General features: G+C 42.8%; 2 protein-coding genes across 2 annotated transcripts; one reads left to right on the top strand and one right to left on the bottom strand.

Moving 5' to 3' along the window:
• Positions 1-14,783: 14,783 nt before the first annotated feature.
• Positions 14,784-56,716, bottom strand: LOC106583249 (uncharacterized). Its single transcript, XM_045705309.2, is given in 11 exon segments — positions 14,784-14,920; positions 15,067-15,237; positions 15,364-15,392; positions 15,394-15,504; positions 15,601-15,676; positions 17,805-17,846; positions 17,953-18,045; positions 18,273-18,483; positions 18,630-18,764; positions 18,849-18,965; positions 56,657-56,716. Coding segments are annotated over 11 exon segments (1,182 nt in total).
• An 11,759-nt stretch (positions 56,717-68,475) lies between these two features.
• Positions 68,476-71,323, top strand: LOC106583296 (single-strand selective monofunctional uracil DNA glycosylase). Its single transcript, XM_014167335.3, has 3 exons — positions 68,476-68,572; positions 68,781-69,081; positions 69,410-71,323. Exons 1-3 carry the CDS (start codon positions 68,508-68,510, stop codon positions 69,935-69,937), a joined length of 894 nt encoding a protein of 297 aa, XP_014022810.1. The 5' UTR covers positions 68,476-68,507; the 3' UTR covers positions 69,938-71,323.
• The last annotated feature ends 766 nt before the right edge of the window (positions 71,324-72,089 follow it).

The raw sequence follows: 72,089 nt of genomic DNA, 5'->3' as shown, positions 1-72,089 counted from the left end.
CCAGAGAACACCAAGATTGGCAAATTCGCCACTGGCGCCCTGTGCTCTTCACAGATGAAAGCAGGTTCACACTGAGCACATGTGACAGACGTGACAGTCTGGAGACGCCGTGGAGAACGTTCTGCTGCCTGCAACATCCTCCAGCATGACCGGTTTGGCAGTGGGTCAGTCATGGTGTAGGGTGGCATTTCTTTGGGGGGCCGCACAGCCCTCCATGTGCTCGCCAGAGGTAGCCTGACTGCCATTAGGTACCGAGATGAGATCCTCAGACCCCTTGTGAGACCATATGCTGGTGCGGTTGGCCCTGGGTTACTCCTAATGCAAGACAATGCTAGACCTCATGTGGCTGGAGTGTGTCAGCAGTTCCTGCAAGAGGAAGGCATTGATGCTATGGACTGGCCCGCCCGTTCCCCAGACCTGAATCCAATTGAACACATCTGGGACATCGTGTCTCGCTCCATCCACCAACGCCACGTTGCACCACAGACTGTCCAGGAGTTGGCGGATGCTTTAGTCCAGGTCTGGGAGGAGATCCCTCAGGAGACCATTCGCCACCTCATCAGGAGCATGCCCAGGCGTTGTAGGGAGGTCATACAGGCACGTGGAGGCCACACACACTACTGAGCCTCATTTTGACTTGTTTTAAGGACATTACATCAAAGTTGGATCAGCCTGTAGTGTGGTTTTCCACTTTAATTTTGAGTGTGACTCCAAATCCAGACCTCCATGGGTTGATAAATTGGATTTCCATTTATTATTTTTGTGTGATTTTGTTGTCAGCACATTCAACTATGTAAAGAAAAAAGTATTTAACAAGATTATTTCATTCAGATCTAGGATGTGTTATTTTAGTGTTCCCTTTATTTTTTTGAGCAGTGTATATATTTTTAGATAGAATTATACCAAATATATTCACATCACCAAATAATTTATTAAAACACACTGTTTTGCAATGAAGGTCTACAGTAGCTTCAACAGCACTATGTAGCTGAGCGCCATGGTGTAGCCAGAGGACAGCTAGTTTCCGTCCTCCTTTATGTTTATTCTATGGCTAACCATCCTTCTGGCTACACCTCATTCCACACTTTGCCTTTTATGTCCCATGGTCCCTCAGCTTCATACACTTTGGAACTCTCCATCTTATCTATATAAACTCGCCCTACCTTCACCTGTTTTCCCTATGCCACTTCCTTCGCTTGTTCTTCTCCTGATTTCAAAACATCTAGACTCAGTTACACACTTAAATGTGTTGTACTGTTTTTGCCACCTTTTCTTCACCTCTGTAATCCGGTCCTCCTGCTTATTATGGGGTTTAGACTGAATGCAGTGGTAAATGTGCTTCTCACAATTGACAGCAGCAACATGGACCTGTTAAAATTGGCTAGAAAGTTTTAGATATAGCTGCGTATAGGCATGGCTTCCTTGTTTTAAGTCTTAAGTGTGCACTTCTGTTTCTCATTCTGCTGGAGTTGACCTAGTATTTATATTAAACCTACCTTATGCATCCAGTTGTTTCTCCGTTTGTAACTCATCCACCAAAAATCACAATATGCTGTTTTACATTTTGTGTTATTTCTGCTGGTCTAATTCCTATAATGAGAAAGCAGAAAACTCTGTGTGCTCTCTGAGAGTAATAAAAGTTAATATGGTGCTCTTCAATGTCCCAGGTTTGTAGCATTGATGAATAAATCAGATGTTTATGTTATGTATGTAAGCATATGTACGCATTGTTTACTATTTAGATTTCTTTAAAACAATGCAATTGTTGTAGTTCATGTGATTGATGGGCGACTAAGTGCATTCTTGTCAAATAAATATACCTAAATATATTTCATATACCTATATTTATATACCTAATAATATACCTAAAGCCTAGTGGTTAGAGCTTTGGGCCAGTAACCGAAAGGTTGCTAGATCGAATCCCGAGCTGACAAGATAAAAATCTGTCGTTCTGCCCCTGAACAAGGCAGTTCCTAGGTTGTCATTGTAAATAATTTGTTATTAACTGACTTGCCTAGTTAGATAAAGGTTAAATAAAAAAATATTAATTCATGATTATGGATACATTCTGCAATGAGTTAATCTGGCTCTGAACCTGCAACAGAACATGCAAACAAGTTAGTTCTGAATTGCTTTAATACAGCAGTGCATTCTAACACCATGAATTGAAATAGATCTTGCTAGCTTCTTGCAAAAAAAACTAAACCTAGCCCATATTCATGGAACATTCTGATTGTCATTTATGATTTTTTTTTGGACCCCCCATTAGCCGAAGCTAATGGCGACAGCTAGTCTTCCTTGGGTCCAACACATAACGAAAAAGACATTACGTACAAAAAGACTTTACAATTTACATACATTTAAAACATTAACATAGACATTACTGACTAATAATCATGAGCTGTCATGCTCATGGTGTCCGAATGTTCTGTGAAGCATGATTTCTACATGCATGAATAGTGTGTCCTCCTGTCACTACCAATGATTTATATATACACTAGATGACTAATAGGGTGCGCTGTGTTGCAGCCACCATCAATATTTTGGAACCTATAAAAATGCATTTATTAATGTCTACATTAGTTTTTGCCACATTTATTATATTACAGACATCTTGACTTAATGCATACTTTTACATTACTTTATGTGAACAAAACATAAAAAAATGTATATATATTAAATGTTACAACAACAAAAAATATGTTTTCTTTGAAACATTTAATTGAAATACTGTAGAATTCTAATCATTCCTGTAGAGCAGGTATTCCCAAACTGGGGTACGCCAAATAAAAATGTGATTCACATTTAATAAAACAAACAAGAACACATTTTAAAACAGTACATTTATATTTTCCAGCGGGGCTATACATTTGGGTAAGGTTTTATTCTCGCCTGAGTAGCATCGTTTCACTGCCAAAAATAAAATTAAACCATCTAGTGTTCAGTGAAATAACAACACAATGTCAAATACAGGTAGCCTAGTCAAATAATTAACATCCAATCACATTAACTGTTACTCTCTCGCGGGAAACCTTCACTCTTGTGCAGACATTTAGAAACTAAACATGACAATTTCAAAAATAAGCCACAGGAGTTTTTTGAGCGAGAATTAAGACGTCTTTCAAGTAGTAAGACATGTATAAAAGCAACAGATACCATAAGAAGGGGCTAGAAGCGTCTTATATGGTGAGCTACCGAGTGGCTAGGACAGGCAAGCACCATACTATTGTGGAGGACTTAATTCTTCCTCCTGCCGCGGATATGGCTGGGACAAGGACAAAAAAACTATACCTATGCCTTCATCAAACAACACTGTTTCACGACGCATCAGTGCCATGGCAGGATATGTTTTGAAACAATTACTGTTTCGCATACAAGCCAGTGAATTATGTGTTACAGCTGGATGAGTCAACAGACATGGTGGGCCTGGCACAGCTCCTGGTATATGTCCATTACGTTTATGGGGGTCAATTAAGGAAGATATCCTCTTCTGCAAACCACTGGGAACCAGGACAACATGAGAGGATATTTTTAAAGTACTGGACAGCTTTGTGACATCAAATTAACTTTGGTGGTTAAGATGTGTTGTTATCTGTACTGATGGTGCAAAAGCCATGACAGGGAGACATAGTGGAGTGGTAACGCGCGTGCAAACAGTTGCTCCCGACTCCACTTGGGTACACTGCAGCATCCACCGAGAGGCTCTTGCTGACAAGGGAATGCCTGACAGCTTGAAATACTTTTTGGACACTACAGTGAAAATGGTTAACTTTGTTAAAGCAAGGCCACTGAACACTTGTGTATTTTCTGCATTATGCAATGATATGGGCAGTGACCATGTAACGCTTTTACAACATACAGAAGTGCGCTGGTTATCAAGGGGCAAAGTATTGACAAATTGAGAGACAAGTTTAGTTTTCTTTACTGACCATAATTTTCACTTGTCTGACCGCTTGCATGATGTTGAGTTTCTCACACAACTGGCCTATCTGGGTGATGTTTTTTCTTGCCTGAATGATCTGAATCTAGGATTACAGGGACTCTCCGTAACTATATTCAATGTGCGGAACACATTTGAGGCTATGATTAAGAAGTTGGAGCTCTTCTCTGTCTGCATTAACAAGGACAACACACAGGTCTTTCCATCATTGTATGATTTATTTTGTGTGCAAATGAACAAGTTTACAGACAATGTCAAATGTGATATAGCGAAGCACCGGAGTGAGTTGGGTGCGCAATTACGCAGGTACTTTCCCGAAACGGATGACACAAACAACTGGATTCATTATCCCTTTCATGCCCTGCCTCCAGTCCACTTACCGATATCTGAACAAGATAACCTCATTGAAATTGCAACAAGCGGTTCTGTAAAAATTGAATTTAATCAGAAGCCACTGCCAGATTTCTGGATTGGGCTGCGCTCAGAGATTCTTGCCTTGGCAAATCGCACTGTTAAGACACTGATGCCCTTTGCAAACACGTACCTATGTGATAGTGGATTCTCGGCCCTCACTAGCATGAAAACTAAATACAGGTACAGACTGTGTGTGGAAAATGATTTAAGACAGACTCTCTCCAATACAACCCAACATTGCAGAGTTATGTGCATCCTTTCAAGCACACCCTTCTCATTAACCTGTGGTGAGTTATTCATAATTTTTTATGAACAAATAAAGTTTTATATGTAAGATGGTTAAATAAAGAGCAAAATTATTGATTATTATTATTATTATTTGTGCCCTGGTCCTATAAGAGCTCTTTGTCACTTCCCACAAGCCAGGTTGTGACAAAAACTCACACTCATTCTTATGTTTAATAAATGTATTGTATAGTGTGTGTGTGTGGCAGGCTTACAATGATGGCAAAAAACTACATTTGAGAGTGCGCTGACCCTGGTGCTAGAGGGGGTACGCAGCTGGAGGTTGAATGTTTGAAGGGGTACAGGACTATAAAACGTTTGGGAACCACTGGTATAGAGGACTGCTCCTGATGAGGAGTGCCAAATTGGCTGAACGGTAGCTTCAAAGCCTATCAATTGCCAATAAATATCATCAGCATTCCAGGGTTAAGGTTAATATAGCCTGTCGACTCACTAAATTATTCCGCTGCTATGTCTGAGACTGCCATCATTGAGTATGTTTACATGCACACTAATAATTAGATATTAAAATGATTACGGCAGTAGGCATATTATGCAATAGTCATGTAAACACCTTACTCTGCTTAATCGGTGTACGGTCAAAGTCGAAGTAAGCATACGCCAATTAAAACACCTTGTTTTCTGAGCAATCTTTCAAATTATTAAGACATGTAAACACCTTAAATCGGCATTCCAGCGGTGTATTTAATGAGCGCATGTGCTAGCACCAGCCGAGCGAGCCTCCATCTTTAGCACGAGTGGGAAGTGTTGGGAACAACAATGTATGCTTCTTAGAAATAGTTTTCACATACAAACTTTATATGTCTGAACTCAGAATCAAATATGCTTCCCAAAAATAACATGTTCGCTGTGGTAAAACGTTTATTTTGATTGGTGATGTTCTGCATTTATCAGAGTGCCATCAGGTAGCCTGATTTCAGATGTGTCCATGTAAACAGGATTATTAGGGAAATGGTTCCAATTTGCAATGTATGTAAATATTTTAGCGAGATATTATATTAATCCGACTATCCACAATAATCGCATTGTGTGCATGTAACCACACTCATTGAAGTCGTTTGTGGTGATGAGGGGCCTTGTACAAAATAAAGTAATCAGTGATTGGATGGTCTCTAACCAATCAGAGTATCATAGCCAATGACGAATTTTCAAACCGCCACTTTAAACGTGTGTTTTGGCCCAACTCATCAGTTTCTGGACCATCAAACGGTCTGAAATGTGTTGGCATTCGGTGTAGGGTCGGGGAGGTACTCAGATCCACACTCACTGTGGAGAAGAAACTATCATCTGTGGGCGTGGCATAGCGTTTGGCCAGAGCAAGTAGTCTGGGTAGCCAGGCAAGGGTTTATATACGTCATTCATCACTGTTCTGACATGTGCACTGTAGTTCCTTTGTTTCCCAAAAGGTGGCGTTATAATTCCTCTCAACTGCTGCATATGCATCCTCAAATCAAATCTGTCACATCCGTTGAATGCTATATATACACAATACAATTAATTAACATGGCTAACAGCTACTACACCATGTAATAGAAAAGGTTGGGATCACCTCTAGCCAGAGACAGTAAGGATGTGTCCATTTATGGAAACAGATAAATTAAGTCTTTACTGTTGCCTGGGCGATGAGACACAGGAAATGGAGGATAGAAAGGCCACAGTGGGGTCCCTGGGTGGTTCTGATTGGTGGCTCAATCAGACTTCAGTACAATGATCTCTGGGACACACAGGGATAGGAAGAGGAAAGTCATCATCAGATGAGGAAGTGTTGGTGCAAATGTGACGGCAGAGAACTCTTATCGCAGTAGGGACCATTTGATCTGTTCTTTTGCAGACTGAAGCACTCAGTTTGGTTAAGAGTCCCTCATCCTGTTTATGGCAGATGAAATTCATTAGCAACAAACATAACAAGGGAAAACTTATAGTTAGGTAATGTCCATCACCTCAACATCAACTACAGCTAGAATTTTCTTTAACATACAGTATGAAACAATAACGGAAGTTTCCAGGACTTTCTAACTCTGATATTTAAGGGAAAAGTGGTAGTGTGGTTACAACCAGTAATACTACTTTACAGGAACAATACATAAATTAATTAATCATTTTACTTCTGCAGACAAAAGTCTATCAGTAACCATTATGAGGCATGCGGGCCAAGGGTTGGCGATGAAGATTAATGCACAGAGTGGAAGAGGCAGACATCTGCAGCCCGTAAAATGCCTCTCAGATGGGAGCCTCCATCAGCGTGGCACTCAGAGAGTCTGCCAAGTGTAGAGCGACGCCACCTAGCTAACAGTGGAGCCTGATTAACAGCTACACTGGGAATGCTCCCCTTTGTTCTCTTCTCTTTTCAATACAATAAAGCTAAATGTAATAGCTTAATATAACGCTGGAGAGAAATGAAATCATTTTTGAAATAGCCAACAGAACAATTAGGGCTTTTCAGGGATAAAAAGAGCGCGAAGCATTAGAAATGTACCTGCTTAAGATTGTCAGCCTGACAAACCACCCAGTCAGCACTTAACCATGTTGTTCATTAATATCCAAATCACATTACTATCAAATACACGTGTTTAAATACCAGTATTGCAGAAGTATAAGAAATGTATTACAATTTTAACAAGTTTGAGTAAATATTAGATTGTTGTAAATAAGTGCAATTACCTGAGACACAGTGTGTTTTGTTAGAGGAACATCATCCCCCCTGTAAATGTGAAATTAAGGGGGGAGGGCAACAGTGCAGATCATTTTAATGTTGTCGACATCCGGGAAGCACAGTACTCAGTGAAAACAGAACCATGGTGTTTGACTGAGGAGGAGGAAGAGCATCAGTGGTCTTATGCCGAGGATGACTCCGGAAGACAGAAGAGGACATATCACTCTCAATGGCTGACATCTAAATGCTTAGAAAAATGGGCTTCCTCCCTTACCCTAAACAAACTTACTTTGAGGAGCTATTGTATCGTCTAGGGATGGGGACTAGTAGGACGGTTGATTTATATTGCGCTGAGAACCAATCCAGTCTCAGAAACCTAAAATGATGTAACAGAGTATTTAACTGGTAAACTGTGTTAGGTAGCCAACAAATTGTTTCCTGTCTTCCTATATCTTGGCTACCCCATGGTGTGATGTCTGTCGTGGACAGTATCCAGGTATGAGTGTCCAGCCATGTCTTCTACCATTGTCCTATATTCTAGATGGAAAAGTTGATTTGGTCAGAGAGTCAGAGGGCACTGTAGAGATGAGAATACAGAGACCCCTGCTTTGGGGTGAGGGGAGTTCTCTGCCACACAATCTCACCCACTGCCAAGAACAGGCCCTCCATGTTCTCCAGCAAGGCCCACCATTCTACATTTTTCCTGCAGGACACAAAGAGAGCTTAAACACACATTAGGACCTCTATGGAAACAAACAGTGGCTTACAGCACAGTCCAACCTGTACGACAACTAAATAAAGTGCAGTCTTACCTTACCAAATAGACAGTTTAGCACTGACATCAGCATCAACTGGGGAAGCAAACAACAAAACGTATCAGTGTACTGTGGGAAAAACAACACTATATAGGAAATGTTGTCACTGTGTTTTGTTAGCAAAACACCATCAGCCTACCTCATTTTCATGTGAACTGCCAATAGCATAAAATTAGAGGTAAATGTTGCTTTTGTTGACAATGGTAAGACCTTCTAGGAGTGCTATCTCAGCTGGATAAAGAAGAAGAGAGTGTTAAGTCTATGATACATCATCTTCATTATACCAGTTCTATACAGGAGCCTTCATGCAATTGAACACAGATCAGCACTTAAAGCTATTGGTAAGAGATGAAATAGCAAGTACTGGTGCCTGTGCCCATAATGTAACCTGATGTGCATATGATTCATTAGTTTTAAAACATCGGTCTGTGCGGTGTCTTGTTGAAGATGTTTTTCTCAAATGCTTTCTGCTCTTTAACGGTTGGATGTGTTTTATCATTGTACTGTTGGGCAGAAGTCAAATGGAGATCACATAACAGTGTCACAAAATAGGTCAAAGTTGGAGCATACAGAATTTGTTTTCCCTGGTAGTCTTAATGTAAAATGACACAAACCTGTTTAGGCTACATTGTATATACTCATTACTCTATTCTATGTTAATATTGACATGCTGCATACATAGCACACTGCCAGTGGGAGCAGGTAGTTCATTCATTGCTGTTTATTAGGTACCATGGCATAGTCTTTTCCCCTTCATTGTCTAGGATGAGGACAGCTTTCAGTGTACAGAGTGGGTTCCTGATGAAGAGAATATTGACTTTTGTTCAGTGAACATGTCCAACAACTAGAACAGCAAGAGCTGACTGATCTGTGATAGTGCCAATCTGACATCATCACACCCCAGGTAGTTGCCAGAAGATACCGAGCCTACCTTTGCTCGTTTACACTGAGCTGCACTAGGGTCGGAATGCAAACATGCTTACATTAAGACACCGTGGAGCCGGAGCGAGATATGGGTTGGAAAACGTACCTCAATACAGGGATGGGATATGCCACTGTACTCCAAATTTGATCTTTAACTACACCGCTCGTTTTCCTGGAAAAATGCTCTGTGTCCTCATGCAAGCTGGCAGTAGCCACCGCAGCCATTTTGGAATCGCAGTGTCAGCCAATCAGCTTCGTTGTTCATTCCATAATGGCTGCTGTGGATACTGCTAGCTAGCATGAGGATGAAAAGGGCAGTTTCCAGTAAAACTCGCAGTCTTTCAATCTTCTCAATGAAGCAGTGTGGATTATGTTCAAATTTAGTACAGTGGCATATCCCATCTCTGCATTGAGGTGTGTTTTCCAACCAATATCTGACGCTGAATCCATGGTGTCTTAATGTAACAATGATTGCGTTCCGACCCCAGTGCAGCTCAGTGTAAACAAGAGTAACCGTAGGGTCAGCATCTTCTGGCAAACTAGCTAGCTAAACTGTGTTGGGCTAACAATGGCAACTACCCAATATACCAACATCATAGTGAAACATTCAAAGAACAAATATAAACATAAGTAGCAAGAACTGCATGTACCCGATGCAGTGGATTCAGGGGACAAAATTCGCTCTGTGATTGGGCCAACACAGAAATGCGTTCAGACAGCATTGGTTGCCTTCCACTTCAGTTAAATCAGGTCGCTCCTCAAAGGGCATTTACAGAATAGCGAAATTATATAATTGAATTTCTATGGTCGCCACCTACAGCCCAGGATGTCTATGCCACAAGGTAGAAATGAATTGATAAAGTGCTCCTGAAATGTTGTAATGTCCCTGCTACAAATGTATCATTAAAAGGCACCAAGGGATGACAGAACGACCAGTTGTCTTAGTAGACTAGACTATAGAAATCTTTCATGAGACGTGGTTGTGTGCCAAAACCCCAATAGCAGGCACACTGCAAAATCCTTGGGGACTACTACTGGGATTATGCCATATACTGTTACCAATGTAGTAGGAAGGGAGAGCTGGAGGCGTTGAACCACAACCCTGGTAGCAAGGCAAGCAGACCATTGTTCCATAAAGGTCTACAGACTCCTTGGTGGAATGATGCCCTCACAACACAGAACACATTACGTATGTATTAATAAAACTGCCTAGGCTGTACTAAAACAATTCAGTATGCCTACTGGTGTGTCAGTAGTTCTGTAGTCAACTGCTGAACTTGCCAAGTTATGAGCCATGGCATGGTTTCCCACTTATCTTGCATTTCTTCCCAACATCATGCCTCCTCTGTCAGAAAATGTGACAGCTACTCTACACGTCATTACTCCACTTCCGTTAAACCCCCTAAACAGGAATTTCACATTCAGTAAATTGAAGGTGATAAAAATATGTCTAATAACACTCAATCAAGTAAAAATAGTCTCTGTACCATGTACTACAGTTGACTATACAGAATGAACAGCCTCTACACCACATACAAACAATACTTATTGTTTTAGAAACATACCTGATCTTAATAGCAAAGCTTATACAATAAAGACACACGCTTTAAAAATCTACATTTATTGCAAGTTAGTACAAAAGTTAAAATATAACTGTCCGGCAGCATTCCCGATGTGTCCCTTCTGTCCATTTAAAATGACACTGAAAGGCAAAGGTTAAAGCAATTAAAAAGTTAGTTTGGGGAAAATACTCTTCTAGCCACACAAAGCATATCTCAACTTGAAATAATCGGATGTGTGGCTAATACATCAAGCAGAGGTGGCTACATGTAAAAAATAAAAAGAGAAAAGAATCCAGCATACCCATGGTGTCAAGATTGGTCCTGCAACTGCCGGTCATCCCAGTACAGGTGTAGGGATGAGAGGTGCAAGATAAGATGTCTGCTCCAGTGCACCTTACAGCTCTGAAAATGAAAAGAGAAATATTAGAGAAAGTACTTACAAACATTATTAAAGCAATGAGTGACTTTATTCTAGATTTTTATGCGCTACAAACACCAGACCTAGTGATAAATGTTGAGGACATTGGGCCACTTATGTTGTCACAAAACGGTACAAGGGTAGCAGTCAAGGTTTGCGTCATTCAGTTATTTTGGCATCCAAAAACACTGCTATAGCCCTCCTTTTCTAAGATTAAATAATTTTGCTGGAATAAAATTCCTATGGAGTCCATGTTAGTTTATTTGCCCTGAGACGTGACATGGACTGCTAACATATCCAAAAGGTGAGTTTTACACATACAAGTTGATCAACAATATCTTACCTACCAGCATGGTATAAAACACCCCTTCCTTTCTCGAGCTGCCTCTTGCTAGTCTTACAAGAGCAATCATCTGTACTCAGAGACTGCTGCCCCCTGCTTCACTGGCTCCTTTTTATGTCCCTCTCAGCTGGCTCCTCCAAATGAATGGCTAGTCAAGTTGTGTGTGTAAACTAGACTCCAATTGATTGTGAAGCTATGAGCCAACAGAAAAGCCTTTAAGAAAACTTTTATTTTGTCCATTGGCAACAATGATAATCTTATGGGGAGAATCCAACCCGGCGGCCCTGAAGCAAAAAGGCCTTTGACCTTTATTTTCACCATAGACATGGGTAAATAATCTAAATGAAAATAAACTTTTCTTAACAATGACACCTGCTTTGATGCTGAATATGGAACATAGCGTAAGTACTCTGATCATTGATGATTGTCCAATAACACTTCGTACCATCTACTCATATGTTGAGGAGTGCTCATTTCATGTAAGACAATCAACAGTTAGTTCTAGTTCTTCACACCAACATATCTAACTGTGAACCATATACAATCTGTCACTATAGGCCCTTTTGTATTGTAAGTTGCGGAAGTCAAGAGCTGGTCTTGTGGTCCCGTGTGGCTCAGTTGGTAGAGCATGGTGTTTGCATCGCCAGGGTTGTGGGTTCGATTCCCACGGGGGACCAGTACGGGGAAAAAATAAAATAAATAAATGTATGAAATGTATGCAGTCACTACTGTAAGTCGCTCTGGATAAGAGCGTCTGCTAAATGACTAAAATGTAAATGTAAAAATGTAAACAGGAACCCATCAACCAAAGTATACAATGTAAAAAAAACTGAACTGAAAAGCAGTTGATTGATCTTGATTTGGTGGCAGTTAAATCTTTAAACACACACTATCGGTGCAGGTAAAATCAAAATACCTACATAAAACCTCAGAATGCTTTTCACTTCACAAAAATAACCAAACCATATAATCCTGCTGGGAAGTATTTTGACAAGAACAGTTTGACCCACCCATTCTCCTTCCCTTTCCACATGATTTTTCCTTATCTACTGTACATCTCTTCAAGTGGCAGTGCTTGGCTGAGCAGATAAAGGAGGTAAACCTGCTGCTTCTTTTCCCCGTCACCTCTCCTAAGTAATGTAGCCTGTTGGACAATACGGAACAACATTGTTACATTTTGCACCTTTCTTCATTATCTGCTACATTTGAGGGGTCAAGAGGATAAAGCCAGGAGCAAGCCTTCAGTTCAAGCCCATTACACTGCATAGCAAAGGCAAGGAAGGCAGATCGTGTGTGTGTGTGCAGTTGGGGGGGGATGTTTCAAACTCAGTCCAATCCTTTTATATGCATGCCAAGGGGCTAAATACAGTGCCTTCAGTATGTATTCATACCCCTTGACTTTTTCAAAATATTGTTGTTACAGACTGAATTTAAAATGGATTAAATTGAGATTTTTTTGGTCACTGGCCTACACGCAATACTCCCCAATGTCAAAGCGGAATTATGTTTAGCTTTTGTTTTTACAAATTAAAAATGTAAAACTGAACTGTCTGAGTCAATAAGAATTCAACCCCTTTTTTATGTCAAGCCGAAATAAGTTCAGGAGTAAATATGTGCTTCACAAGTCACATAATAAGTTGCATGGACTCAGTCAGTGTGCAATAATAGTGTTAAACATGATTTTTGAATGACTACCTCATCTCGGTACCCCATACATACAATTATCTGTAAGGTCCCTCAGTCGAGCAGTGAATTTCAAACACCGGTTCAACCACAAAGACCAGGGAGGTTTTCCAATACCTCGCAAAGGGTACCTATTGGTAGATGGGTAAAAATAAAAAAGCAGACATTGAATATCCCTTTGAGCATGGTGAAGTCATTAATTGCACTTTGGATGGTGTATCAATACACCTAGCCACTACAAAGATACAGGCTTCCTTCCTAACTCAGTAGCCGGAGTGGAAGGAAACCAACCGCTCTGGGATTTAACCATGAGGCCAATGGTGACTTTAAAACAGTTAAGAGTTTAACGGCTGTGATAGGAGAAAACTGAGGATGGATTAACAACATTGTAGTTACTCCACAATACTAACCTAAATGACAGAGTGAAAAGACTGTACAGAATAAAAATATTCCAAAACATGCATCCTGTTTACAACAAGCCACTAAAGTAATAATGCAAAAATTGTGACAAAGCAATTCACTTTTTGTCCTGAATACAAAGTGTGTTTGGGGCAAATCCAATAGAACACAATACTGAGTACCACTCTCCATATTTTCAAGCATAGTGGTAGCTGCATCATATTATGGATATGCTTGTAAATCGCTAAGGAATGGGGAGTTACAGGATTAAAACAAACGGAATGGAGCTAAGCACAGAAAATCTTAAGAGGAAAACCTGGTTCAGTCTGCTTTCCAGATACTGGGAGATTCATTCATTTTTCACCAGGACAACAACCTAAAACAAGGACAAACCTACACTGGAGTTGCTTACTAAGAAAAGACCGAATGTTCCTGAGTGGCCGAGTTACAGTTTTGACTTAAATCTGCTTGAAAATCTATGGCAAGATTTGAAAAATGGTTGTAGGGAAGGGTATACCTAATCAGTTGCACAACAATGCATTCACCCAAAATGTGTCTTCCGCATTTAACCCAACCCCTCTGAATCAGAGGTGTGGGGGGGCTGCTTTATTCGAGGTTATCGGCACCCGGGGAAGCAGTTGTTGTTGTTGGGGGTTAACTGCCTTGCCACCCGTGTATAGCAATGATCAACAACCAACTTGACAGAGCTTGAATATATTTAAAGGATAATGGGCAAATATTGTACAATCCAGGTGTGCAAAAGTCTTAGAGACTTACCCAGAAAGACTCACAGCTGTAATCACTGCCAAATGTGATTCTCAGGGGTGTGAATACTTACGTAAACGTGATATTTCTGTATTTCATTTTCAATAAATCTGCAAAAGTTTCTAAAAACATGCTTTCACTTTGTCATTGTGGGGTATTGTGTGTATATGGGTGAAAATCTATTTAATCAATTTTGAATTCAGGCTGTAACAACAAAACGTAGAATATGTTAAGGAGTATGAATACACTGTAGATTCTGTGAAAATAAAGGTTTGCTGCTGGATCCCCCATACATAACTCAGATAATACATTTAAGCACATGTATCAAATGTTCATGTATCACGCACGGTATATGATGATTTGATTATCGCCCCCGACCCTAGGCTTACTGGCCACATGAAGGTGCTGCTTTGATTTCTAAAAACTGCTGCATCGTGTGCTTGTCAAGGAAGCCACATAGTGGAAATGACTATCTTAATTCCTCTAATGTATGGGCTCCAAGACGACATTTAACAATCCAATCAAGAGGTGCAGTACAATGTTTGTAGTACAGTGCTTACCTCAGAACCGTCGGCCTCTGGAGCCCCCTCTATAACCACCACTGGAGCCCCCTCCATAACCACCACTGGTGCCCCCCTCCATAACCACCACTGGTGCCCCCCTCCATAACCACCACTGGTGCCCCCCTCCATAACCACCTGGAGAATGGGCCAGGCCTCACATAAATGCTCAACTCAAGGGACTAGCTACTAGAGAAAAGCCTCTATCTTCCTTCCTTACAACACCAGGGACTTAAGTTCAGTTATTTTAACGTCAGGGGAAAGTGTAGCGACATGGGACTTACCGTCACCACCATATGGGCCGCTGCTCCTGCCCCCTCCACTGCCATAGCTGCCACCCCCTTTCATTGGGCCGTAGCTGGACGACGACTGGCTGTTGTAATTGCCAAAGTCATTGCAATCTCCAGCACCACCACCAGCTGTGCTGCTGCCGCCACCGTTAGCTCTATAGTTACCTGCAAGAGGACACAGATAAAAGGCATTTTACAATCCAAGCTATCCATTACATACAGCTAACCAGATTCAAAACTAAGTGATGGCACTTTTTACATGTGCAGTTTACGCTTGCGTGATTGACTTACTACCTCCGTAGTTACCACCACCGCCTGTCATTGTTGTATCCTCCTCCACAGCTGCCACCCGGGTTGCCAAAGCCGCCGCCTCCGCCATAGCCCTGGTTGCCGCCACCATACCCACCGGGGCCTTCACCATAGCCACCACACCTAAGGAAACAAGTATAACAAGTTAAGTTTTTGGACAAACCGACAACGTCCCCCTCATTCTCATTTAGAATATCTTGAAAAACTAGGCAGAGGAACTCACCATTGCCTCCATAGTTATTATATCCATCGTTATCACCATATCCTCGACCTCCTCGCCCTCCATCAAAACCACCTGGGGGGGGGGGGGAATTGATCTTTACTGGTGTCAGACTAACTTGAAGCCACCTGCATTGCACCAGGGAAAACAACTAGTACATGAATTCCCTGTGGAACAAGGCTGAATATGGTTAAAATGGTAATAAAAGCCCTCGAGTGCTCATATCTCTAGGGCAGGGAATTGCCAGGGACTTTACGATACTATATTATCACAATACTTAGGGGCCGTTACGATATGTATTACGATTGCATATGTATTGCGATTCGATACTGCGATTTTATTGCAATTTGATGTTCCAAACATATTGCTCACTATATGTCTGCTGCAGAGACAAGAGAGAGTCATGAGAAAAATAGTTTGATCAGTCATGGAAATAAGTGCTGAAAACATGTTAGTTCACCATTTAAAAAGGATGGACAACAAGCTATAGGATAAAAATACAAAAAATACTGGAGTTTTGGCACAGGTACAGCCAACTAGCGTCAGCTAATTCTACCTACACACACACACACACACAGTACCAGTCAAAAGTTTGGGCACGCCTACTCATTCAAGGGTTTCTTTATTTTTACTATTTCCTACACTGTAGAAGAATAAAAATCAAAATAAACTTTATATTTTAGTTTCTTCAGAGTAGCCACCCTTTGCCTTGACAGCTTTGCACACTTTTGGCATTCTCTCAACCAGCTTCACCTGGAATGCTTTTCCAACAGTCTTGAAGGAGTTCCCACATATGCTGAGCATTTGTTGCCTGCTTTTCCTTAACTCTGCCGTCCAACTCATCCCAAACCATCTCAATTGGGTTGAGGTTGGGTGATTGTGGTCAGCACTCCATCACTCTTCTTCTTGGTCAAATAAGCCTTACAGAGCCTGGAGGTGTGTTAGGTCATTGTCCTGTTGAAAAACAAATGATAGTCCCACTACACACAAACCAGATGGGATGGTGTACTGCTGCAGAATGCTGTGGTAACCATGCTGGTTAAGTGTGCCTTGAATTATAAAGAAATCCCTGACAGTGTCACCAGCAAAGCACCATCACACCACCTCAATTCTTCATGGTGGGAACCACACATGCGGAGATCATCCGTCCACCTACTCTGCATCTCACAAAGACACAGCGGTTGGAACCAATAATCTTAAATTTAGACTCAGACAAAGAACAGATTTCCCCCGGTCTAATGTCTATTGCTCATCTTGGTCTTGGCTCTTATTATTATTATTGGTGTCCTTTACAAGTGGTTTCTTTGCAGCAATTTGACCATAAAGGCCTGATTCACGCAGCCTCCACTGAACAGTTGATGTTGAGATGTGTCTGTTACTTGAACTCTTAAGCATTTATTTGGGCTGCAATCGGAGGTGCAGTTAACTCTAATGAACTTATCCTCTGCAGCAGAGGTAACTCTGGGTCTTCCATTCCTGTGGCGGTCCTCATGAGAGCCAGCTTCATCATAGTGCTTGATGGTTTAGGAGACTGCACTTGAAGAAACTTTCAAAGTTCTTTAAATTTTCCAGAATGACTGACCTTCATGTCTTAAAGTAATGATGAACTGTCATTTCTCTTTGCTTATTTGAGCTGTTCTTGCCATAATATGGACTTGGTCTTTTACCAAATAGGGGTGGTATACAGAAGATAACCCTACCTTGTCACAACAACTAAGTGGCTCAAATGCATTAAGGAAAGAAATTCCTTCCACAAATTAACTTTTATCAAGGCACACCTGTTCATTGAAATGCATTCCAGGTGACTACCTCATGAAGCTGGTTAAGAGAATACCAAGAGTGTACAAAGCTGTCATCAAGGCAAAGGGTGGGTACTTTGAAGAAGAAAAAAACAAAAACAATTATATATATATATATATATATATATTTTGAGTTTACACTTTTTGGTTACTACATGATTCCATATGTGTTATTTCAAAGTTTTGATGTCTTCAATATTATTCTACAATGTAGAAAATAGTACAAATAAAGAAAAACCCTGGAATGAGTAGGTGTGTCCAAACTTTTGACTGGTACTGTATACACACACACACACACTTATTTTTACAAATCAATACTTGGAGATAAAGTAGCACTATAATATGGTCCCAAAAATGTTTTCGATATGTAACTGTATCGATCCCCCCCTCTCATCGTTATATACCTCCATATCCACCACCTCTGCCAAAGTGTCCACCTCTTGGCCCTGAAAGACATGCATCAAACTGGTCAGACACTTTCTCAAAGTCACGTTTAAAGCTTCAGTTGTTGCTGAGAAGCAAGGAGTTGGCAAAATAACTTTGGTCTGTAACTTCTCCAATTCCTACCTGATCGGTTAATTTCTTCCTTTGACAAAGCCTTCCTCACTTCACAGTTGTGATCATTCACTGTATGATACTTCTGGACTGCAAAGGGAGAAAACAGATGGTTAAAAACATATCAGTAAATTACTTGAACTGAAAAAAAAATGAAACATCTAAAAAAATCATTGGGGTTTGGCCCGAGTAGGCAGTCATTGAAAATAAGAATTTGTTCTTAACTGACTTGCCTATTTAAATAAAGGTCAGAATTTAAAAAATAAATAAAAAATAAACACAACAGCAGCTTTTCTGTACCAATGGTGTTGACTTACTGACAATCCTATTGACTGAATCGTGATCATCAAATGTAACAAAGGCAAATCCCCTCTTCTTCCCACTGGTTCTATCAGTCATGATGTCGATGACTTCAATCTTGCCAAACTGATTAAAGTGGTCCCTAAGATGGTGCTCCTCTGTGTCCTCCTTGATTCCACCCACAAAGATCTTCTTCACCGTCGTGTGAGCACCTGGCCTAGAGGAATCCTGTCCAACACACATTACATTCAATCACTTCAAAGACAATCAGAAGATCCTCAAAAAGGACATTTCACCACTGTTCAACTTCATATTAATCACCAGCACCACCCCAACATATATGAAAACAGCTGGTTTCTATGTTTTGTAGTCACATCAGACATAGTTTACCTCTCTGGACCGTCAACCTTGTGAGGACGAGCCTCCATTGATGCATCAACTTCATCCACTGAGCTGTATGTGACAAAGCCAAAGCCCCTTGATCTCTTTGTGACTGGATCTGTCATCACCTGAGGAATGAATTGGCACTGTTAATTTGCTGATACAATTAGGAAAGCCAAAATACCCTAATATTATGAAAAATGTATACTCACCACACAATCTGAGAGGGATCCCCATCGTTCAAAATAGTTCCGCAAACTCTCGTCGGTGGTCTCGAAACTCAGCCCACCAATGGAGAGCTTGCGGAGCTACTCCGGCTCACGGGGATACTGAAATGAATAATAGCAGGGAAACAAAATGTGTTAGACCGGTAATGGCTATAGATAGCACATCTATCTATAGTTATATGTTACTACAACCGCCAGAAATGGTCTACTGTACCGTTAAAATGCATTTTTAACGCAAATATCTTAGTTAGCTCTTTAAAGTCAGCGACACAAGCCTAAGAGGTTCTCACAGAGAGCGCTAGATAGTTAGTTAGCCAGCCAATCTTGCTAGCATCACTGCGCGCCCTCGACTAAGTTACTAACTAGTACTTCTAGTTTAGCCGGCTAGTGTAATAAAGATAATCTAACGTTTTACCTAATGATATATAAGGAGGGCATTTGCACAACATGCTTCACACAGCACTGACAAAACAGGAAATCCCCTGACCATGACCTGACGGCCAGTGTCGCATAACATCTTGTGACTACAGACACACAGACATGGGTCAGCAGAAACACACATACACACACACTCAAGCACCCATCCCTGAGGGCTGGGTGACAAGAACAAAGAACACTGTCAAAGACCAATGAGGAGTCGACACCACCCAAGGACCGGACCAGCCCACTGCTCAACGACCAGTCAGGAGAACGAATCTACCAGACTCAACCTACGTCCTCACATTACAGATACAATGTATAAAATGAATGCACAACATGTTTCGGGGCTCTCTCTTCTGCTAGTTCCCTAAGAGCTAAACGAACGAGCCGGTGCACGCTCAGCCAAATATCTTTGTCTCATAATAAACAGCCTTACTATATACTGAATCCACCTGGTCCAGCGTCTTGACTTGGTCTCCTTCTCAAGTAACTTTCATCAACAAAATTGGTAGCAGAGGATGGTTTCAAACTCCTGAAATTCGGTCCATTTAGTGGTTGATGTGAGAGGAGACAAGTTCGGGACAATTTCGCAAGGACGGGTGACCTGTTCGCAGGAGACATCGGCGATTCTGCCCGCCCCAGGAAACTGATCAACGAGCTCGACTAAATAAGGTAAGCAGAGCCTGTTAAAACAAAATCTGCATATTGTATTGTAGCCTTATCCAAATTCTGATCAGTAGTACTGTGCGTGAGTATGAATTGTTGTCTAAATTGTAATAACTGTAATTAAAATGTTAAGGCCGAACTCAAAGATATTTGACTGAATAGATTTTTAATTATTTAAAGAAGCCTGTGTGGCGTCCTGTGTGGACTAGTAGCCTGTGTGGCGATCCTGTGTGGATCTGTGAGCCTGTGTGGCGTCCTGTGTGGACTGGTCCTGTGTGGACCCGGAGCCTGTGTGGCCCAACATTGATAGCATAAATCTGTGAGATTCGGGGAATGACTGGTCTGGCCACCCGCTGAAATTCACCCGTATTTTTCAGGTTTATTTAAAGTAAATAAGCAGGCCTGTGTGGCCCCAAATTTTAGGGAAACGACTGTTGGTATGGGGGAGGACTGATTTTGGAATCGGCTGCAATCTACCCATGTCATACAGAAAACTTAAAAAGTGGTAGATTCATTCGGCTGAAAGAAATGAGTATTAGAATAGGTATTGTTTAAACTTATAGAATAGGCTGATTCAGCCTCGTCCCGAATGTCAGTAAATTATTTACTGCTCGGTGTGACATTATAAATGTGTGGCTCCTTCTGACGTGACACTATAATTGTTAACCCCGTCCCGGATGTCAGTCAATTTCTTTGCTGCCCGGTAGTCAGTGAAGGTGTCGTAATTTGTTTTAATTGTATTTGTATAACCAATTGTGAAAGTGTATAATCCCTGTCGAGTAATTGTATGTAACATAAGGGTCCGTTCCTTGAGACCCCGAACATTAAGTTAGAGCCTAATTTGGACTACACGATTGTGGTGATAAATTGAAAAGGCCGCCGTGCCGTGGGTATTGCCTGGGAGATTAGACAAGGAATAACACTTTGTTTACGAGGGTGGGGCACCAGAGATAAGTCAGTGTCCGCGCCGTGAATACATCGCTGGTTCCAACCAGCGACGGGCTAAGTATACAAAGTTAGTGGAACGCGCCACTCAAACCCTTAAGGCTAAATAGCTAAGGTATGTGCAGGTTTGAATATGCCTGGTCCACCAAGGGAGGGAGGTCATATGCCCGCCCTTGATGTACAACAAATTGTAATGTCTGTATGTGAGAAAACTGACGGAACTTTCTGCATCTCTCTCCACACAGATCCGCAAGGTCCAAGAGGGGGAGTGTTGGGAGACTCGCCACCACTGAAGGTAAAAGTTGGGGACTGGGTGAGGGTCAAGGTCCACAAGAGAAAGTGGCTGGAACCCAGGTGGACTGGGCCGTACGAAGTGAAGGAAGTTACTTCACACTCTGTCCAGGTCAAAGGTAAATCAGGAGCACCTTGGCACCACCTTACACATTGCACTCCAGCCCCAACCCCTTCCAGAACTTTGACTGAAACCAGGGCCGATTTGCGCGCCCTACATAAATTCGATTCCAACCACTGAAACCTTAGTTGGGGAAAATGGGACAATGGCTTCCGTTTCCACGACCTAAGGCACCACGCCCAGGGTCGGGGTACCTCCCTCCCTGGGAGAGGCTGGGGATATCAGCTCCCCTGTTTGTTATTTTTGTGAGTGTACACTACTAGGCTGATCACCACCGCTATTGACCCTGGTCAGGCTTGATAGGGGCCTAATGTTTCCTTTGCTTCAGGTGGAAGACACTGAACCCGAGTATGCATTCGAATAGTTTAGTTTTCACGCCTGCCACGCGGGAGGCCCGGGTTCGGATCCCAGCCCATGCACCATGGGACTAAAATGTAAGAAGATATGTTTTGCCTGGAGAGACACGGTTGCTTAAGATATAAATGTAACGTTTTGATAGCTTGATTAGTTTAAATTGAAAGGCTAACTAATTAGAAAATAATAGCGAGGGAATTTTGATATAATACGATGTCTGTTGCTGGAAATGGCATACAGAGAAAGAGTTGAATGATGTTATTTTTATAAGTATGGCGATTTACATGTTACTTTTAAAGTCTTGGATATTTCATAAATGTGAAGCTGGTTATTGATTCTTGGTTTGAATGTTTAGGTAACACCAGTGCATTAGAAAAGGAAGTTTATGTATTTAAACATTATACTCTGTTTCCATTACGTGGAAAAATGTCAAGTCATTAAAGTGAATTACAGGTGGAGTTAATTTTATAATTAACTGGGAAGGTGCACATTGAACACAGTTGTGTATAATGGCAGGGTATTCCTAGCAAACAGAATGGGCTGGTTTGCAGACAAACTGAAAGGGTTTTAAGGTTTTAAGCAATCTTGGGTCAAATTGGTTAAATAGTACGTTAAAATATGGGGTTTCATAGATTGAAGTACAGTATTGTATCCAAGGGTAGCGCATGTTCAATTAAGTTTAAAACTAATGATTGGGGGAATACAATGGAAGTATAAGTATTTTTAGGTTTTGTTTGTAGTTAACTTTTGGGTTTCTGAATCGGTGTAGTATGAGGAAATGTTGACCAAGCGGTTATTTTATGGAATAAGGAGCGCTTAGCTCTTTGGGGAAAAGTTCCTAGGGACAGGATATCTTAAAGGCGTAGACACACATGGCATTTTGAAGTTTTGTTTTCTGAGTTTTGATTAAGCACGTGAAATTATTTTAATAGGGAATGTTCTGGGAAATTGAGATACAAAATGTAGATAAAGGTACTAGCTTCATTTGTCTAATATAGTAAGAAACACGGTTCTGAAAAGGGGGTGGGACTTTTAACCCCTCTGGTGACTTTTCCGGTGTGGTCTGATCAGCCACATTGAAAAGCCATTTGGATGGTGAATTTAAGGTCATTGGTGTTATTGATTTTAAGGGAATTTGTAGAACTGATAATTATGATGGAGTTAAAGTTCTTAGAGACAATTGATAATTTGAACCAATGAGAAGACTAAAAGGGCAAAGCCTTAGAATAAGGGTAGGCTTTCTTAAGTCTATTTTCCTAGAACAATAAGGGTACATTAATTTTCCTTTATGGTAGTTCAGATGTTTATTTTCCCTTAGGAAGTCAGCTGTGGTTGTAAGCAGTGGAAGAGAATTAACACAACAAGGCTGTGGAATTGATATACTAGTATTACTATATTTTGTTGTGAATAAGTTTAATAATGGTAGACTTATGTCAACAGAACAGGGATACATGACATCTGTAGGTGATCCAGGATTATTGAGGGTATCGAGATAAATTTAAGTAGATATGCAATATCTAGACAGGTTGATTTTTCTAAAGTTCAGGAGTGCAACCAAGGAGACAATGAGACATTTAGTTAATATTTGGAAACAACCATATTATGAGAAAAAGCTGGAGACAGATAGAAGGGCAGACAGAGAGATCCTCCCCTGCACTGCTGAAACCTTGAGGTTTGGGGAGTAGCAGGAAGAAAGGAGGGGGGCCAGCAGGAGTAGATAGGAAGAGAATTTGGTTAACTTAGCTTTAGGATATTAATTCAATGAGAGACTATCGGCTCCATTGGCAGGCATGTATTTTAGTTTTGATTTTAAGTTTATGTTTGGTAAATTCGCTAGGAGGAGATATGATCATTTTGTTGAAAGTAATTGTTACCATAACTAAAAGGGCAATGAAAGCTTAGTTGGTTTCAGGTGTTAGACACTGAACCATTGCCCAGACACTATTCTGCACAGTGGGCCGAAATAGTAGCATTGACTAGAACCGGTGAAATAAGAAAGGAGAGAAAAGTTACTATTTACACAGACAAGCACATAGACATTTAAAACCATACAAAGCAGCATAGATAAATCTTAAAGACGATAAGAAACTTGACAGAGGATTGTTAAATGATAGCCAAGGATGAAGGCCCCAGGGAGAATTGGACATGTGGAAAATGAAAGGGGGAAATCCTACAAGAGAAGGACTGACATAAGGATAATTTGTTTAGATATGCAGCAATATTTATACATGGCTTGAGCCATGTATAAATAGGGGGAGTATGATAGAGCAATCGTTAGAGGCGATAGAACAGGTTAGGATAATTACTTAAACAAATTGTTTGTTGTAGAATATCCATTCCAACTTTTGGAAATTGACTTATTGAACTATTCCGAATTGAGGGGAAGGAGGGGTGTTTAACAATAACAGATAAGTATAGCAAATGGGTAGAAGCGTTCCCAACTTACTTGGTGGACATGATTATGGTAGCTAGAATATTAGGACAAGATATAATCCCTAGTGTTGATACTGGGATCTATCTCTTTAAATGATGGATGATAGTTTAGCTAATCAGGTAGAGCCTATAGAATGCCAGAGTTAGGGAGAATAGAGATACCAGAACAGGTAGACATAGAAATTGAAGAAATACTAGCAGAGCACATGAGAAGACTGTTTGTTAACCAAACCCGTATGTCCAAGATTTTGTGTTCAACAGGTGAATTACAGGAGAAGGTGATTCACTCAATCCAACCAGGAGACTGGGTGTGGATCCAGTCCCTGAGGAGAAAAGACTGGTAGCAGTCCCGTTGGGAAGGCCCATACCAGGTTCTGTTAAACCACTGCCTTTTCCATTAGAAAAGCTGAAAGAGTCACTTGGGTCCACGTTACCCACTGCAAGGAGGTATGTACACATATGAACCCTGCTGATCACACACAGAGTTAGGAGAAGAACCGATACCAACAGGGTCCGGGGGTTACCTCCTTAACGAAGATTTCCTATCCCGACCGTTCATCACTGTGTGTGCTCCTAGAGGTGTGAGTATGGGGTGGTACCTAGCAGAGAGACTAAGGGCAGGAGAGGGTTGGCGGTTTTTGGGAATAGTAGAGACTCTGAGCTGCATCATAGTTTTGGTAACCTTTCTGATACATTCAGATCCACCACCTTACGGTACTAATCATACGATACCGTTGTCATTGAGAAGAAGTATAAGATAAACTATATAATACACTGATGAGTGACATACAGAATAAGGAATCAAAGAAGATCAAGATGTAGAATTTAAGGTAAACATTTAACAATTTCCTGGGGAAGCAGACAACTGTACAGGAATTGGGGTTGGCCAGATTCAAGTACTCAGCCAACCCACCTCAGTTCACCTAAATTCCGGATGAATACCAGTGTTATAGATACAAGAATGGCACCGAGAACTTTGATGATTTTAATGACTGAAAGGTAATTGGTAATGTGACTGACTTAGGTTTGAGAGATGAATAGAACATTCTTAACCTCACAGCACCTATAACTCATGAAGGGTGGGCTAGTACCAGCAAAGGACGCATACGACGGAAATTACCACAAAGGGTGGTTAGCTTGCGCCCTGGGGTTATTGGTCCAACCAGTTCGAGTTAGTCATCAGAGGCCAGTTATAGGGGGCTAAAGTAGGCACAGGAGGAGTTTTGACCAGGATGGGAGTAGCTTTGTCTAGAGGGATGCTATTGGCATCCTCAGGGAAGTTCCAGATGAATACAAAGCTATGAATCAAATATGTGAAGGCTTTAACACTACATTATTTCGGTGGTTGACAATAAATAGAAATGTGGATTGGATTAATGACGTCTTTTATAATCAACAGAGATTCATGAATGAAAACGGGGATGCAGTAAAGAGGTTCTCTGACCAATTATCCGCCACCTCCCTCATGACCTGGTAAAATACACTGACTCTCGATATGTTATTGGCAGAAGAGGGCAGTGTAGGTAGAATGATTAGGTTCATTGCTGCACGTACATTCCTGATAACACATCCCATGTTTGGGAAATGGAAAAGTGTTGTAAGAACTGTATTATGGGCAGCTTTCACCTGTATGAGTGTGTTTGGGTTGTGTGGTTGTTGTTTGGTCCCGTGTGCAAGAGGTTTAATCACCAGAACTCTAGAGAGATGATAACGGAGCAGATGGTGAGCTACGGACCGAGTCAAAGTTCAGATCAATGAGACGACAAGTACCTACCGCCGAGCAAGGTGGAGGATTCATTCAAATATGAGGAGCACATGTTAAATGAGACCATCTATTGGGATGCATGAATTAGTTTGAATTTGTGTGAAATTTCTGAATCCAATCAAAATAGATGTGTTATAATGTATGTGAAATATCTAGCAAAACGGGTGGATTGTAATGGTAATGATATGATTTTAATCCCTATTGAGACTTGACAAGCTATCTGCTGAGGTGAGACGTGAAGAGGGGGACTCACAAAATTTGTCTCTGACAAATTTGTGTACTTCCGTTTGTTTGTTTTCACTCCCGCTGTGCTGCAGCTTGTTCTTTTTTGTCACGTCTTGCAGACGTAAAGAGGGGGATTTGTAGAGGGGGATTTGTAATAAAGATAATCTAACGTTTTACCTAATGATATATAAGGAGGGCATTTGCACAACATGCTTCACGCAGCCTTGTGAATGTTGACCTGTTTAAAGGTCTTACTCACCTCGGCTACGGAGAGCGTGATCACACAGTCGTCCGGAACAGCTGATGCTCTCATGCATGCCTCAGTGTTGCTTGCCTCGAAGCGAGCATAGAAGTGATTTAGCCCATCTGGTAGGCTCGTGTCACTGGGCAGCTCGCAGCTGTGCTTCCCTTTGTAGTCTGTGTAGTACAATACAAGCCGGTGTAATACAATTCAATCTTAGCCCTGTATTGACGCTTTGCCTGTTTGATGGTTCGTCGGAGGGCATAGCAGGATTTCTTATAAGCTTCCGGGTTAGAGTCCCGCACCTTGAAAGCGGCAGCTCTACCCTTTAGATCAGTGCGAATGTTGCCTGTATTCCATGGCTTCTGGTTGGGGTATGTACGTACAGTTACGTACAGTTACTGTGGGGACGACATCCTCGATGCACTTATTGATACAGCTAGTGACTGATGTGGTGTACTCCTCAATGCCATTGGAAGAATCCCGGAACATGTTCCAGTCTGTGGTAGCAAAACAGTCCTGTAGTTTAGCATCTGCTTCATCTGACCACTTTTATATAGACCGAGTCACTTGTGCTTCCTGCTTTAATTTTTGCTTGTAGGCAGGAATCAGGAGGATAGAATTGTGGTCGGATTTACCAAATGGAGGGCGAGGGAGAGCTTTGTACGCATCTCTGTGTGTGGAGTACAGGTGATCTAGAAGTTTTTTCCCTCTGGAAAAAACATGTTGATAGAAATGAGGTAGAACTGATTTATGGTTTACCTATTTTCCTAGTCGGCTTGTGTATTCTATGCAATGTAAGTATTCCTCTCCAGGTGCATTCAAGTTATCACCAAATAATTTATTAAACACAGTTTTACAAGGAAGGTCTACAATAGCCTCATCAGAATTCTGTAAGGTAGCACCATGGTGTAGCCGGAGGACAGCTAGCCTGTTTGGGATAGGGGGCAGTATTTTCACGGCCGGATAAAAAACGTACCCGATTTAATCTGGTTACTACTCCTGCCCAGAAACTAGAATATGCATACAATTAGTAGATTTGGATAGAAAACACTCTAACGTTTCTAAAACTGTTTGAATGGTGTCTGTGAGTATAACAGAACTCATATGGCAGGCCAAAACCTGAGAAGATTTTTTATCCGGCCGTGTCAATACTTCCCTACTCCCCCCCTACCCCCAACAGGTTAAAATAATTATGTTTTTTGTGAACGTTTATCGTGAGTAATTTAATAAATTCACTGGAAGTTTGCGGTGGGTATGCTAGTTCTGAACATCACATGCTAATGTAAAAAGCTGTTTTTTGATATAAATATGAACTTGATTGAACAAAACATGCATGTATTGTATAACATAATGTCCTAGGAGTGTCATCTGATGAAGATCATCAAAGGTTAGTGCTGCATTTAGCTGTGGTTTTGGTTTTTGTGACATATATGCTTGCTTTGAAAATGGCTGTGTGATTATTTTTGGCAGGGTACTCTCCTGACATAATCTAATGTTTTGCTTTCGCTGTAAAGCCTTTTTGAAATCGGACAATGTGGTTAGATTAACGAGAGTCTTGTCTTTAAAATGGTGTAAAATAGTCATATGTTTGAGAAATTGAAGTTATAGCATTTTTGAGGTATTTGTATTTCGCGCCATGCTCTACCATTGGATATTGGTGAGGCGTTCCGCTAGCGGAACGTCTGTCCCTAAAAGGCTAGCATATGTCCTCCACTGGGTACATTAACTTAAAAAAACCTAGGAGGCTCATTGTTTTCACCCCCTTCTATAGACTTACACAGTAATTATGACAACTTCCTGATGACATCCTCCAACCTATCAGAGCTCTTGCAGCATAAACTGTTCACCCAATCAAAAGATCAGAGAATGAATCTAGTACTGAAAGCATAAGCTACAGCTAGCTAGCACTGCAGTGCATAAAATGTGGTGAGTAGTTGACTCAAAGAGAGAAAAAGACAATAGCTGAACAGTTTTGAAAAAAAGTAATTTCTCCCAAAATTAAGGAGAAGAGAGGAGAGTTGGTTATATTTCATAGTATATATTTTTTCACTTTCACTTACTTAGCTAGTGTCAAATGCAGCTAGCTCGTTTAGGATACTCAAACACCCAGCACAAACAGAGAGGGATGCAATGTTAGCTAACTGGCTTCGGATATCCAACGATTGAACTCTTCCAAGTCAAGGTAACTGTTTAACTGATTGCTGCTTACTGCACTGTACTGCATGATTGTAGTGGGTTTACTAACACGTTAGTTCTAGTAGCTATGTTGACTATGACCTGACAGCGATGTACATTTTACATTTTAGTCATTTAGCAGACGCTCTTATCCAGAGCGACTGACAGTAGTGAATGCATACATTTCATACATTTTTTTTCTTCTTTTTTTTCTCTACTGGCCCCCCGTGGGAATCGAACCCACAACCCTGGCGTTGCACACACCATGCTGGCGTTACAAACACCATGCTCTACCTACTGAGCCACAGGGAATGACCGTAGGCTGTGTATCGGTTAGAGGTCATGATATGAAGGTTTGGCTTGGAAAGGATTTTTCGCCTGGTCACACACAGCTGATGTGTTATGCACTGAAGTCTACAAGTGAAGGGAAAAGGTGAGAGGAGGAGATAGTTGCGAGAAGGAATTATATATACAACGAGCTGTTTATGTGTATGGTATGAAAGGAAACTGTATTTGCATGTGATCAGGGGTGTACTGATTGCGCCGATTCTGTTAAAACGTTTCTTAAACAGAAGCAAAAGGAACGAAATGGGGATAAACACCTGAATTTGTCCAATAGAATCAAAATCAAATCAAATTTGTCACATGCGCCGAATACAACAGGTGTGGACCTTACCGTGAAATGCTTACTTACAAGCCTTTAACCAACAATGCAGTTCAAGAAATAGAGTTAAGAAAATGTTTGCTAAATAAAGAGTAAAAAATGAAATGAAAAGTAACACAAGATCACTTTTGGTATTTGGTATTTTATTAGGATTAACCTGTCTGGGCTAGGGGGCAGTATTTTCACGGCCGGATGAAAAACGTACCCAATTTAAACAGGTTACTACTCTGGCCCAGAAACTAGAATATGCATATTATTAGTAGATTTGGAGAAAACTCATTTTTCAATATTCTGAGTACATAGCTCAGCCATCACGGTGAGCTATACAGACACCCGCCAAGTTCGTGGCAAACTAAACTCAGAATTAGTATTAGAAATATTCTCTTACCTTTGCTGATCTTCATCAGAATGCACTCCCAGGACTGCTACTTCCACAAGAAGTGTTGTTTTTGTTCCAAATAATCCATATTTATGTCCAAATACCTCCGTTTTGTTCGTGCGTACAGATCACTTATCCAAAGGCATAACGCGCGAGTGCGGAACCAGAGACGAAAAGTCAAAATGTTCCATTACCGTACTTAGAAGCATGTCAAACGATGTTTAAAATCAATCTTTATGGTATTTTTAACATAAAATTGCGATAATATTCCAACCGGACAATAGCTTATTCATTCAAGGAGAAAAAGAAGCATATCCGTGCATGTCCAATCCCTTTGTTGCCAGGCAGACCACTCTGAAACTGAGCTCCTATTATCTGCCCAGTGACAGGAGAATGCTCAAACCACTTTCTGAAGGCTTTAGACAGCCAATGGAAGCCTTAGGAAGTGCAACGTAACCCCACGGATACTGTAGTTTCGAAAGGGACTAGAAAGAAGAACTACAATTCTCAGATCCTCCACTTCCTGGTTGACTTTTTCTCAGGTTTTTGCCTGCCATATGAGTTCTGTTATACTCACAGACACCATTCAAACAGTTTTAGAAACTTCAGAGTGTTTTCTATCCAAATCTACTAATAATATGCATATTCTAGTTTCTGGGCCAGAGTAGTAACCTGTATAAATTGGGTACGTTTTTCATCCGGCCGTGAAAATACTGCCCCCTAGCCCAGACAGGTTAAGGAGGTAACCCCCGGACTCTGTTGGTACTCGGTTCTTCTCCTAACTCTGTTTGTGATCAGCAGTGCTCATATGTGTACATACCTTCTTGCAGTGGATAATGTGGACCCAAGGGACTCTCTCAGCTTTTCTAATGGCAAAGGCAGTGGTTTAACAGAACCTGGTATGGGGCTGCTTTCAGTTTTTTCTCCTCAGGGACTGGATCCACACCCAGTCTTCTGGTTGGATTGAGTGAATCACCTTCTCCTGTAATTCACCTGTTGGACACAAAATCTTGGACATACGGGTTTGGTTAACAAACAGTCTTCTCATGTGTCTGTTAGTATATCTTCAACTTCTATGTCTACCTGTTCTGGTCTCTCTAACTCTGGCATTCTATTTGTTCTACCTGATTAGCTAAATGTAATTCATAATTTAAAGAGATAGATCCTACTAAACCACTCTAGGGATAATATTTTGACCTCATATTTTAGCTACCCTATTCGTGTCCACCAAGTAAGTTGGTAACGCTTCTACCCATTTGCTATACTTATCTATTATTGTTAATGCAATCATACAGGTGCTATCCCCCAAATCCGTGAATAAAGAGCACTGACCTTATGTTTTTGCAGCTGAGGTTTCAATGTTGGTCAGATCTCGTCACCACTTCTGTCGTATACCAATTCGCCACCGGCCTGTAAAGAACCCTCAGCAAGGGGCCAGGTCTTTAATCTACGGATATTTCATCCGCCCGTGCACGGTTTCGGTGTCTCCATGGAACGACAGGAGCAGGTATTGAGATACGGCTCTCGAAGGACCAAGCTGTCAAATAATTAACAATCAATAAGCCTTGACTAATTCCCAAGGTTTGTAAGACAATTGGTTAATAATTAGGCAAAGACTCAGCATCTGCAAAAGGTTTGTACGGTTTATTCAGAGAACGTTCTGCCGAACATTACACAAAGAAGTTAATTTTATTCTCTCTCCCCGCTTACGCACATACCTCCACACAAACAGTAGATATCCTACGCACACCCATACACCCGAACAGTAGATGAATAGTATCCCTCCCCGGACTTCCCACCACTGTTAATCACTATCCAGCGCTGCCTGTTCCTTTCCCCAGAGATTAGGGGAACCTTGAAGGCTACTCCCTGTTTCTTCACACGCACATGTCTACAGTTCCCTTAGGCCCACTAATCACACCCACACACACACATTTCTCTCCCTTCCGGGGCTCTACTAGACCTTATGGGACTTCCGTTCAGTACTTTAATTATTCATTACCCATGCTACATAACTACTAATTAGTTATGTGACAGGGTTGGATTCTTTATTCATTTACCTTTATTATATAATTCTCTTATCAGTTACATTGGGTGAATGGAATATGAATGACCGTTTTCCAATATGCTGTTATAGAAATAAGGCCATGTTCATAAAAAATAAATTAATCCTCCCTCTTAAATGGCACTGACCGCCACTGGTCAAATTCCAACTAGAACTGGTCAAGTTTAATACATGTACAAAATAATCTGCTTTCCCTAAAAGCATGATGGTCATGACTTTCTTACATGAAACTCAAACAGGATGTACCAGTGACGAGAACCATTCAACGCTGGTCTGACCAATCGGAAGCCACGCTTCAAGATTGTTTTGATCACGCGGACTGGAATATGTTCCGTTCAGCCTCAGAGAACAACATTGACCTATACGCTGACTTGGTGAATGCATTTATTAAGATGTGCATTGGAGATGTGGTACCCACTGTGACTATTAAAACCTACCCTAACCAGAGACCATGGATGGCATGGTGGCATTCGCGCAAAACTGAAAGCGTGATCCACCACATTTAACCATGGAAACAGGTCTGGAAATTTGACTGAATTTAAACAATGTAGTCATTCCCTCCGCAAGGCAATCAAACAAGAAAAATGCAGGTACAGGGACAAGGTGGAGTGGCAATTCAATGGCCTAGACACAAGACGTATGTGGCAGGGTCGACAGGAAATTACGGACTACAAAAACAAAAATAGCCACGTCACGGACACCGATGTCACGCTTCCAGACAATCTAAACACCTTCTTTGCCCGCTTCAAGGACAATACAGTGCCACCGTCGCGGCTCACTAACAAAGACTGCGTCCCCCCCTCTCCTTCTCCGTGGCTGACGTGGCTGACTTACTTCTGCAATCATGAAGTAATTTGAGAGGCTACTCAAGGATCGTATCAACGGCCACCCTAGACCCACTTCAGTTTTCATACCGCCCCAACAGGTTCACAGATAATGCAATCGCCATCACACTGCCCTATCCCATCTGGACAAAAATAACACCTATGTAAGAATGCTGTTCATTGACTACAGCTCAGCATTCAAAACCATAGTACCCTCCAAGCTCATCATCAAGCTGGAGGCTCTGGGTCTCAACCCCGCCCTGTGCAACTGGGTCCTGGACTTTCTGACCGGCCGCCCCCAGCTGGTGAAGGTAGGAAACAACATCTCCACTTCGCTGACCCTCAACACTGGGGCTCCACAAGGGTGTGTGCTCAGCCCTCTCCTGTACTCCCTGTTCACCCACGACTGCGTGGCCGCCTCCAACTCAATCAAGTTTGCAGATGACACAACAGTAGTGGGCCTGATCATCAACAACGACGAGACGGCCTACAGGGAGGAGATGGGGGCATTTGGAGTGTGGTGTCAGGAAAACAACCTCTTACTCAACGTCAACAAAACAAAGGAGATGATTGTGGTCTTCAGGAAACAGCAGAGGGAGCACCCCCCCTATCCACATTGAAGGGACAGCAGTGGAGAAGGTGGAAAGTTTTAAGTTCCTGGGCGTACACATCACGGACAAAGTGAAATGGTCCACCCACACAGATAGTGTGGTGAAGAAGGCGCAACAGCGCCTCTTCAACCTCATGAGGCTGAAGCAATTTGGCTTGTCACCGAAAACATTGACAAACTTTTACAGATGCACAATCGAGAGCATCCTGTCGGGCTGTATCACAGCCTGGTATGGCAACTGCACCGCTCTCAACCGCAAGGCTCCCCAGAGGGTGGTGCGGTCTGCACAACGCATAACCGGGGGCAAACTACCTGCCCTCTTATGACACCTACAGCACCCGATGTCACAGGAAGGCCAGAAAGATCATCAAGGACAACAACCACCCGAGCCACTGCCTGTTCACCCGCTACCATCCAGAAGGTGAGGTCAGTACAGGTGCATCAAAGCTGGGACTGAGAGATTGAAAAACAGCTTCTATCTCAAGGCCATCAGACTGCTAAACAGCAATCACTAACTCAGAGAGGCTGCTGCCTACATTGAGACCCAATCACTGGACACTTTAATAAATGGATCACTAGTCACTTTAAACAATGCCACTTTAAACAATGCCACTTTAATATTGTTTACATATCTTAGATTACTCATATCACATGTATATACTGTATTATAATACCATCTACTGCACCTTGCCTATGCCGCATGGCCATCGCTCATCCATATACTTATGTACATATTCTTATTCACCCCTTTAGATTTGTGTGTATTAGGTACTTGTTGGGGAATTGTTATATTTACTTGTTAGATATTACTGCACTGTCGGAACTAGAAGCACAAGCATTTCGCTACACTCGCATTAACATCTGCTAACCATGTGTATGTGACCAATAAAATTTGATTTGATTTGAAAGGGGAGGTTAAGTTGGCCACAGACAATCGACCTGAGATCGACTTAAGTCTGTCATGGTATTTTTTTTTCTTCATCTTAGCCCCTGCTGTCATATCAGCAAAAAAACAAAAAAAAATGTTTTTGTTATTGATACACACCTTTTATAGGGTTAGGATTCCCACCGGCCATATTTCCATGTTGCAGTGCTTGTTTACAGAAAACAGACGGAAGACAGTGGAATACCTGTGTAATTAGCTATCTGCGTCTCCGAACACCTGCGTGTAAACGGAAGAGGAAAGCCACAAACGTGTTGTTACTGAAAAATACTGTCGGCTGCAACTGTTAACCGGTTAACCATGTTCAGTGCATTTTGCATTTGTGAAATTATTTTGATGTGATATGGAAGTATAGGGATTTGTTTTTATATTGAACAAAAATATAAATGCAATATGTAAAGTGTTGGTCCCATTATGTCTGTCTGTAATAAAGCCCTTTTGTGGGGAAAAACTAATTCTGATTGGCTGGGCCTGGCTCCCCAGTGGGTAGACCTGGCTCCAAGTGGGTGGGCCAATGCCCTCCCAGGCCCTCCCATGGCTGTGCCCCTGCCCAGTCATGTGCAATCCGTAGATTAGGGCCTAATTTATTTATTAAAATTTACTGATTTCCTTTATGAACTGTAACTTAGTAAAATCTTTTCAATTGTTGCAATTTGTGTTCATATTTTAGTTCAGTTTTAGAACTGTACCTCAATTGAGAATTGATTCACGTTTTGATTAAGTTTTTGGCTTACAGAGCTTAGTCTCTGGACTAAGGAGTAACGTTGGGTTCCTTTAGTCCAATATTGGGCTAATTTTGTATTTCTAAAATATCCAATTTCAGTTTGTGACAAAACAAACAATTATAGTTTAGAGAGTCATTGTTCTGTCTAAACAGCTGTGAAATATCTTTTCCATAACCAAAAATATTGTATTTATTTTCAGCTGTTTGAAGCTGGTGAACAAAACCGAAAGTAAAAGTCTCAAAAACGAATCTTCAGAAAGGGAAGCATAGAAATACCGCACATAGAACATATATTAAGCTGCAGCTGGCCCAAAACAGAGCAGTACCCTTTGCTCTTCATTGTAATCAGAGGGCTGATATAAATACTATGCATGCCAGTTTCTCTTGGCTAAGAGTTGAGGAGAGACTGACTCTATCACTTCTTCTTTTTATAAGAAACATTAATGTGTTGAAAATCCCAAATTGTTTGCATAGTCAACTTACACACAGCTCTGACACACACACCTATCCCACCAGACATGCCACCAGGGGTCTTTTCACATTCCCCAAATCCAGAACAAATTCAAGAAAGTGAATTCCTTCCATCTCATATTGCTCAAATAAACAGCAACCCTGGTTTAAAAAACAGATAAAGCAACACCTCACAGCACAACGCCTCTCCCCTATTTGACCTAGATAGTTTGTGTGTATGCATTGATATGTAGGCTACATGTGCCTTTTTAAAAATGTATGTAGTTCTGTCCTTAAGCTGTTCTTGTCTAATGATGTTCTGTATTATCTCATTCTGTATTATGTTTCATATTTTGTGTGGACCCCAGGAAGAGTAGCTGCTGCTTTTGCAACAGCTAATGGGGATCCTAATAAAATCCCCCCCCCCCCCCCCCAAAAAAAAAAATATATATCTACTGCTTCTTACACTTGCCTTCAATCAGAATGACAGATCTATAAGATATATAAGGTAGTTCTGTGTGAATGAGACCAGTGGACTCAATAGGCTGAGTGAATGAGTAGCGGATGTCGTCAACCTTTTTTTCAAAGTGATTGACAAATTCGTCAGCAGAGAGGGAGGAGGGAGGGGTGGAGGATTAAGGAGGGAGGAGAAGGTGGAAAAGAGTTTCCTAGGGTTAGGCATAAGCGTGAAAATTTAGAGTGATATATAGTGGCTTTAGCAGCAGATACAGAGGAAGAGGAGGGAGTGAAAGGATGATAGTTCCTCCGGAAGTTTAGTTCTCCTCCATTTTCGCTCAGCTGCTCGCATCCCTGTTTTGTAAGCTCGCAATGAGTCACTCAGCCACGGAGCAGGAAGGGAGGGCCGAGCCGGCCGGGAGGAAAGGGGACAGTGCGAGTCATAGGATGCGTAAAGGGAGGAGAGTAGGGTCGAAGAGGAAGAATCAGGAGACAGAAAGGAGAAGGATTTAGCAGAAGGGAGAGATGATAGGATAGAAGAGAAGAGAGTAGGAGAGTGAGAGCGAATATTGCGACGGCATCTGGGTAGGGGCTGAGTGGTTAGGGTTGGAGGAAAGGGAGACAGAAAAGGAAAGAAAGTAGTGATCAGAGACCTCTCTCCCTCTCCCATTCTCTCCCAATCGGAGGCAGAACGAGAGTTATAGCTGCCATAAAAGGGCAGATAATGCATTGTTAACTAATTTGGTGTGCTCTGAGCTGATATATCCCTTCACTCTAAATCTTTATGACTGTAATAAAAGCCCAATGCTAATGCTTGCCATGCACAATCAAGCTCAGATCATCAGAGAGAATGGTGAAGGTAGAGGGAGTAGGAGTGGAAAGGAACTAGGGGAAAGTGAAAAGTGGGGTTCAAAGATACCAGGTAATCCAAAGATACCAGGTAATCCAGTAGGATCCACCATGGAATTGATAGAAAGAGAAGACAGGTATGGATGGCAGTTGAGCTGTTCCGCCTTTAACTCGATCATGGATTCATGCTTTGTCAAACTGGAATTTTAAATGGAATCATTCTAGTCATTAACAGAGAGTGGAGGTGGATATGAAACAGAGCAGTCTGAGAGACTTTTCACATTTTTGTCACAGAAAGCACAGGTGGAACTCCAGTCTAGGTATCAAACTGAAAATGTAATTAAGAAAGATTGTGAATATGACAAAGAGAAAAAGAAGATTGTTATGAAGGAAGAGACTATACTACTGTATGTAGGTGTTAAAAAATAAAGACATTTCGCTTGGATTTTTGGGTGCCAACTCCGTATGTGTAGGACTTCCCTCTAACTGTGACTTGTAGAACTGCATGGCTCTGTGTACATGGCTTGCTTATTGGTACCCTACTGCCCTACAGTAGCATCTAACACTCCAATAGAGCCCTGCACAGGCATGAATTTTAAGCCTGAGCCCTACCCATGCCCGCGATGTTCCCAGACAGCTGGTAATTTCAGAATTGTAGATGTCCAAATATTTAACTTTTCTTAATTTGTTGTTGAGTTAAAAGCACTGTACACATTGTTCCTCCCTGAAAGTGTCCCATTGCTAAAAATATAAGTAGAAACACAGGATCAGGATTGGGGAATGCCTGCTTTTAATGACCACAACACCCTTTTTTTGTCTTTACTATGTGAAAATGTGTCAGATGTGTTACTATGGCAACTGGGGGGAGTCTGCCCTGCTGAATAAACAGCCCATCTGTTTAGTAGCTCTGCAGGACGGAGGTAGAGGGAGAGAGAAACAGGAAATTACCTCGTAGCTAGCTGGGCTGGGCCCTCTCTGCGAGGGGCTGGACTGGGGCTGCCTGGCAGGGGGCCCTGACCTCCAGGCTCCACACACTTGCTGAGACTCACATCCAGGTGCTGCTGCCTCATCAGGCTCCCTCTGTTTGGGGCACTGTGGGGTGGGGTTGGGGGATGCTGGCTGGCTGGAGGGTTGGGAGAAGGAACATGTTGAGACGGAAGGGAAGGGGGAGACAGGCTTTGTCTCTGAGAAACCAGACGAGTGCAATGTACAGTACAGGAGTGGAGGAAGGGGAGGAGAGGAACCTTCAGGAGTTTTAGCAATCCCCATTTTTATGCTGTTTTCAGTTTTACTGCTGACTGGGCTACTTCATGGCATTTTGATATACAGCATTTTTGCACAAATGTGCTCCCTGCTTGATAAAAGGGCTAATATCAAAATCAATCATACTTCATACAATCATACAATTATACTTGTATCATAATGTATCATGACACTATAACAAAATTATTATTAAACAGTAACACAACAGCATTGGTCATTTGTCGACTGAATGTTGAAAGACGTGGAAACAATGTCCAATAATGAAAATGTTTAGAAACTCAAGTAGGAAAGTGCTGAAAAAGCCTTAAACTTCCGGTTGGCCCTTGCTTTTCAAAGAACACCCACCTATATTGAGTAGCCTACGATTTATGGTCTATGAGAACTGTCCTGTAATCCCAAATTCCTCAGAACTTCTATCTAATTCACCCCAATGGTGGGCAGGCTTGACTGCAATTTTGTATTCTTTTTTTAAAAATTCAAAAGTGTACTTGTCTCGATTGTAGTTGTGAGTTTAAACAGTAAATCAACAGTGGGTTTGGAGTGAGCATGGCTTTCATATTACCACAAGGGGGCAACATTGAGCAGAGAATGAATTTAAAACTTTTATTTAACCTTTATTTAACTAGGCAAGTCAGTTAAGAACACATTCTTATTTACAATGACAGCCTACCAAAAGACAAAAGGCTCCTAACTGCTGCCAATGCATAATAAAGATAAATTATGTCACTATACTGTACTAATCCCTTTCAAGTTCACAACATTTCATGCCAAACCACACAGGTCTATTGGCAGGGCAGTGGGTCATGACGCCTGCCCTGTGTCAAGAGTTGTTTATGTGCACAACTATCAAAAGAGAAGGCGGTGACTCCTTGAGCTGCCTTGCTGTAACCAGAAACTCACCTCACACAAGCTCCCTCACGACGCCAGGACAGCGGAGTCAATCACCACCTTCCGGAGACACCTGAAACCCCACCTCTTTAAGGAATACCTAGGATAGGATAAAGTAATCCTTCTAACCCCCCCTTAAAAGATTTAGATGCACTATTGTAAAGTGGTTGTTCCACTGGATATTATAAGGTGAATGCACCAATTTGTAAGTCGCTCTGGATAAGAGCATCTGCTAAATGACTTAAATGTAAATGTAATCATATTACCCGGGAATGCAAATCTTGTACTGTAACCGTACTAGACACGTGTGTTTGTATATGTGTGTTGTGTTTAGATGTGTATGGTGAACCGTATATGTGTATGTGCACCCTTATGTGCATACATATGTGTTTGTGGACTCCTAACTGCATGTCTGTGTGTGTCCTGTGTGTGTGGTAGGTAAACACCTGTGTGTGTGGTAGGTAAACACCTGTGTGTGTGGTAGGTAAACACCTGTGTGTGTGGTAGGTAAACACCTGTGTGTGGTAGGTAAACACCTGTGTGTGTGGTAGGTAAACACCTGTGTGTGTGGTAGGTAAACACCTGTGTGTGGTAGGTAAACACCTGTGTGTGTGGTAGGTAAACACCTGTGTGTGTGGTAGGTAAACACCTGTGTGTGGTAGGTAAACACCTGTGTGTGTGGTAGGTAAACACCTGTGTGTGTGGTAGGTAAACACCTGTGTGTGTGGTAGGTAAACACCTGTGTGTGGTAGGTAAACACCTGTGTGTGTGGTAGGTAAACACCTGTGTGTGTGGTAGGTAAACACCTGTGTGTGTGGTAGGTAAACACCTGTGTGTGTGGTAGGTAAACACCTGTGTGTGTGGTAGGTAAACACCTGTGTGTGGTAGGTAAACACCTGTGTGTGTGGTAGGTAAACACCTGTGTGTGTGGTAGGTAAACACCTGTGTGTGTGGTAGGTAAACACCTGTGTGTGTGGTAGGTAAACACCTGTGTGTGGTAGGTAAACACCTGTGCGGCCAACATTTCATATTATTCTGTATGTAAATCCGAGACACTCAATTTACTATGATATGTTTTGTATGGTATGTATTAATGGATGTCCATCACCAATTGCATATGATATGTTGCGAATTACAATTCATATGTTACGAATTAGCAAAATGTACAATATGTTACGAATTTGAAAAATGTATGATATGTTATGAATTCTAGCTAGGTGGCTAACCTAGGGTTAAGTTTAGGAGTTAGGTTACAGGGTTAGGGGAAGGGTTAGCTAAAAGGATTAAGGTTAGGGGAAGGGTTAGCTAACATGCTAAGTAGTTGCAAAGTAGCTAAAAAGTACTCAACCTTTGGGTTGCTAGATGTTCATGTTATACACCCAGCCTGACCAACAACCCAAAAACCCTTTAGTTTTTGCCTTTAGTAACCATCTGTCTTATGTAACCATACCAACTGTAACATATCATACTCATTTGAGTGTCCTGGATTTAAGTTTACTATTGTAATGAACTGGGTTGGAGACGTAGCGGAGTCAGGCGCAGGACACAGGTTTGAGTGAAAACAGTCTAGTTTACGCAAAAAAAAACAAGCAAAATCTCCAACAGGAAACAACAGTGTGAGGAGAAACACCTCCAACAACCACTGACAGCGAACAATCACGGACAAAACAGAAAGGTAAGCCAGAGGGTTAAATAAGGAACATAATAAGGGAATTGAAACCAGGTGTGTGTAATCAAGACAAAACAAAATGAAAAGGGAAACATGGATCGGTGGTGACTAGAAAGCCTGTGACGTCGACCGACGAACGCCGCCCGAACAAGGAGAGGGGCCGACTTCGGCAAAAGTCGTGACAACTATGTTATGTCTAGTCTATGAGAGCAGGCTGGTGCAGAGGCAGAGAGGAATAAAGGATGGAGGCACATGTTTTTTTCCCCTCTCATCAATCTACACACAATACCCCATAATGACAAAGCAAAAACAGGTTTTTAGACATTTTTGCAAATTTATATAAAAAAAAGCGGATATTACATTTACGTAAGTATTCAGACCCTTTACTCAGTACTTTGTTGAAGCACCTTAGGCAGCGCTTACAGCCTAGAGTCTTTTTGGGTATGACGCTACAAGCCTGGCACACCTGTATTTTAGGAATTTGTCCCATTCGTCTCTGCAGATCATTGCCTGCATCCATAATGGGTCTGCGGTCAAACGACCACCACTCATCACTGTCAAACTCTCCCTAAACACTTCAGCGAGCAGGCCTTTCTAATCGACCTGGCCCGGGTATCCTGGAAGGATGTTGACCTCATCCTGTCAGTAGAGGATACGTGGTTATTCTTTAAATGTGCCTTCCTCAACATCTTAAATAATCATGCCCCATTCAAAAAAAATGGAACCAGGAACAGATATAGCCCTTGGTTCATTCCAGACCTGACTACCCTTGACCAGCACAAAAACATTAAAATCGAATAGCCCCCGTGATATGCAACTTTTCAGGGAAGTTAGGAAGCAATATACACAGGCAGTTAGGAAAGCTAAGGCTAGGTTTTTCAAACTGAAATTTGCATACTGTAGCACAAACTCAAAAAAGTTCTGGGACACTGTAATGGAGAATAAGAGCACCTCCTCCCAGCTGCCCACTGCACTGAGGCTAGGAAACACTGTCACCACTATAATTGAGAATTCCAATAAGCATTTTTCTATGGCTGGCCATGCTTTCCACCTGGCTACCCCTATCCTGGTAAACTGCCCTGCACCCACCACAGCAACTCGCCCAAGCCTCCCCCATTTCTCCTTCACCCAAATCCAGATAGCTGATGTTCTGAAAGAGCTGCAAAATCTGGACCCATACAAATCAGCTGGACTAGACAATCTGGATCCTCTCTTTCTAAAATTATCTGCCGAAAATGTTGCAACCCCTATTACTAGCCTGTTCAACCTCTATTTCGTATCGTCTGAGATTCCCAAAGATTGGAAGCTGCCGCGATCATCCCCCTCTTCAAAGGGGGAGACACTCTAGACCCAAACTGCTACAGACCTATATCTATCCTACCCTGCCGTTCTAAGGAAAGCCACGCTAACAAACAGATTACCGACCATTTCTAATCGCACCGTACCTTCTCCGCTATGCAATCTGGTTTCAGAGCTGGCCATGGGTGCACCTCAGCCACGCTCAAGGTCCTAAACAATATCATAACTGCCATCGATAAGAGACATTACTGTGCAGCTGTATTCATCGACCTGGCTAAGGCTTTCGACTCTGTCAATCACCACATTCTTATCGGCAGACTCAACAGCCTTGGTTTCTCAAATGATTGCCTCGCCTGGTTCACCAACTACTTCTCTGATAGAGTTCAGTGTGTCAAATCGGAGGGCCAGTTGTCCGGACCTCTGGCAGTCTCTATGGGGGTGCCACAGAGTTCAATTCTCGGGCAGACTCTCTTCTCATCAATGATGTTGCTCTTGCTGCTGGTGATTCTCTGATCCACCTCTACGCAGACGACATCATTCTGTATACTTCTGGCCCTTCTTTGGACACTGTGTTAACTAACCTCCAGACGAGCTTCAATGCCATACAACTCTCCTTCCGTGGCCTCCAACTACTCTTAAATGCAAGTAAAACTAAATGCATGCTCTTCAACCGATTGCTGCCCGCCCGTCCAGCATCACTACTCTGGACGGTTCTGACTTAGAACTACAAATACCTAGGTGTCTGGCTAGACTGTAAACTCTCCTTCCAGACTCACATTAAGCATATCCAATCCAAAATTAAATCTAGAATCGGATTCCTATTTCACAACAAAGCATCCTTCACTCATGCTGCCAAACATACCCTTGTAAAACTGACCATCCTACCGATCCTCGACTTCGGCGATGTCATTTACAAAATAGCCTCCAACACTCTACTCAACAAATTGGATGCAGTCTATCACAGTGCCATCCATTTTGTCACCAAAGCCCCATATACTACCTACCACTGCGACCTGTACGCTCTCGTTGGCTGGACCTCGATTCATACTCATCGCCAAACCCACTGGCTCTAGGTCATCTATAAGTCTTTGCTCGGTAAAGCCCCGCCTTATCTCAGCTCACTGGTCACCATAGCAGCACCCACCCGTAGCACGTGCTCCAGCAGGTATATCTCACTGGTCACCCCCAAAGGCTATTCCTCCTTTGGTCGCCTCTCCTTCCAGTTCTCTGCTGCCAATGACAGGAACGAACTGCAAAAGATCACTGAGGCTGGAGACTCATATCTCCCTCACTAGCTTTAAGCACCAGCTGTCAGAGCAGCTCAAAGATCACTGCACCTGTACATAGCCCATCTGTAAATAGTCCATCCAACTACCTCATCCCCATACTGTATTTATTTCGCTTGCTCCTTTGCACCCCAGTATCTCTACTTGCACATTCATCTTCTGCACATCTATCATTCCAGTGTTTAATTGATATATTGTAATTACTTCGCCACCATGGCCTATTTATTGCATTACCTCCCTTATCTTACCTCATTTGCACACGCTGTATATACACTTTTTGTATTGTATTATTGACTGTATGTTTGTTTATTCCATGTGTAACTCTGTGTTGTTGTATGTGTCGAACTGCTTTGCTTTATCTTGGCCAGGTCACAGTTGTAAATGAGAACTTGTTCTCAACTAGCCTAGCTGGTTAAATAAAGGTGAAATATTTATTTTATTTTTTAAATATCTTCTCAATCTCTGTCAGATTGGTTTGGGAGCATCGCTGCACAGATATTTTCAGGTCCCTCCAGAGATATTCGATTGGGTTCAAGTCCGGACTCTGGCTGAGCCACTCAAGGGCATACAGAGACTTGTCCCAAAGACACTCCTGCGTTGTCTTGGCTGTGTGCTTAGGGTCGTTGTCCTGTTGGAAGGTGAACCTTTGCCCCTGTCTGAGGTCCTGAGCGCTCTGGAGCAGGTTTTCATCAAGGATCTCACTGTACTTTGCTCTGTTCATCTTTCCCTCGATCCTGACTAATCTCCCAGTCCCTGCCACTGAAAAACATCCCCACAGCATGATACTGCCACCACCATGGGATATGAGGTAACAACAGGCCTATGTTAAAAGTGTTTAAAAAACTACAGTGTTGAGTGTTAAGCCTGTGTTAAAATATACTTAAAATAATTGATTGTGTTAAATTGAGTTTGGGAAATAAAGATGCAGGTACACCTTTAAAAAGGTAGTATTAATATTTAATTCAGTAAAGAAATATTGAGGCGGCTTAACTTACCCAGTCGCGTGGCAGTAGCCTCCCGTTATGGTCTCGGACACCGTATTGAAGGAAGTAGAGAAAAGAAGAGGGAAAAGAGGAGTGGGACAAAATTCCACAATCAACAGCCTGCTTTACTCTATGCGAAGGAGATGTGTCGTGCTGCATGAGGCAAATGGTGGTCACACAAGATACTGACTGGTTTTCTGATCCACGCCCCTACCCAATAATGACAAACTGAAAACCGTTTTTTAGACATTTTTGCTAATGTATTAAAAATTAAAAACAGTTATCTTATTTATATACAGTAAGTATTCAGACCCTTTGCTACGAGACTCGAAATTGACCTCTGGTGTATCCTGTTTCCATTGATGATCCTTAATGTTTCTACAACTTGATTGGAGTCCACCTGTGGTAAAATCTATTGATTGGACATGATTTGGAAAGGCACACACCTGTCTATATAAGGTCGTACAGTTGATAGTGCATGTCAGAGCAAAAACCAAGCCATGAGGTATAAGGAATTGTCCGTACAGCTCCGAGACCGGATTGTATCAAGACACCGATCTGGGGAAGGGTACCAAAACTTTTCTGCAGCATTGAATGTCCCCAAGAACACAGTGGCCTCCAAAATTTTTAGACGGAAGAAGTTTGGAACCACCAAGACTCTCCTAAAGCTGGCTGCCCGACCAAACTGAGCAATGGGGGAAGAAGAGCCTTGTTAGGGAGGGGACCAAGAACCCGATGGTCACTCTGACAGAGCTCCAGAGTTCCTCTGCAGCACTCCACCAATCAGGCCTTTATTGTAGAGTGGCCAGACGGAAGCCACTCCTCAGTAAAAGGCACATGACAGCCCGCTTGGAGTTTGCCAAAAGGCACCTAAAGGACTCTCAGACCATGAAAACAGGACTCTGTTCTGATGCAACCAAGATTGAACTCTTTGTCTGCCAAGCGTCATGTCTGGAGGAAACCTGGCACCATCCCTACTGTGAAGCATGCTGGTGGCAGCATCATGCTGTGGGGATGTTTTTCAGAGGCAGGGACTGGGAGACTAGTCAGGATTGAGTGGAAAGATGAACAGAGCAAAGTAAAGAGATATCCTTGATAAAAACCTGCTCCAAAACCTGCCCGCTTTATTATGTGCTGAGATAAGAACAGTGTACCGTCTAGCCAAACTCCCAAGTACATGTATGAGGTGACTACCTCAAGCTAGTAGTAATCACACCTGTGGGGAGAGGGGCATTCTTCTTACCAAACCACATGAACTTTGTTTTGGAGGTGTGAAGAACAAGGTTAAGGGCAGAGAGCTTGTTGGACACAAAGAAAGCTTTGTTGTAAAGCGTTTAACACAAAATCCGTGGAGGGGCCAGCTGAGTATAAGACTGTATCATCTGCATATAAATGGATGAGAGAGCTTCCTACTGTCTGAGCTATGCTGTTGATGTAAATTGAGAAGAGCGTGGGGCCTAGGATCGAGCCTTGGGGTACATTCTTGGTGACAGGCAATGGCTGAGACAGCAGATGTTCTGACTTTATACACTGCACTCTTTGAGAGAGGTAGTTAGCAAACCAGGCCAAAGACCCCTCAGAGACACCAATACTCCTTAGCCGGCCCACAAGAATGTGTCACGCCCTGGCCATAGAGAAGTTTTTTGTTCTCTATTTTGGTTAGGCCAGGGTGTGACTAGGGTGGACATTCTATGTCATTTTTTCTATGTTTTGTATTTCTTTGTTTTGGCCGGGTATGGTTCTCAATCAGGGACAGCTGGATATCGTTGTCTCTGATTGGGAGTCATACTTAGGCAGCCTGTTTTCCTTTGGGTTTTGTGGGTGGTTAATTTCTATTTAGTGTTGCAAACCGGACAGAACTGTTTGGCTGTCGGTTTTTGTTTCTTTGTTTATGTGTTCTCAGTACAATATATACATGATGAGCACTCAACACGCTGCGCCTTGGTCTACTCCCTGCAACGGCCATTACAGCACCCCCCACCAAAAGAAGACCAAGCAGCGTGGATTGGAGCACCGGGTAGAAGGATGGACATGGAAGTCGGAACGTCGATTCTGGGAGGACAAGTTAAGGGAGCTACAGGAGCCTGAGAGGCAGCCCCCAAAATGTTTTTTGGGGGGGCACACGGGGAGTTGGGGAAAGTCAGGTTGGAGACCTGAGCCAACTCCCCGTGCTTATTATGGAGAGCGAAGGATCAAGCAAGCACCCTGTTATGCTGAGTTACTCACTGTGTCAGCAGTGCGCAGCTATAGCCCGGTGCGGTCGATACAGGCTCCTCAGCGTTGCCGTGCTAGAGTTCGCACTCAGCCAGGGAGAAGTGCGCCGGCGCAGCACATCTGGCCACCAGTGCGTCTCCTAGGTCCAACCTACCCTGCGCCTGCTCTACGCACGGCAGCCATCATTCCCCAGCACAGCCCAGTTCGCCCTGTGCCCGCGCGCCGCCCGTGCCGGGCTACAGTGACAACTCAGCCAGGATGGGTTGTGCAGGCCGTGTGCTCCAGACCTCCAGTGCGTCTCCAGGACCCGGTCTATCCTGTGCCTGCTCCCAGAGCCAGGCCTCCTGCATGTCTCCCCAGTCTGGTGAGTCCTGTGCCTGCTCCTAGAGCCAGGCCTCCTGCATGTCTCTCCAGCCTGGTGAATCCTGTGCCTGCTCCCAGAGCCAGGCCTCCTGCATGTCTCCCCAGTCTGGTGAGTCCTGTGCCTGCACCCAGAGCCAGGCCTCCCGCATGTCTCCCCAGCCTGGTGCGTCCTGTGCCAGAGTCGCCCGCCTGTCCGGAGCTGCCAGAGTCGCCCGCCTGTCCGGAGCTGCCAGAGTCGCCCGCCTGTCCGGAGCTGCCAGAGTCACCCGCCAGTCCGGAGCTGCCAGAGTCGCCCGCCAGTCCGGAGCTGCCAGAGTCGCCTGCCAGTCCGGAGCTGCCAGAGTTGCCCGCCAGTCCGGAGCTGCCGGAGTCGCCCTCCAGTCCGGAGCTGCCGGAGTCGCCCTCCAGTCCGGAGCTGCCGGAGTTGCCCGCCTGTCCGGGGCCCACTGCGAGGGTCCCCAGTCCGGGGTCGGTGGCGAGGGTCCCCACTCCAGAAGCGCACCAGGCTGGCTCCCTTAACTTGACTCAGTCCCGTCTGCAGGGAGAAACTTTGTACTGGGGCAGTGGAAAAAGAGGGAGGAGCATTCGGGGTGGGAGATGAGGAAATGTTGGACGTGCAAGGAGGCATGGCTGAGTCAAATAGGAATCCTGACTTAATGAAGTGGTGATTAAAGAGCTCAGCCATGTGCTTCTTGTCAGTAACAACCACATCATCAACTTTAAAGGACATGGGCAGCTGTGAGGAGGAGGGTTTATTCTTCAGGTCTTTAACTGTTTTTCAGAACTTCTTGGGGTTAGACCCACAGAGAGAGAACTGCTCCTTAAAGTAACTAACATTGGCCTTCCGGATAACCTGAGTGCAGTTATTTCTCATTTGCTGAACGAGAGCCAGTCAGCCTGAGTATGCGTGTGCTGAGCTCTTCGCCAAATGCAATTCTTGAGGTGGAGTAACTCTGCAAGATCACATTCGAACCAGGGGCTGAACCTGTTTTTAATGATCATTTTCTTTATGGGGGCGTGTTTGTTAACAATACCACAGAAAATATCAAAAAAGAAGGTCCAAGCATCTTGGACAGAGGGGATCAAGCTGATTCTATACCAATTTACAGAGCCCAGGTCATGAAGGAAGGCTTGCTCATTAAAGTTTTTTACCAAGCGTCTATGACAAATCAGGACAGGTCGTTTCACCGAGCAGCCATTACGCACACAGGCTGTAAAACAGTGATCACTAAGGTGATCAGAAAACACCAGACTGAGTATTTGTTTCAGGGAGTCCCATTGCTTTAGGACCTGGTTAGGTGGTTTAAGCATGTCCCAGTTTAGGTCACCTAGCAGGACAAATTCAGACTTAGTGTAAGGGGCCAGGAGAGAGCTTAGGGCAGGTAGGGTACAGGCCGGTGCTGATGGAGGATGATAACACCCAGCAACAGTCAACAAAGAGCTATTTGAAAGTTTAATGCTTAAAACCAGCAAATCAAATTGTTTGAGGACGGACTCCCGCACCTTTGGAAGATCTGTCTTGCCGAAAAAGGCTATAACCAGAAAGGTTAACATCAGTATTCAAAACACTATTCCTTAACCAAGTCTCAGTAATGAACAACACAACTGGATTGGAGCTGTGAACCTACACTTTCAATTGATCCATTTTAGGTAATAAGCTTCTAGTGTTAACGTGCAGAAAACCCAGGCTTTTACGAGAGCAGAACACAGTGAAGCAGATATCAGAGCACAAGTCAGAATTGGGGCTAGCAACAGTAGATGGGCCAGGGTGTACATGCACATTTCCAGATATCATCAACAGTAATACAATCAATGCACGGGAGAGGACAGGGAGACCTCTGCAGTGTTGATTTATGACATTTGAATGTGCATTAGATGGCAACAAGATCATACTGTACAGCAATTTCATCAGGTAACATAAATGCAAAGCCGGCGAGAGGTGGTTAGAGTAGAATGGTAGGCCAAGAGTCTGTGTAACCAATAGAGAGTCCCGAGTGTGGGGACAAACAGTCTGTCCCACGGTTGGCTAAACAAGAAACTTCATAGTCAACAAAGCATGCAAGAGTCATGAGGCAAATAGCAAAATGCACAAGAAAAAAATATATAACGACTTGGGGCTAGCCATTGTAAGTTCAGAGTCACTCTGTAGTGGAGCGGGTCGAGAGTTTCAAATTCCTTGGTGTCCACATTACCAACAAACTATCATGATCCAAACACACCAATAAAGAGGGCACGACAACGCCTTTTCCCCCTCAGGAGACTGAAAATATTTGGCATGGGTCCCCAGATCCTCAAAAAGTTCTACAGCTGCACCATCGAGAGCATCCTGACTGGTTGCATCCCCACCTGGTATGGCAACTGCTGGGCATCTAACCGTAAGGCGCTACAGAGGGTATTGTGTACAGCTCAGTACATCACCGGGGCCAAGCTTCCTGCCATCCAGGACCTTAATAATTTAGAAGGCACCAAAAATGGTCAAAGACTCCAGCCACCCAAGTAGACAGTTCTCTCTGCTACCGCACGGCAAACGACATCGGAGTGCCAAGTCTAGGTCCAAAAGGCTCCTTAACAGCTTCTACCCCCAAGCCATAAGACTGCTGAACAATTAATCAAATGGCCACCCAGATTATTTACATTGACCCCCCACCCCTTTGTTTTTACACTGCTGCTACTCGCTGTTTATTGTCTATGCATCGTCACTTTACACCTACCTACATGTACAAATTATCTCGACTAACCTGTACCCCCGCACATTGACTCGATACCCCCTGTATATAGCCTCGTTATTGTTATTTTGTTTTACTTTAGTTTATTTTGTAAATATTTTCTTGACTCTATTTCTTGAACTGCATTGTTGATTAAGGGCTTGTAACTAAGCATTTCACAGTAAGGTCTACACCTGTTGCATTCGGCAGGTGACAGATAAAGTTTGATTTGAGTATGTTAGTACATAATGAGAATAATTGAAGAGCAAACATTTACCACCAAGGGGAGACATTGAACTATTATCTGTGTCCATTAGTACCACTATAACAGACCTTCCAGGTACGAACGCCAACAGATAGAGAAACAGTACCAAGCATCTAATATATAGAAATGAATATTCAACTTAATTATTTTCTTCATCATAATACAGTATTCTAAAAACATATTTAAATTGTTTGAATCCCTATACAGAATGTTCACAGATAGATATAAAAACAATGTGACATTTCTGATGGTGCTGGAATCCCTCCCACCACGCATCTGGTTTTCACCACTCTTCACAGTAATGGTGCACTTACTAATTCTAGCCTTCTGAACTGTCAATGAGAAATGTGGAAACTCAAAGGAAACGCAGAATTAGGGGTGTAGTTGAAGGAGAGAGAGGAAGAGGAGAGAGTGAGGAAGGTAACTTTTTTCCCACTATACAACTATTCACGCACGCAAACATACGCAATCATACACACACACACACACACACACACACACACACACACACACACACACACACACACACACACACACACACACACACACACACACACACACACACACACACACACACACACCCCGAGGAGGAGTTTAGTGACGGGGGAACAGTGGAACCTGCAATTACATAACTATGTGTTTCTCTTCTGAGTTTCCATCACTCATATACAGTTGAAGTCGGAAGTTTACATACACCTTGGCCAATCTCAGTTTTTCACAATTCCTGACATGTAAACCTAGTAAAAATTCCCTGTCTTAGGTCAGTTATGATCACCACTTTATTTTTAGAATGTGAAATGTCAGAATAATAGTAGAGAGAATGATTTATTTCTGTTTTTATTTCTTTCATCACATTCCCAGTGGGTCAGAAGTTTACATACACTCAGTATTTGGTAGCATTGCCTTTCAATTGTTTAACTTGGGTCAAACGTTTCAGGTAGCCTTCCACACGCTTCCCACAATAAGTTGGGTGAATTTTGGCCCATTCCTCCTGACAGAGCTGGTGTAACTGAGTCAGGTTTGTAGGCCTCCTTGCTCGCACACACTTTTTCAGTTCTGCCCACAAATGTTCTATGGGATTGAGGTCAGGGCTTTGTGATGGCCACTCCAATACCTTGATTTTGTTGTCCTTAAGCCATTTTTCCACAACTTTGGAAGTATGCTTGGGGTCATTGTCCATTTGGAAGACCCATAAGCCATTTGCGACCAATATATCCACATCATTTTCCTACCTCATGATGCTATCGATTTTGTGAAGTGCACCAGTCCCTCCTGCAGCAAAGCACCCCCACAACATGATGCTGCCACCCCCGTGCTTCACAGTTGGGATGGGGTTCTTCGGCTTGCAAGCCTCCCCCTTTTTCCTCCTAACATAATGATGGTCATTATGGCCAAAAAGTTGTATTTGTGTTTCATCAGACCAGAGGACATTTCTCCAAAAGTACGATATTTGTCCCCATGTGCAGTTGCAAACCGTAGTCTAGCTTTTTTATTACGGTTTAGGAGCAGTGGCTTCTTCCTTGCTGAGCAGCCTTTCAGGTTATGTCGATATAGGATCGTTTTACTGTGGATATAGATACTTTGTACCTGTTTCCTCCAGCATCTTCACAAGGTCCTTTGCTGTTGTTCTGGGATTTTTTTGCACTTTTTGCACCAAAGTACGTTAATCTCTAGGAGACTAATCGCGTCTCCTTTCTGAGCGAAATGACGGCTGCGTGGTCCCATGGTATTTATCCTTGCGTACTATTGTTTGTACAGATGAACGTGGTACCTTCAGGTGTTTGGAAATTGCTCCCAAGGTTGAACCAGACTTATGATCTACAATTATTTTCTAAGGTCTTGGCTGATTTCTTTTGATTTTCCCATGATGTCAAGCAAAGAGGCACTGAGTTTGAAGGTAGGCCTTGAAATACATCCACAGGTACACGTCCAATTGACTCAAATTATGTCAATTACCCTATCAGAAGCTTCTAAAGCCATGACATCATTTTCTGGAACGTTCCAAGCTGTTTAAAGGCACAGTCAACTTAGTGCATGTAAACTTCTGACCCACTGGAATTGTGATACAGTGAATTATAAGTGAAATAATCTGTCTGTAAACAATTGTTGGAAAAATGACTTGTGTCATGCACAAAGTAGATGTCCTAACCGACTTGCCAAAAAGAAATTTGTGGAGTGGTTGAAAAACTCATTTTAATGACTCCAACCTAAGTGTATGTACACTTCCGACTTCAACTGTACATGCACATTGTTCAACCTCACACATGCACAAGCACCGCACAAATTAACTATTCAATCAACACTCAAATGCACGAACACTTACATCATGTTCAAACAAATGTTTCAATACTCTCAGATAGTTCACTTGTGACATAACTGACGTGCATTTCTATAAAAATACCAGCAATTCCATTGAGGTCCCTGATAGTTTCCATTTACTAAGTGCAATGAATCATATAGTGATGATCCTGACAGTCAAAATGACTTGATTATAATCATTAGAAGCTGCCATCATGTCAGGTAGCTGTTGGCCTTGAGGTATGTACTGACTCATACTGTAGCCTACATACCTGCATGTTAGCAGTCATTATGGCCAGGAAAACTCTGGGCCCTAGTTATAGGCTCTTATAAGGACCTAGAGTATTTCCTGGTCAGGTCTTACAAGGGCCTAGCGTTTTTCCAGATCAGTTCTAATGGACCAAGTGTGTGTTCTAGTCATGTCACATTGTATATCCTTAATCATTTCTGATTTGAAAGAGTCTGTTCTCCTTGTGCATGAGGTCACAAGCAGCTCCACTCCACTGTCTTTGTCCGCTCATTGACTTTCCTATCTACATAATTGGTCAATTTGTACACAATTTGCATTGAAGTAGCCTACTCTTTGTTTTCCACATCCACATCAATAGCCATTTGTGGTTATTTGTGGCAATTTCTAGAATTATGCAGAACATGCAATATTACATCTCCACCACTTGATGGTGCTTGCAGTGTTCTGATGACAAAGGGTTCTTTACTGACTACTGTGGTTTGGATATTTTGGGCTGTTGTTATTTTGATGGGAAAAAGATGAGGCGAGGAGGAGGATGGAGAAGGAAATGGCTTTGCCCCATGGAGAGCTAAATGAGGCCCGGCTTACTGCTCCATTTAGGACCAAACACAGTGGGAAGAGAGATGAACCCTGGCTTGAAGACGCTCTGGCTGACATGACTGCCTGGGAATATGAACGCATAATAACAACATGCTGTTATACTGAAATTAATGCAGAGAGATTAAGAGGTCCAATTAAGCAATAAGGCACGAGGGGGTGTGGTATATGGCCAATATACCACGGCTAAGGGCTGTTCTTATGCACGACACAACGCGCTGTGCCTGGATACATTGGCCACATTGGCCATATACAACAAACCCTCAAGTTGCCTTATTGCTATTATAAACTGGTTACCAAAGATCAGAGAAGTAAAAATAAATGTTTTGTCATACCCGTGGTATACGGTCTGATATACCATGGCTGTCAGAAAATCAGCATTCAGGGCTGGAACCACCCAGTTTATAATAATGGATTGAGGTCATGCAGTGCTGTATTCGCTAGGTGTCAAGGTACTTTACAGTAACTGCATATTTACATTTTTTTTCCATCTACGTCATTTAGCAGACGCTCTTATCCTTTTACAGCGATTACAGCCTCGAGCCTTCTTGGGTATGACGCTACAAGCTTGGCACACCTGTACAGTCCTATTCTTTAACTTTGATTTTTACTTGAGCTGGAGACGTGAATCCAACATAGCAATTATGAATTTGCAGACAAATTGGAATTAAAGGCAGACTAAATCAGTGGCACAGATGGAACTATCCAAGCAGAAGATAAGTCGCTTTAGATAAAAGCGTCTGCTAAATGGCATATATTATTGTTATTATTACTACATCTCCTTAAAATGTTGATATTTGGTTGCATTGACAATTCAATATCACTAAATATCATTACATTTTAAATCAACCAGAGCTTGAAACCCTAGGCCTTTTGTATCGTCTTTTTTTACACTGAGCAAAAATATAAATGCAACATGCAACAATTTTAAATATTTTACTGGGTTACAGTTCATAGAAGGAAATCAGTAAATTAAAATAAATTCATCAGGCCCTCATCTCTGGACTTCATATGACTGGGCAGGGGCTCAGCCATGGGTAGACCTGGGAGGGCATTGGCCCACCCACTTTTAAATTTATTTTATTTTATTTAACCTTCATTTAACTAGGCAAGTCAGTTAAGAACAAATGATTATTTACTTGGGAGCCAGGTCCACCCACTGGGGAGCCAGGCTCAGCCAATCAGAATGCATTTTTTCCCAACAAAATGGCTTTATTACAGACAGACATACAACAGCTCTGTTGGACATTCTTGCAGTCAGCATGCCAATTGCACACTCCCTCAAAACTTGAGACATCTGTGGCATTGTGTTGTGTGACAAAACTGCAAAAACCTGAGAAAAAAATCCAACCTGGGAGTGGTTTGTAATTTTTCAAGTAATTGCCTATCCAAACTACAGTGTCTGTGGGGTAATTTTGCACTTCCTACGGCTCCACTAGATGTCAACAGTCTTTAGAACCTTGTTTGAGGCTTCTACTGTGAAGTGGGGGAGAATACGAGCTCATTGAGTGAGAGGACTGCCAGCAGGGCATGAGCCTCAGCCATGCGCGCTCACGTGAGAGGTAGCTCAGTTCCATTGCATTTCTGAAGACAAAGGATTTCTCCGGTTGAAACTTTATTGCAGATTTATGATAAAAACATCCTAAAGATTGATTCTATACATCGTTTGACATGTTTCTACGAACTGTAATGGAATGTTTAGAGTTTTCGTCTGACCTGCGCGTCGTGAATTTGGATTTGTGAACTGAACGCGCAAACAAAAAGGAGGTATTTGGACATAAAGGATGGACTTTATCGAACAAAACAAACATTTATTGTGGAACTGGGATTCCTGGGAGTGCATTCTGATGAAGATCATCAAAGGTAAGTGAATATTTATAATGCTATTTCTGACTATTGTTGACTCCAACATGGCGGATATATTGTATGGCATGTTTTTGTGTCTGAGCGCCGTACTCAGATTATTGCATGGTGTGCTTTTTCGGTAAAGCTTTTTTGAAATCTGACACAGCGGTTGCATTAAGGAGAAGTTTATCTAAAGTTCCATGCATAACACTTGTATTTTCATCAACATTTATGATGAGTATTTCTGTAAATTGATGTGGCTCTCTGCAAAATCACCAGATGTTTTGGAGGCAAAACATTACTGAACATAACGCGCCAATGTAAACTGCGATTTTTGGATATAAATATGAACTTTATCAAACAAAACATACATGTATTATGTAACATGAAGTCCTATGAGTGCCATCTGATGAAGATCATCAAAGGTTAGTGATTAATTTTATCTCTATTTCTGCTTTTTGTGACTCCTCTCTTTGGCTGGAAAATGGCTGTGTTTTTTTGTGTATAGGCGCTGACCTAACATAATCATATGGTATGCTTTCGCCGTAAAGCCTTTTTGAAATCAGACACTGTGGCTGGATTAACAAGAAGTAAAGCTTTAAAATGGTGTATAATACTTGTATGTTTGAGGAATTTTAATTCTGAGATTTTTGTTGTTTTGAATTTGGCGCCCTGCACTTTCACTGGCTGTTGTCATATCGATCCCGCTAATGGGATTCCAGCCATAAGAAGTTTTAACAGGGATGTAAACAAATTTGTGCATCAAATTTCAGAGAAAAAGTTTTTTGTGCGTATGGAACATTTCTGGGAATTTTTATTTCAGGCTCATGAAAAATGGGACCGTCATTTTACATGTTACATTTATATTTTTCTTCAGTAATAGTTGAATTATGGGTTGAATTCAAACAATTACTGATGACTTTGCAAATGATATATAGGCCTAAATGGCATCGTTGAGGATTGATAAAGTATGGCCACATTTCATTTGCTCTGTTCAACCTACCCTTGGAATGACTTCGATAGCAACAGTGAATCTATTTAGTTTTTAGGTGAAGATCTCTGAACAATCATTCTCACGATACCACATTGGTAATAGCCCGCCACAGTGGATGCGTCCTAATACTCATAAAACCTAGTGGTGAAACACGGAACACCTGGCTCAGTGAAAAGAAAAAGAAGGATGACTGAAGTGTATGGTCACAGGTTTATGTTCTGTGGAATTCATGACATTTTTGGATAGGTTTATGCTCTTTGTTCTTTGCATCCATAGAGCCAGTTATTTTTGTTATAGCCAACCCTCCAATCAGTAATTGGGAGAACAATAATTTTTAATTGCTGAAGCTGTAACAGTGTGTGTGTGTGTGTGTGTGTGTGTGTGTGTGTGTGTGTGTGTGTGTGTGTGTGTGTGTGTGTGTGTGTGTGTGTGTGTGTGTGTGTGTGTGTGCGTGCGTATGTTTGCGTGCATGAATGGTTGTATAATGGGAAAAGAGTTACCTAACTAACTCTTCCTCATCCTCTCCTCTCCCTCCTCTCCCATATTTTTTGTGTTTCAGTCCCTACATGCCTATAACTCAATACACTGTTTCTATATTTAGGAACAAATTTGAAAAAACTATTAATTATTAATCGCGATTAACTACAGATTTGAATGCAATTAATCATGATTTTAAAAAAAATGTATGACAGCCCTAGTTATATTACATACAAATGTTGTTCAAAGCAGCCAGCTAAAGTAATGTATTTAACCTTTATCATGGGCACAGTGGGAATTTGTATCTGTGATGTACAAATGATTTCGTACCCCTTGTGTCTTGCGGAAGGCCCAGGTGCTTGGACCAAACATTGTTGAAAACAAGTGAACAATGAATACAGATCATACACAAACAATAGGTTATATTACATTCAAGTTTTGCTCAAAGCAGCCAACTAAAGTAATGTAGTCAAAGTAAGTTAAATTTGAGTGCATCTCCTAAGAGTTTCATTCAGTAGTACAACACCATTCACATTGCATTTTATCATGGGCACAGTGGGAATTTATAAGTCTTCCCCCCAGAGTGAGAGAGAGAGAGTACATCACTTCCAGCAAATTGCCTTGCTGAGGGTGGCGTTGATCATGCACTGCTTCTCGTGGGGTGAGCCTGATGTTCCGCATGTCACGCCTCATGTCTAAAACATGGGGAAAAGGGGACATAAAGTCAAAATGTCTATGCATATACACATTCATTGTTTTACTCAATATGGTATCATATGTGATGAGTTACTGACCTGTCCGTCCACAGGCTTGATCTGCTGTAGTTTCGGATCACACTGGCACAGGATGTCCATGAACCGGATGGTCTGAGGGATGCACTCCTATTGGACTGGGAAACAATGAGACATTTGGTCAGTGGTGGGTCTTTTACAATGCCGTATCAACATCTTTATCTGGACAGAAAATGCATTGTTTATCATAAAACAAACCCACATTGGACAATGTGACAAGTGGTCCCTCAACACCCAATCCACATGCCTCATTGTTTGTTCTTGTTTCCCAGTCAAAAGTCTGGATCATCCTCTTCTGCCTTGGTGGATGAGCTACCTTTTCTTGGAAATACAGGGCCATTTCTCTTTCCCACCGGAAAATGGAAGCTGCAGACCAAAGTGTTGTCACTGTGTTTTTGGTCTGTCCATCTGAAAGACAAAAAAGTTACTTTTACTAGGTAGCCAAGTTGATAACTAAAATGGTAACATCTATATTAAAATACCATAACCCACAGACTATAGTAATGGTAAAATAGACTGGGCTTTGGTTTATCTGCCCATCTAAAATCCTACTATGTGGATGGGACATTTCTGCTGGGATGGAGGAATTATCTGGAATGCTCAACTAGATGATCAGGACAGTGTAGGGTACTATTTGCCCAAAGAGGTGAAGTATTGTGATATGACTGTACTTCTGATTCTAATTCTCAAGAGGAAAGTTAAAACCCTCAGCTGTGAGGCCACTGAGGAGGACCAACAGTGATAGGGGGATCATCTGAAAGGGACTGACATGCAGCGATGGAACATTAGGATTTCGGGCACTGGCCAGCAGACCACGATTTCTACTAGCCATGGTAACATCCAGGTCCTAAATCTGTGGCATGCGATGTTTGTAAAGGCAAAATTTCACTGCTGTGACAGGCTACTTTGGCCCATTTTCTACTAGCTATTTCACTGCTGTGACAGGCTACTTTGGCCCATTTTCTACTAGCTATTTCACTGCTGTGACAGGCTACTTTGGCCCATTTTCTACTAGCTATTTCACTGCTGTCAGGCTAGTTTGGCACATTGTCTACTAGCCCAGTCTGAAAAGTACTAGCCTCGGACTAGCTTAATTTCCATCCCTGCTGACATGTATAGCTAACTGGCTTCACAGATCATTTGATGTACAACAGATGTACTTGTGGAAAAAAACCGTTTGTGTTTTGTATGGGAAAACATTGAGCCCACAAGTCCTATGTGATGTAGCTAGCCAGCTAGTTAACGGTAGCTCACCGTTCGTGTAGTCACACATTTTCCATGTGGTGACATGCTAGCTAATGTTAGCTCACCAGGGCAGGGATATTTAGCTAAAGTATAGCTTGCTAATTACGTTAGTTCATCGTTTGTGTAGTCCGACATTTCCCCAGACCCCTCAGATGGTGACATGCTAGCTAGTCCACCATGGCAGGAATATTTAACTTGAGCTAGTTTGCGCTAATCACTAACGTTAGGCACATTCGCTTGCATGTCACCTCCTGTCAGGAAAGTTTGACTGCACCACGATGATATACGGTGCAACGTTAGCTACCAAAGTGCCTAACTAGCTAGCCCACCAGGGAATATTTAGCTAGCTATATCCCTGCCCTGGCTGGAGGGCTAACATTTTATTTATTTTTATTTATTTTATTTATTTATTTATTTCACCTTTATTTAACCAGGTAGGCAAGTTGAGAACAAGTTCTCATTTACAATTGCGACCTGGCCAAGATAAAGCAAAGCAGTTCGACCACATACAACAACACAGAGTTACACATGGAATAAAACAAATATACAGTCAATAATACAGTAGAAAAATAAGTCTATGTACGATGTGAGCAAATGAGGTGAGATAAGGGAGGTAAAGGCAAAAAAGTCCATGGCGGCAAAGTAAATACAATATAGCAAGTAAAACACTGGAATGGTAGATTTGTAGTAGAAGAAAGTGCAAAGTAGAAATAGAGATAATGGGGTGCAAAGGAGCAAAATAAAATAAATAAATACAGTAGGGGAAGAGGTAGTTGTTTGGGCTAGATTATAGATGGGCTATGTACAGGTGCAGTGATCTGTGAGCTGCTCTGACAGCTGGTGCTTAAAGCTAGTGAGGGAGATAAGTGTTTCCAGTTTCAGAGATTTTTGTAGTTCGTTCCAGTCATTGGCAGCAGAGAACTGGAATGAGAGACGGCCAAAGGAGGAATTGGCTTTGGGGGTGACCAGAGAGATATACCTGCTGGAGCGCGTGCTACAGGTGGGTGCTGCTATGGTGACCAGTGAGCGGAGATAAGGGGGGACTTTACCTAGCAGGGTCTTGTAGATGACCTGGAGCCAGTGGGTTTGGCATTAGCTTGCATGTCACCACGTGAAAAAGAATGACTAAAGGAATGAATAAGAATATGTACATAAAAATATATGAATGAGTGATTGCCGAACGGCATAGGCAAGATAGATGGTATAGAGTACAGTATATACATATGAGATGAGTAATGTAGGGTATGTAAACATTATATAAAGTGGCATTGTTTAAAGTGGCTAGTGATACATTTAATAGGTAACTTTTTCCATTATTAAAGTGGCTAGAGTTGAGTCAGTAAGTTGGCAGCAGCCACTCAATGTTAGTGATGGCTGTTTAACAGTCTGATGGCCTTGAGATAGAAGCTGTTTTTCAGTCTCTCGGTCCCCGCTTTGATGCACCTGTACTGACCTCGCCTTCTGGATGATAGCGGAGTGAACAGGCAGTGGCTCGGGTGGTTGTTGTCCTTGATGATCTTTTTGGCCTTCCTGTGACATCGAGTGGTGTAGGTGTCCTGGAGGGCAGGTAGCAAATTGGAGTGGGTCTAGGGTGTCAGGTAGGGTGGAGGTGATATGGTCCTTGACTAGTCTCTCAAAGCACTTCATGATGACGGAAGTGAGTGCTACGGGGCGGTAGTCATTTAGCTCAGTTACCTTAGCTTTCTTGGGAACAGGAACAATGGTGGTCATCTTGAAGCATGTGGGAACAGCAGACTGGGATAAGGATTGATTGGATATGTCCGTAAACACACCAGCCAGCTGGTCTGCGCATGCTCTGAGGACGCGGCTGGGGATGCCGTCTGGGCCTGCAGCCTTGTGAGGGTTAACACGTTTAAATGTTTTACTCACATTGGCTGCAGTGAAGGAGAGCCCACAGGTTTTGATAGCGGGCCATGTCAGTGGCACTGTATTGTCCTCTAAGCGAGCAAAGAAGTTGTTTAGTTTGTCTGGGAGCAAGACATCGTGGTCCGCGATGGGGCTGGTTTTTCTTTTGTAGTCTGTGATTGACTGTAGACCCTGCCACATACCTCTCGTGTCTGAGCCGTTGAATTGCGACTCTACTTTGTCTCTATACTGACGCTTAGCTTGTTTGATTGCCTTGTGGAGGGAATAGCTACACTGTTTGTATTCGGTCATGTTTCCGGTCACCTTGCCCTGATTAAAAGCAGTGGTTCGCGCTTTCAGTTTTGCGCGAATGCTGCCATTAATCCACGGTTTCTGGTTGGGGAATGTTTTAATAGACGCTGTGGGTACAACATCACCGTTGCACTTGCTAATTAACTCGCTCACCGAATCAGCGTATTCATCAATGTTGTTGTTCGACGCTATCCGGAACATATCCCAGTCCACGTGATCGAAGCGATCTTGAAGCGTGGAATCCGATTGGTCGGACCAGCGTTGAACAGACCTGAGCACGGGTGCTTCCTGTTTTAGTTTTTGTCTATAGGCTGGGAGCAACAAAATGGTCGTGGTCAGCTTTTCCGAAAGGAGGGCGGGGGAGGGCCTTATATGCATCGCGGAAGTTAGAATAACAATGATCCAGGGTTTTGCCAGCCCGGGTTGCGCAATCGACAAGCTGATAAGATTTAGGGAGCCTTGCTCTCAGATTACCCCTGTTAAAATCCCCAGCTACAATAAACGCAGCCTCAGGATATGTGGTTTCCAGTTTACATAGTCAAATGAAGTTCGTTCAGGGCCGTCGATGTGTCTGCTTGGGGGGGGAATATACACGACTGTGATTATGATCGAAGAGAATTCTCTTGGTAGATAATGCGGTCGGCATTTGATTGTGAGAAATTCTAAGTCAGGTGAACAAAAGGACTTGAGTTCCTGTATGTTGTTATGATCACATCACGTCTCGTTAATCATAAGGCATACACCCCCGCCCTTCTTCTTACCAGAGAGATGCTTGTTTCTGTCGGCGCGATGCGTGAAGAAACCAGGCGGCTGTACCGACTCCGATAGCGTGTCTCAAGTGAGCCATGTTTCCGTGAAACAAAGAACGTTACAGTCTCTGATTTCTCTCTGGAAGGCAACCCTTGCTCAGATTTCGTCTACCTTGTTGTCAAGAGACTGGACATTGGCGAGTAGTATACTCGGGAGCGGTGCGCGATGTGCCCATCTACGGAGCCTGACCAGAAAACCGCTCCGTCTGCCCCTTCTGCGGCGCTGTTGTTTTGGGTCGCTGGCTGGGATCCGATCCATTGTCCTGGGTGGTGGGCCAAACAGAGTATCCGCTTCGGGAAGGTCGTATTCCTGGTTGTAATGTTGGTGAGTTGGCGTTGCTCTTATATCCAATAGTTCCTCCCGACTGTATGTAATAAAACCAAAGATTTCCTGGGGTAACAATGTAAGAAATAACACATAAAAAAACAAAATACTGCATAGTTTCCTAGGAACGCGAAGCGAGGCGGCCATCTCTGTATGCGCCGGATGTACAACCTTTATTTAACTTGGCAAGTCACTTAAGAACAAATTCTTATTTACAATGACGGCCTACTCCGGCCAAACCCTAACCTGAACGACGCTGGGCCAATTGTGTGCCGCCCTATGGCTCCCAATCACGACCTGTTGTGATACAGCCTGGAATCGAACCAGGGTCTGTAGTGACGCCTCTAGAACTGAGACGCAGTGTCTTAGAATGCTGCGCCACTCACACAGCTCCAGCGACGCCACTTGCTAATAAAGGTCAGAAAACAATCAAATGCACATGTGGTTATCGTAGTAGTGGTTACAGTCCGGTACATAGCACAGAACCATCCTTGCTTCTGATTGACAGAGAGACCTAAGGTTGGGTAGTTAGCTACAAAGGCCATGGTAATTAAAAAAAATGCTAAATAAGAATGCGGGCGAGAAATACGCAATATTAATTATTTACACAAGAAACAAAAATCTACTTTCTAGGTTACTTGCTACTTGTTGATGAGTTTGCATAGAAAAATGTGGAGGTTTTTCCCACCCTGCCTTGAGTGATTACAGTATGTCTAAGTTAGTGTCAGGACGTGCAGTTCTGTATGATAGCAACATTAACGGCTAATTAGCATTTCATATTTAAGGGGTCATTACACATCGAATATAGTGATAAAAGTTACCTTGTCCGAGAGATATTTGCGCGGTTATGATAACGTCATGCCAGGGTAAGCCTACACGAAACGCTAGGTCTTATGGGTATTATGACTCATACTGTGGTACTCAATAGTCAGTGACAAATATCCTAGCTGTGCAGGGCTGGGCTCGGTTAAAACCATTGATGGGAGACCAAAAGGTAGCTGTAGATTGATCAATTCTCCAGTAGGAGGTGCTGCCCAGCCTATTGTTTGTTTCTTCTGATAGCGGACATAACATTGAAAATCTGGGGCCTCCTGAGTGGCGCAGTGGTCTAAGACACTGCATCGCAGTGCTAGCTGTGCCACTAGAGATCCTGGTTTGAGTCCAGGCTATGTTGCAGCCGGCCGTGACCGGGAGACCTCACGGGGCGCTCAATTGGCCCAGCGTCATCCGGGTTAGGGGAGGGTTTGGTCAGCAGGGATGTTCTTGTCCCATCGCGCCCGAGTGACTCCTGTGGCGGGGCGGGCGCAATGCACGCTGACACGGTCGCCAGGTGTGCGGTGTTTCTTCTGACACATTGGTGCGCTTAAGCAGGCATTGTGTCAAGAAGCAGTGTGGCTTGGCTGGGTTGTGTTTCGGAGGAGGCATGGCTTTAGACCTTTGCCTCTCCCGAGTCCGTATGGGAGTTGCAGCGATGAGACAAGACTGTAACTACCAATTGGAAACCACGAAATTGGGGAGTAAAAGTATGACGTTGTTTTAAAGGTACAAATTCAACATATTTTATACAAGATTTGTCTATGTTGAAATTTGATTACCATGATGACATTATCCAGTCGTTGAAATTTCACCCTCAAAACAACAATCCGTACAGGAGCCTTGAGTTAATTCACTCACACATGCATATACGCGCATGTTCATAACATGTCAGCCAAGTCGTTCTGCTACAAAGAGCACAAGCAAACACATCAAACACACACACAAACACACACACACAAACACACGCACACGTCACAGACAGAGTGGTGGTATGGCAGAATGCACCAGCTTGCGGCTCTGTCAGCGTTGCTGATGGATGAAGTCTTACTGCTTCCCCTGGATTATCAGAGGAGTTCAACGGGAGGGGAAGGTGATCCATCAGACAGAGAGGAGAGAGGGAGTGTATGAGAGAGAGGTGTGGTAGGGAGATAGAGATGAGGAAGAAAATGCAAAAGAGAAAGAGCGGAAGGAAAGTGTATAAGAAAGGATGGAGAGAAAAAGAGAAAGCAAAACAGGAGAGAGCGGGAGATAAAGAATGGAAGAGAGCGGAGGAGGCAGGGTAGGGAAGCCGAGAGATGAAAAGAGAAAGATATGCTAAAGGCTAAACAGAGATGGAGGGAAAGATTATTTTGTCTGGTTCAGCTTTGTATGCACCCTGAGGTGAGGGAAAAGAAGGATGAAGAGGTGAAGGTATGGAACAGCTGTGCACAGAGACAGGGAAGGAAGACACAGACGTGCACACGCACGCACGCAAATATGTACTCCAAAAGTAATCACACACACACTCCGAGGGTACTCGCAGCCCGGTGCAGGCAGCAGAAGACACTTGAAGATGAAACAGAGGCTCGATGGTGCAGGAGTTGAGTGGTGTGACAGACAGGGTAATCCAGGAGCACAGCCTAATCATCATCAGATAGAGCATGTGGTTCACATCCTGTACTCACAGCACCAGGCACCAGGCAGGATCTGCATTAGTTTAGTCTGCCTGGCCTGGAAATCACATCAGACCTCACTGATGCTCTTATTGTATATGTATTCATTTAGCTGTTGCTCTTATCTATAGTCAGTGCACAGAAAATGATAGTATAATAGCATATAATGGCTTAATGCATATGATAGCTTAGGTAGAAAGGGGAATACTTTTGAAAAAAGCTTAGAAATCACTCTTTGAAAGCTCAGGGGAAAACCTAGTTCCTGTTACCCTAGTCTTGACTTACAAAGAGATACACAGGGGGAAATCAACAATAAAGCATTATAGTACTTCAATCAGATTACACATTACCACATCCCAGTAACATATGCACCTGCTTTTCAAAACCGTGTATTACAATACAGAGAGTAAAAGTATTGGTTTACCATTTCTGACCATAAGACAATCGATATTGGAAAACAGATTTGACTGGGGTGCAGAGAGAGGGAGAGTTGTCTGGGGTAATTAGTGTGTGTGTGTGTGTGTGTGTGTGTGTGTGTGTGTGTGTGTGTGTGTGTGTGTGTGTGTGTGTGTGTGTGTGTGTGTGTGTGTGTGTGTGTGTGTGTGTGTGTGGGGTGTGTGTGTGTGTGTGTGTGTGTGTGTGTGTGTGTGTGTGTGTGTGGGTGTGTGTGTGTGTGTGTGTATCCATTCTACGAATGTGTGGTTGCTTTGGGTCATTGTACATTTCGGTGTACACCAATCCCAGCCGGACCCAGGGAGCCCTGCTAAAGCCATTGGCTGTGTTCTGATGGATGGAGAGGCTCCTGTAGATGTCTGCCTGTACTTCCCTAATATGTTTACAGGCTGTGACCGAGGATCAGGTGGGGGGGGGGGCATCGAGTTCATGAGAAAGAGAGGGAGAGACAGAGCGTCAGAGAGAATATTATGTGAGAACATGACATTTTCTATGACACTTGCATGCGTTGCAATAACATCATACCACTTAACAATCAGCCCCTGTAGATAATCATGAGATATCAGCAGGCCACTAGAGGGCACTCTGTCATTCATTTTCTATGGAGGCTCCAGTATACAATCCTCTTCTCTCTGTTTCCTAAAAATGTCTGTAATGTTTGTTTTTATAGCAGCTATTAGTAATCAAGGACTGACTAAATACCACTCCTGTTATTGCTACTAATGATAATGAAACAATATGATATTATTATTAATAGTACCAATACTGTTGTTAATGCCAATATTGTCAACAGTGATAACTGTGTATGTCTAAATATTAGGACACTTCACAAACAGACCTGCAGCCATGACCTCAACTGTTTGACCCCTTAGTAAGGTGAGGGGTCAACGGGGAAGTCATTTGACCCCACTGTATCCAAGTCACTGTTGGATAAGATCCTATCAAGACCTCTAGAACGGTTAGAAACCCTGACGGAGACCGTTACTCCATTATACTACACTACCGTTCAAAAGTTTGGTCTCATTTACAAATGTCCTTGTTTTTGAAAGAAAAGCAAATTTTTTGTTGTCCATTAAAATAACATCAAATTGATAAGAAATACAGTGTAGAAATTGTTACTGTTGTAATTGACTATTGTAGCTGGAAATGGCAGATTTTTTTAATGGAATATCTACATAGGTGTACAGAGGCCCATTATCAGCAACCATCACTCCTGTGTTCCAATGGCAACTGAGCAAGAAGACAAGTACATTAGAGTGTCTAGTTTGAGAAACAGACGCCTCACAAGTCCTCAACTGGCAGCTTCATTAAATAGTACCTGCAAAACACCAGTCTCAACGTCAACAGTGAACAGGTGACTCCGGGATGCTGTCCTTCTAGGCAGAGCTGCAAAGAAAAAGCCATATCTCAGACTGGCCAATAAAAAGAAAAGATTAAGATGGGCAAAAGAACACAGACACTGGACAGAGGAACTCTGCCTAGAAGGCCTGCATCCCGGAGTCGCCTCTCCACTGTTGATGTTGAGACTGGTGTTTTGCAGGTACTATTTAATGAAGCTGCCAGTTGAGGACTTGTGAGGCGTCTGTTTCTCAAACTAGACAGTCTAATGTACTTGTTCTCTTGCTCAGTTGCCATTGGAACACAGGAGTGATGGTTGCTGATAATGGGCCTCTGTACGTACTATTTAATGAAGCTGTAACCTTGACCATCAAATACCAGAAACCAAGACACGTCACGATCTGTGTTTACAGTACCTGACTATGCTTGTACTTCATGGAAATTGAGAATATAACATAAACCAGGTTTGTGGCACCAGGTTACACAAAAACATGCATGCACCTACACACAGTCACCCAGCGCACACACACACCCTGAGCATTATGTGGGAAATTACAGGGGGATGTGTAAATACCATCCATCAAGTGAGTTCATCTACCAGATATGCAAACACACTTACAATACACACTCACACATGCGCACGCAAAGTGTGTACAAAGGCAGGCAGGACAGGTAGAGTGAACAACACACAGCTCAAACACGTGTTGTGTCTAACACCATTGTGAGGCATTGCACAAAGACAAATGCATGCAGAATGCACACAGACATGCAGGCAAACTCATTTCGCAAACAGGAACAAGTTCCACACACACTCCCTCAAACCTCACTCATCTTCAACAAGAAGACGCCAACACACACTCATAGAGATACATGCACACACCACACACGAGTGAAATGATCCATGGTGAAATGTATGAAGCGTTTGTATTTGATATCCTTTGTTAAACCCACATTTCCATACAAAATAAAGAATAAGCAAAAATAGCGGTCCCCCACCCAGAAGAATAATAAAAAAACAAGGAGATAGGAACCCTCCTTTTTCATGGCAAAAGAAGCAGAAACCCTTCCGCTGTCAATAAATTATTTTCCCCCTGTATGATAATTAGATCCTGTTCAGTCCCCCCTCGCCCCATCTGTGTGGCACATCCTCCTCTTTCTCTCTCTCTCTTTCCCTCACTTGCGCCTTGTTTTTCTCTATCCTCTACTCATCGTTCACTGTCACCTATATGCTCCCAGCCGTCCAACCTATAACCTCACTCAGGTTCAGCTGCAGTTCAGGCGTGGGAGGGGTGTGTGAGTGTGTGTGTGTGTTGTTGCGGACTGTAGCCTCTCTGCCTGCTCTGCAGATACAGGGCTGCTGCTGCCATGGCAACAGCACTAGACTGGCTGCACAGAGGAGCTGGAGTCTCGGTCTCAAATGTAACACTCCTGTCATCTCTCCCCCAGCCTTAACCACATTCTCTCCCTCCCTCTCTCCCCTCTCTCTTTCTATTTGTAAATTTCCCCCATTTCCTACTCTTCCTCCAGGTGTATCTTTCATTTTATCGTCAGCATTCTTTCTCCAGTTTGTTGAGCTCTGCAGTGAAGGGAGAACCATGACCAATATACATGCACAAGGAAACTCTATGGTAAATCATCAATATGGAAAATAAATACGTCACCCTTGAACATATGCCATTAGTGTTAAGTGTTTGTTGTTCTTTAATTGCGGTTCAATTATTGTTTAAAAACTGTGGACCAATGAGATGAATAAAGGTGATAATAAAGTGCTGTAGAAACATTTATCAAATTTCACCTAGGATTGCCACGGATAGTCAAGAAGGCCTATGAAATGGTTAGGGGATGTTGTAGACAAATATTGAATAAAGTGGGAGGTCAGCTTGTGCAATATAGCCGTGCTACGAACCTTTGAAGGAAGCTTTTAATGCAAACAGTAATTACATAAATGTCGCTAATTAAAAATAAACTGTAGCAGCGTGTTAAACCTTTGACCTGAAGTCTCAGAGGACAGGAGATAACACTGGCACACGTCAGTGATAACCAATTACCCATTAGTAACATCGAAGATTGGTGGCAGTGTTCGTCTGATATGAGGGTCAAAGCTTTGCTAATTCTACTTTCTCCATGTTCGATGTCATGCAAAGGACAAGGAGAGAGAGAGAGGATGGGATGGCTCTAAGTAAACCGACTACCTTATTCCTTTAAGCTTGTGTGTATGTAATGTTATCCATTTAAATGTGTGTGTGTGTGTGCAGGGTTGGGTAGGTTACTTTCTAAATGAAATCTGTTACAGTTACTAGTTACCTATCCAAAATTGTAGTCAGTAATGTAACTTTAAGATTACCCAAACTCAGTAACGGAATTACTTTGGGTTACTTTTCTATTACCTTTCCCTTAAGAGGCATTAGAAGAAGACATAAATGATCCATCAAATGCATTTGGTGTGTCATCATAGTAGTCTCTGACTTGTGGTCAGGCTCGCTCAGGTGAAAGAAACTTCAACTTGCACCTTTTTTCAATGCTGAATTGAATGTCATTGAGAAAACAGAAAGGTGTCAATGTATTTTTCCACAAAACATCCTTTCTGAATTTAAAAGTAATCCAATAAGTAATGATTTCGTTTTTCTGTATCTGTAATCTTATTACAATATTTTTGCTGGTAAAGTAACTGATTACAGGTAGTACCGTTTTTAGTGATCAGATTACATGTAACTGATTACATGTAGGGTAATCAGTTACTCCCCAACCCTGTGCAAGTGCATGATATGTGTTTATTTTTTGTCAAATCCCTAGCGGTGCAGATCATAGGAGACTCATCACAGAGAACGAAAGCCATCGAATATTGCGCTTTGACCCAGAACAAAATACGCATGCTTCTGTGTTCACGTAGAAACATGCAATTTGGTGCTAGTGCAGTAGACGATAGGTGGAGCTGTTTACATAACACATAAACCATCACCTTCGTTGGTTGGTAGCACTGCGCTACTGTATAATAAGAAGGGTTGGTCGCCTATCTGCGTGGAACTACTATTCCCAGAATGCAATTGCTGGTCTTTGTTTCCGGAAAACATCCGCTCAGGATGGATACACATGAACTCAAAAGGTACAGTCCAACTACAGCGACAAATGTGGTGTTTTAAGGACATTAATGCAGCCGTTCTGTTATAAGGGGACATGTGCATTATATTATGCCTACTTTAAAATAACTCTGTGACTCAGTAATTTAATATCCGCTGACGTTGAGGGCTAAGCGGGATAGCATTCCTATTGATAATCTAAATATCGGGAGTGTTTTATTTATTTGTCCGCAGGGTTGGAGAGGGAGATGCGGAGAAACACGAACCGGATGAGAACAACGTTTGTTCACTCACTCTGGGTCCGGGGTTGATGTTGGATGGTTCCACCGTAGCCTCTCGTTTTCTGCACGTAGAGTTGGAGTTGAACGTTCACCTTCGCCGGCTGTCGTTCAGTGAGCCCGTGCACTACATCTACAACCCGCTGGAGTATGCCTGGGAACCGCACCGCTGCTTTGTTGAGACGTACTGTGGCGGCGGACAGAGTATTCTCTTTCTGGGAATGAACCCGGGACCCTTCGGAATGGCTCAGACCGGGGTAAGGATGTGCAGGCAGGCCAAAGAGAGAGAGCAACAACTCCCACTTGTTAGCTACATTGTTAAGTTAGCCTACTTCCATTCAAGGCAAAAGGTAAATAGTAGCCTCCTAGAACTTTTGGTTGATAGAGGATAATATAAACGTTTATCATGTGTGAATACTGGGAATTACCACTTTCTCATATTCACAATGGCAGAATGGAAATGTCTGGAATAAGGCGTACACATGAATAAGTCAATATTGCCACTCTGTTTGAATCTGATCAAAGTCAGGGTAGAATAGAGTTGTATTATTATCCACCTAGTCATAAGTCCTCCTCTGCTCTCAGGTACCCTTTGGTGAGGTAAACTATGTCCGTGATTGGCTGAAAATCACTGGGGAGGTGGGACATCCCCCTTTGGAGCACCCAAAGCGACTAATCAAAGGCCTGGCCTGCATTCAGAGTGAAGTGAGTGGTGCCCGTTTCTGGGGCTTCTTCCGCAAGCTGTGTGGTGAGCCAGATGTGTTCTTCCGCCATTTCTTCGTACACAACCTGTGCCCACTTATGTTCATGGGTACCACCGGCAAGAACTTAACACCCCCCGAGCTGGTCATTGGGGAACGTGAGGCCCTCCTGGCTCTCTGTGACACGGCACTGTGCCAGGCTGTGGCTGCCCTTGGCGTCACCATGGTGATTGGGGTTGGCAGAGTGGCAGAGCAGCGAGCGCGGCGAGCCCTCTCTGCGGCGGGCATGGAGGTACGGGTGGAGGGCATCATGCACCCATCCCCCAGGAACCCGTTGGCCAATAAGGGCTGGGAGGCGGTAGCCAAGGCCAAGCTGGAGGAACTGGGTGTCCTATCCCTGCTGACCATGTGACCCCTAGCTAATCAGCCTCCATGAGCGAATACTGTATTTGCTGTATGCTGGCCTGGGGGTATAAGTTGCCCGCTGGCACAGATCTAGGGTCAGCTTACCCTTTCCAAATCCTAACCTTCATCTTTAGGGGGAAGAACACATCACCCAGGCCCTCTCACCCAGCGGTCCCCCCCCCCCCCCCCCCACCCCCAGAGCTCTCATGTTTATAGGTCATGTGGAGAAATACTGCATCACAATGACTCTCCTCAGATGCTGTTATATCCATTACAGAGAACATACATTATGTCTGTATGTACTTTACTGTGGTGTGTACTGCCTCACAGCATGTCGACAGGTACTCATCTCTGACTGTTGTGAGGACATTCTGTAGCATATTACCTGGAAGTAGTTCCAGAGACTAATGAATAAATTAAACGTTTTATAATGATATCATTTACAACAATTATAAGATTACAGATGTTCAGGATTACAGTAGATACTGTATACAGGTTTAGGAGGAGCTTACCTTAGGTCTTTTAATAGCTCTGTTGCTATCAGACTGGTGATGTAACTGACCAGTTAGTCTAGAATAGGTTTTAGTTTGTTCTTCAGAGTTATTTTCACTGTTAAATGACAATGTGTTGTAATTTGTTATCAAGAAAAATAAGTCATGTTGCAGTAGTTTTATTATTTTCTTCTCTGTCTCGACAGAGGTTTGAAAATTTGGAGTTAATGTGGGCTAGTTTTTTTCTTATTTTTTGGCCCATTGTAACAACATTGCTAAAGCAATGTTTCTCATTTGGTCAATTTAGTACATGTTCAAGCCAACCATTGTTGCTTGGCTGATGCTTTATGCATGCGGATGCCCTGTCCTTACCTGTTACATCTTAGCAGGTCTTACCATGTTGACATCCTATGATTATTACTAAGCAAAATTCTGACCTTCAAGTTCCTATACCCACATTACTGCATAGCTAGGTATAAAGCCATCTCTATAATGTTTGTACTGGGACGACGCCCCAATAGGTCATGCATAATTAGAAGAAGCCCTTGACATACATGCCAATCAAATGGTCTTGCACCATGCTGTTATAGCTCTCAGCTCTGCAGGAGGCTAAGCTTGTAATGGAAAAGGGACTAAAGTGTTTCCCTTGCAGGTTTCTCTCCGATGATGCTTCCTCCCTTACACAACATTCTGTACACCTCAGGCAAAATTCCACAGGTCAGGTGATCAAGCTTTCTGTGTGCCACTCTACATGTGTGAACCTAAATCAGGTGTTCCCTTAATAAGAATGATCGTTTTAGATATGCATGGAATTAATCTTATGCTATTGCCTTGTAATGCACTTTAGTGTGTACCTGATGTTAGTGTTTAAAAATAAACTCATCAACAACAACAAAAAAGTCCTCTCACTGTCAACTGTGTTTATTTTCAGCAAACTTAACATGTGTAAATATTTGTATGAACATAACAAGATTCAACAACTGAGACATAAACTGAACAAGTTCCACAGACATGTGACTAACAGAAATGGAATAATGTGTCCCTGAACAAAGGGGGGGTCAAAATCAAAAGTAACAGTCAGTATCTGGTGTGGCCACCAGCTGCATTAAGTACTGCAGTGCATCTCCTCATGGACTGCACCAGATTTGCCAGTTCTTGCTGTGAGATGTTACCGCACTCTTCCACCAAGGCACCTGTAAGTTCCCAGACATTTCCTCCGATCCAACAGGTCCCAGACGTGCTCAATGGGCTTGAGATCCGGGCTCTTCGCTGGCCATGGCAGAACATTGACATTCCTGTCTTGCAGGAAATCACGCACAGAACGAGCAGTATGGCTGATGGCATTGTCATGCTGGTGGGTCATGTCAGGATGAGCCTGCAGGAAGGGTACCACATGAGGGAGGAGGATGTCTTCCCTGTAATGCACAGTGTTGAGATTGCCTGCAATGACAACAAGCTCAGCTCAATGCTGTGACACACCGAACTAGACCATGACGGACCCTCCACCTCCCAATCGATCCCGCTCCAGAGTACAGGCCTCGGTGTAACGCTAATTTCTTTGACGTTAAATGTGAATCTGACCATCACCCCAGGTGAGACAAACCGTGACTCGCCAGTCAAGAGACCTTTTTGCCAGTCCTGTCTGGTCCAGCGACGGTGGGTTTGTGC

This window comes from Salmo salar, chromosome 22 (genome assembly GCF_965601325.2).
Source record: "Salmo salar chromosome 22, fSalSal1, whole genome shotgun sequence".
NCBI classification, from domain to species: Eukaryota; Metazoa; Chordata; class Actinopteri; order Salmoniformes; family Salmonidae; genus Salmo; species Salmo salar.
Note: the sequence above shows the minus strand (reverse complement) of the source record. Positions and strands in the feature narration are given on the sequence as shown.

What these genes read in the sequence shown, in the direction of transcription:
- LOC106583296 (XM_014167335.3), top strand. Translation starts at nt 68,508, where the DNA reads ATGCAATTGCTGGTCTTTGTTTCCGGAAAACATCCGCTCAGGATGGAT. An exon ending in GATACACATGAACTCAAAAG is followed by an intron (nt 68,573 to 68,780) that starts GTACAGTCCAAC and finishes ATTTGTCCGCAG; the next exon opens with GGTTGGAGAGGGAGATGCGG. An exon ending in TCGGAATGGCTCAGACCGGG is followed by an intron (nt 69,082 to 69,409) that starts GTAAGGATGTGC and finishes CTCTGCTCTCAG; the next exon opens with GTACCCTTTGGTGAGGTAAA.